Source organism: Gossypium arboreum, chromosome 9 (assembly GCF_025698485.1).
Source record: "Gossypium arboreum isolate Shixiya-1 chromosome 9, ASM2569848v2, whole genome shotgun sequence".
NCBI lineage: Eukaryota > Viridiplantae > Streptophyta > Magnoliopsida > Malvales > Malvaceae > Gossypium > Gossypium arboreum.
The window spans coordinates 46,269,416-46,341,504 of NC_069078.1; the positions used below are offsets into that span (position 1 = coordinate 46,269,416).

Sequence of the window (72,089 nt, forward strand, 5' to 3'; positions counted from 1 at the left end):
CACTTCGATCGCCGATGTTGGAAATGACCGTCGAGATGAGCGGAATGCCGAGATTGTGGTAAATGGCATTGGGGAGTTGTAGGTTCCATGACCGCTCTGTTACAAGTGTGGGTCACCGACCACTTTATCAAAGATTGCCCGAGATTGTGCGAGCAGAATGTAAATTAGAGTGGGAAACCGGGTGCTACCACTGCTTGGGGTAGACCATCTAGGAATACGGGCAATGCTAGCGGCGGTCAGAGAGGATCTAGAGATGCTACCACCGGATCTAAGGCTCGTGCTCCTGCTAGGGCTTATGCCATACGCAGACGCGAGGATGCTTCCTCGCCAGATGTTATTACCGTACTTTCACTCTCTTTGATACTAATGTGATTGCTTTGATTGAACCCTGGTTCTACTCATTCTTATATATGCGAAACCTTAGCATCCAGTAAGACTCTACCTATTGAGTCTACTGAGTTCGTAATTCGGTGTCAAATCCTTGGGTCGTTCGTGCTTGTTGAAAAAGTGTGTAAGAAAGGCCCCCTAGTAATTCGAGGTTCCTATTTTCCGGCGAACTTGATGCTTTTGCCGTTCGATGAATTTGATGTTATTCTTGGTTTGGATTGGTTGACCGTGCATGATGCGGTTGTGAATTGCAAAAGCAAGACTATTGATTTGAGGTGCACAAATAACGAGATAATCCGAGTTGAGTCCACGGACTTAAAGGGGTTGCCAGCTGTAATATCAGCAATGTTGGCCCAGAAATATGTAAGAAAGGGGTGCGAAAGCATACCTTGCGTATGTTGATGACAAGGAATTGGAAAAGAAACTCGAATCTGTGTCGGTGGTTTGTGAATACCCGGATGTTTTTCGAAGAATTACGGGTTTACCACTGTCGGGAAGTAGAGTTTGGTATTGAGCTTGTACCTAGGACTACGCCAATTTCGATAGCTCAGATCGTATGGCACCAACCGAGTTAAAAGAATTGAAAGCTCGGTTGCAAGAGTTGACGGATAGAGGTTTCGCTCGACCAAGTTTCTCACCTTGGGGCGCACAAGTATTGTTTGTGAAAAGAAGGACGGAACCATGAGGATGTGCATTGACTATCGTCACCGAATAAAGTGACGATAAAGAATAAATATCCGTTACAGCGTATTGATGATTTGTTTGATCAACTAAAGGAGCCTCGGTGTTTTCAAAGATAGATTTGAGATCGGGTATTACCGATTCTATGAATTCGAGATTCGATATACCCAAAAGCGCTTTCAAAACTAGATACGGCCACTACGAGTTCTTAGTGATGCCGTTTGGGCTCACTAATGCCCTGCGGTATTTATGGATTTGATGAATCGGATCTTGAGACGATTTGGACCGGTTCGTAGTTGTGTTCATTGACGACATCTTGGTCTATTTAAGAGATGAGACCGAACATCTTTGAGCACCGAGATTAGTGTTGCAAATTTTACGGGATAAGCGGTTATATGCTAAGTTCGATGAAGTGTGAGTTACGGTTAAGAGAGGTTAGCTTCTTGGGTCACGTGGTATCCGTGATCGGGTATTCGAGTTGACCCGAGCAAAATTTCAGCCATACTTAACTGGAAGCCTCGAGAAATATTCTCGAGGTTCGGAGCTTTTGGGACTTGCGGTTACTACCGACGGTTTGTAAAGGTTTCTCGATGATAGCCACACTCATGACGAAGCTACTTCAAAAGATGTTAAGTTGAATGGACGGAAAAATGTCGAAAAGTTTTGATCAATTGAAAACTTATTTGTGACTCAATTTTAGTGCAGACCGAATCGGGCAAAGAGTTTGTCATCTATAGTGACGCCTCCTACTTGGGTTAGGTTGCGTATTGATGCAAGAAGGTCATTTGTGGCCTATCGTCGAGACAATTAAAGCCACATGAGAAAAATTATCCGACCCATGGTCTCGAACTAGCTGCCATCGTATTTGCTTTGAAAATATGGCGACATTATTTACTTGGCGAGAAGTGCCATGTGTATTCGGATCACAAAAGTCTCAAATATTTGATGACTCAAAGAGACTTGAATCTGCGACAAAGACATTGGCTCGAGTTGTTGAAAGATTATGAGCTTGTCATTGACTATCACCCGGGAAAGGCTAATGTGGTTGTGGATGCCTTAAGTCGTAAATCACTGTTTGCCTTATGAGCGATGAATGTACACTTGTCTGTTCTATCCGACAATGTGTTAGTGGTGGAATTAAAGGCCAAACCATTATTGATTCATCAAATTCGTGAAGCTCAGAAAGTCGATGATGAATTGGTTGCCAAACGGGCTGAATGTGTTCCGAATATGGAATTAAAGTTTCAAATTGATAATGACGATTGTTTGAGGTTCAGAAGTCGTTTGTGTGTTCCAAGAAATTCAGAACTCATTTCGATGATTCTGAACGAGGCTCATTGTACCCGAATGTCGATTCACCCGGGGAGTACGAAAATGTACAACGATCTAAGACGTCAGTTTTGGTGGCATGGTATGAAACGAGACATTTCCGATTTTGTCTCGAAGTGCTTAGTATGTCAGCAAGTGAAGGCGAAACATCAAGTGCCTACGGGTTTGCTCCAACCGATCATGATACCTGAATGGAAATGGGATCGAGTAACGATGGATTTTGTATCTGGCCTGCCTGTGTCGGCAAATAAGAAAGATGCGATTTGGGTCGTTGTGGATAGATTGACTAAGTCGGCTCACTTTATCCCCGTACGCACGGATTTTTCAATGGATAAATTAGCTGAATTGTATGTTTCTCAGATTGTGAGATTACACGGGGTACCTATTTCTATCGTGTCGGATAGAGATCCGAGATTCACCTCGCGATTTTGGAAGAAATTGCAAGAAGCTTTGGGTACCAAGTGCATTTTAGCACCGCTTTTCATCCACAAACAGATGGTCAATCCGGCGGATAATTCGGATACTTGAGGATATGTTGAGATGTTGCATCCTCGAGTTTAGTGGTTCGTGGGAACGGTATTTACCTTTGATTGAATTCGCTTACAAAAATAGTTTTCAGTCAAGTATTAAGATGGCACCTTACGAGGCTTTGTACAGTCGAAAATGCCGTACGCCATTGTTTTGGACCGAGCTCGGTGAAAGTAAAATTTTCGGAGTTGATTTGATTAAAGATGCTGAACGGAAAGTAAAAATAATCCGTGAAAGTCTGAAGGCAGCCACAGATCGCCAGAAGTCGTACGCGGATCTGAAACAAAAAGACATTGAGTATCAGGTGGGAGACAAAGTGTTTTTTAAAGTTTCACCTTGGAAAAAGATACTCAGATTTGGGCGTAAGGGCAAATTGAGTCCGAGGTTCATCGAACCATATGAAATATCCGAACGAGTCGGTCCAGTTGCGTATCAATTGATCTTGCCCCCTGAACTTGAAAAGATTCACGACGTCTTTCATGTTTCGATGCTTCGACGCTATAGATCTGATCCATTGCACATAATTAGTCCACCAGAGGTCGAAATTCAAGCCGATATGAGTTATGAAGAAGAACCGATTCGTATCCTAGCTCGTGAAGTGAAGGAGTTGCGAAACAAAAGGGTTCCGTTAGTAAAAGTGTTATGGCTCAAACACGGGATAGAAGAAGCTACTTGGGAACCCGAGAACTCTATGAAAGAGTGATACCCAAACCTATTTACCGGTAAGATTTTCGGGACGAAAATTTCTTAAGTGGGGAGAGTTGTGACAGCCCTAAAGTGACCCTAGTCGGAAGCGGTTTGGGACCGCTAAACCGAAGTCACCAAATTATTTGAATATGATATCTATTGTCTAAAATATGTGATTATGAATGTGTGAAGGTTTTAAGCTTCGATTTAGTAAATTGCATGTGAAATTAGTCAATAGGACTTATGTGTGACACTTTTGAAATGTGATAGGTAAATCTATAAGGATCTATTAGTGCATGTAATCAAAGGGGTGGACTTGCATGTCAATTTCCCCCTTTTTTATTGCTAGTGGCCGGCCATGACAAAGGGTGATGGGCAAAACATGTCATAAAACATGTTGTGACAATGGTGTATGTTAGGAAAAATAAAATAAGGAGTATGGGTAATAAAGAAATGGAAAAAAAAAAGAATGGTGTGAGTGTTCCCCCCCCCCCCATTACCGTGAGTTGAGGGAAAGAAGAAAAAAAAAAGTGCCCATCATTTTTCACTTCTTTTGGCTGAAAATTCTAAGGAAGAAAGAAAACAAGTTGTGTTCTTTGGTTCTTCTTGGCCGATTTGAGAGGGGGAAGAAAGGAGTGAAGCAATCGGTCATCTTAGGTCGATATTAAGGTAAGGAAGTTGATACTAGTTCTTGAAATCCTAGTTGATTTTGAGTGAGATATCAAGTTATTGTTGGTAACCCATGTTGAAATTGTGATTTTGGAATAAGTAAGGTTTTCGGCTATGGAGATTAATAAGGGTGATGGTCGTGTTTCATGCTAAATCTTGATGATTATGAGTTCCTTTCTTGGGTCTACCTTAGATCCATGAAGTATATTTTTATTTGGTGTTGTTGGAAGTATCGGCCATGGTATATCCATAAGCATGATTTATGCTTATTGCATGATAGGTAAGATTTGTGTTTTGGATATATGTTTATATTTGGTTATAATCAACTTGTGATTCGACTCTTGCACATGTATATATATATATATGTTTGCACATGATGTATTGGTATGACATATATACTATCTCAAGGTATATATTTACATATGATGATGTTTCGGTTATGAAGTAAATGATTGATGCGTATTGAGTTACAATACGTAATGCGTTAGTTAGTAAAATGTATGTCATTTATGTGTGGTATTAAGTATATAATTGGCCTCAACATAGACATGCATATTCGGCCATATGAGGTGGATTGGTGTGCATGCATTCGGTTAGAGGCAAGCATATTGATGCCTATTCTTGGCTTAGATAATCGGCTAAAAGAGAGTGTGGACTATTGTGTTGAGTTAGATTCATGATTTCATACATATGTGACTCTAATGTCTAATGTATATATGGGCTAAGTACCTTGAGCTTCTCTTTTGATGTTCGAATGAATTGTATTAAATTGCTTGATGTGATTAAAAATGTGTATGATCATTGTGTATTTGAGCTAAAAGGTGGCCATATGACCTATCAAACTCCTTGTCATATTCGGCCATAAGCTAGTAAAATGAGACTTTAATAAGTTAAATTTGTTTGAATTAGCTCAAGAGCTTAGGGGACCACAGTTGGATAAGGGAAAGGAAAAAGTGATCGAATAGCCGTTGAAGCCGTTCGACAACATCCGAGGTAAGTTTTCAAGTAATAGAACTTGGATTATGATTTGATTAGATCATGTTTTAAGCAAATCAAAATCATGCTCTTTGTGTGTGGCTATTGAGCCGAAATTGCAAGTGTGATAAGTGTCTTGTGTTTGAGTTTTGCTAATGAAAATGAAATACGAATGTGTCATGATTTATTGATAATTGTGCTTGGTTATTCGAATGATGTCCGGGCTAAGTCCCGAAGGCTTTGTGCTAAGTGACTATATCCGGACTAAGATCCAAAGGCATTTGTGCGAGTTACTAAATCCGCGTTAAGTCCCGAAGGCATTTGTACGAGTTACTAAATCCGGGTTAAGTCCCGAAGGCATTTGTGCGAGTTACTATAACCGGGCTATGTCCCGAAGGCATTTGAACGAGTAGCTATATCCGGTTAAACTCCGAAGGTACGTGATTCGGGAATGAATGAACTTGCTGTAAAAATTTCAGTTAATACGCTTGTGAAATCCCAACAATGAGGTATGTTTCGTATGTGCTTTGAATTAGTTGAGCCCTTACAAATAAGTATTCGCTCAGTTGATAAATGAGCTACCGGCCTTTGGCTAAGTTGATCTTTGTGTATGAATATAAGGGTTGGTAATGTGAAGTAAGTATGATATTGAGAATTTGTGCAAATGAAATTATCTGTTTAGCTCCATAAATACTATACTTTGGTTGTGTCTAAATTCATGACTCAAACTTACTAAGCATTAAATGCTTACTCCGTTTCTTTGATTCTCTGTTTTATAGATTTTGGTTCTTCAGCTATCGGACTCGGGATTTTTGAAGTCGAAGTCGCCCACACTATCAAAGCTCCTTTTGGTATATTTTTGGTTGAACTTTGAAATGGCATGTATAGGACTACCCTTTTGTTGTAGGTCATGTACCTTTCGGTTTTGTGTAAATTTGGATAGCCATGCGAAAATGGCTTAAGTATACTTTGGGCATGGTATTATAATCATTGTATGTTGTTCATTAAGAGGTATGGAAATGTTTGGAAACGATTAGCCATTGGGATGGTTAATCATGATCATATTTTGTGCTATTTATGTTAAAGGGCTAGTTGAATCATGGAAACTATGAAATAGGTAAAGCCTACCTTAAAGACAGATGCTGACAGCTGCAGTGACGTGGATGTGAAAAATCACTAAAAATAGTAGGAATGGAATTAAATAGTGAATAAATTATGTAAACGAACCTTGACGAGTCTATTTTCATAGAAAATAACGAAACGATCATATGAACAGTATGTTAAGAGATATTTAAGTTTTCGTGAGACAGGGCCAGAACGGTTTCTGGAGTCCCTGTTCCGACTTTGGAAATTCATTATAAATTGACCAAAGATAAATAGAAGCCATGCTATATATTTACAGATTCCTTTTCGAGTCTAGTTTCTGTAGAAACAAACGGCATCAGTATTGAAGCCCTGTACAGGGAGATATCCAAGTTGTAATGCGCAAAGGTCAGTGTAGTCGATCCCTGTAAAATGGGGGACTTTAACTAATAAACTGTACTAATTGGCCCGACCAAAAATTCTAGAAAAAAATTTGTAGATGGATATATGAGTCTAGTTTCAGGGAAAAATCACGAAACTGATTTTCGAGTTGTGGAACTCAAGATATGATTTTTAAGGTGACAGTGACACAGTTAGTGTGCTGTCTGGAAATTTTTAAAATGAACTGTGCAAGTAAGTGGATTAAGCCCGTTAAGCCCTCGTGTCCGACTCCGGCAACGGTCTCGGGTACGGGGTGTTACAGATTATGTGGTAAACATTGATAAAAATTTGTTAATGAGTTGCTTATTGTTTTCTTATAAACTTACTATGATCTATATGTGTGAAAGTCGAATATATATTATATTTTTGAAGTAATGCTTGAATAGTCGAATAATGACTAGTTTAAAATTGTTGAATTTAAGCTCAAGAGCATAGAGGGGCAAATTCGGATAAGGGAAAAGAGAAAGTAGTTGAATAGCCAATCCGAGACTGTTTGAAAATATTCGAGGTAAGTTTTAAGTAGTTAAATATATATAATATTCAAAAATGACATGAAAGATTATGAGAATTAAGTGTTACTTTTCATATATGTACATGGCCGAATGGCAATTTGTATTGGAAGTAAAAAGTGATATGTTTTCATGATCAAATGATAGTGTTAGATGAAAATGAGTAAGATTTTACATGTAAACTATTATGTACTTAAATGTGAGTGATGAAATGAGATAAAAGTGAATGAAATGTAGGATGATACATTCGAATGATGCTTGTACCTAAATTGGTGTGATTGTGTTATATAAAACTTGTTGATTTGAATATTATACAGTACTATTCGGGCCTTGAGCCTAGCAGGCTATAATGCCGGTGAGATATTATTCGGGCCTTTGAGCCTAGCAGGCTATAATTTCGGTAAGATATTATTCGGGCCTTGAGCCTAGCAGGCTATAATGCCGGTGAGACACTATTCGGGCCTCGAGCCTAGCAGGCGAAATGCCGGTGAATGAATTCGGGTTTTTAAACCTAGCAGGCTGAATGCCGGTGATTTGATAAAAGTCTAAAACTAAGATACCTTGTGTTAGAACGACAAATGAATACATTCAATACGTTAAGTTGGCCAGGTACGTATTATGTATTTATATGTGAGTATGATTTGAATTGAATCATAAGAGTATAATTTGATACATATGTGAATACATGATATATTTATATCTATGGTTATGATACATTCGGTCAAGGTGTGAAAGTATGTGAAAATGTTTGATTTATTTATGCCATACGAATTCAGATTAAGTGAAATTAGAATGCTAATTGTGCATTATATGATTGTGTATGTTCGGCCAAATGGTAATATTTATATAGGAAATGACCTTTTGAGAAATTTGATAATTGATGTATAATTGAGTTTAATTGTTGCATTGCTTAAAACTTACTAAGCTTATGAAAGCTTACTCTGTTTGTTATATTTCTTTGTTTTATAGATTGTTGATTCCAGTTACCTACTCGGAAAGGGGATTGTCAGCAACTCGTCACATTATTTGTCTTTTGGTACTACTATATTTTGGAGCTAGTATGGCATGTATAGAATAGACTTAAGTGAATGATATTTTGAAATGTTGATGTAATGATATTTTGAAATGTTGATGTATATAAGCCATGCGAAAATGGCATCTTTTGAATGTTTGTATAAAGTTTTTTTTTTTTTTGAATGCATATAAAAGTTAATGTTCTAATATCAATGTGATTGTACAAATGTGGTATTTTGGGTTGGTAACACTTCATAACCCATTCTGGCGATGGATACGGGTTATAGGGGTGTTACAAGGACTCTACTAGAGAATTTGAATTTAGATTAACTATTCCAAAAATAATATTATTTTAATAGCTTAATATTAAATTTAATTTAATACTGATCTTAATAGTATTTTATTGATTTAATATTAAGGTGATTATCTTAATATTAAATTTACTTTCTTGTTTATCTTATAGATAAACATTCTATTATTTTAATAAGATTTAATATTAAATTTAATTTAATATTTATCTTGATAAATATTATATTAATTTAATGTTAAAATGATTAAGTTTAATCATAGTTGAACTCTAAACTCTCACTATATAAAGAGAGCATTGGGTCATTATTTTACACACACTTGAATTCAAGAGAAAGTTATAGAGAGAAAATTTTACGAAGATCAGTTTAGAAAATTTCTAGAGATATTTTTCTGATTTACAACTTGACCCAAAAGTTTAGAGAAATTGTGAAATTACCCCACTGGTAATTTTTGTGGAATTTTTTTTTGATTTGAAACGAGCCCACACTCGGCATATGTGAGCTTGAAGATAGTGCAGAAGACTACTCGGTCGAAGCGCTCATCCTAGACGAATCGAAAAGGTACAATTTTGATTAAAGATTTATTACTTTAGATATCACAACCAAGATCTTGTTTTAGAAAAACTTTTAAAACTCTGGTTTTTCCGTAAATTTATTTTCCACTGCATTTTTCAAACCCATTTTTTCCAACAATTCATATCATAAGCCAAGTTTTGTCTATCTATAAGTATAAATAGATAATCAAAATAAATTTCTCTTCTTCTTGAATGATTTGATTACATATAAAGTGGAATTCTTTAGATCTTATGCATGTTTTGAGTTATATATGGGAATGGATTGGATATTATGTATTTGTTATATAATTTTTTTTTATTGTCGAAGTTGTGGTTCTTAAGAACTAGACCGTGGACTATCATCTCTATATAGGGCTATTTTTTTAAATATTCATAGAATTCTTGTGAGTCGGAAACGGACATAAGACTTAAATATAATTTTTCCAAAAGGAGTACATGACGAGGAAAAGATGTAACAGTGGTTGAAGACCCAATATGCCTTGCAGCGAAAAATTATGTAATCTTCTTTTTTTTCATTTATTTTCTAGAAATAGAACAATGGAAACTTTGGTTGGTAATTTTATTTTAATTATCTATCTCATTATATTTTTGTTTTATAATTCTTTATAATATTTATATTATATAATGTTATAATTGTGATATATATATTAGATGATCCACTATTAACGTTTAAAAATAAAAAGTGTGGTAATGAGAAAATACATGTGTTGTATTCACTTCTTTAGGTTATTCGATAACTATGAGAAGTGTGGTAATGAGAAGGTGCATGTCTAGGATTGGCTCTAGCTAGGAAAGGCTTGATTTTTAAGCGGTCAAATTTGACTCACCTCCCTTTTCCTGGGACCTTACTTGGTGCACGGTTCACATTCAATTCTTTGATTTTTTTCCCTTAAAAGAAAAATTGTAGAGAATCAAAATTGTTTGTTTTTGTGATTGATTGATTCTTTTGGATGAATGTGAATATTATAAAATTGTCATAGCATGCCATGCATATATTGGAAGCATGTCATTCAGATTAGGTAAGAATGCCACTAGGACTATTGTATGTTTATTCTCGAAATATGGGATAAAAAGTCTTGCATGTTTTTTTAAAATATTGATTGGGAGAAGGTCCTTGAACAAGACCAATGGCCTCCATTGATAGTCCCTAAGTGATAACATGATAAAGTTTCGAGTCAGTTCCTACATTAGCTGTACCCCAAGGTAAACTTTGTCGTGTGGGTTCACTAGATGAGATTTCCTTTTAAGGACAATTAGTCATGCATGACTTTTAGAGAGATTGTCCCAATATGACTAAAAAATGAAAGCATGTTCATGATGGTTGTTGAGTCAATGGTTACACATTCAAGGTCATCTCTTATTAAATAGTTTCCCAAGAAATGATATTTAAGCTAGAGATGATATTTAAACGTTAAATGGTCGTTAGTTCATCTAGAGTCTTAAGAATTAAGTTTCAAAAATTGATTGGATGTAATCTATGTTTTTACTAGTTAATCATGGGACCTCAAGGCAACATGGTTGATGGGTGTGAGAATGATCATAGCAACAAAAAAATACTTTTTCAAGGTTTTAATACAAGACACATGCATCATACTACATTATTGATATATTGCTAAAATGAAAAATATTTGTTTAATACAAAGATTGTAATTAGTGAATCTTTTTTTAGTTCAAATATGTCTCCTACTTATCTTATTAGCATTCTTACTGAGTATAAATTAAATGGGGGTAACTTTCGAGAATAGAAACAAAACTTGCGTATAGTTCTTAGTTGTGAGAAACAAAAATTCATTCTTAACGAATCGTGCCCTCTTGAATCTTAGATCAAAGTGAGAAACTGTTGGAGAGATTTTATTCAATTGTTCGATGTTATATGTTAGTGAGCATGAGTAGAGTGTTGTAATAGCAACATGAGAATTTTTGTACTGCCAAAGAGATCATGAAAAATTTGGAGAATTTGCTTGGAGGCTAAGTCGTATTGGCTAGATAATCCGCTATTAAAAATTTGTTAAATTCTCAATAGAAAATCGAAACTTCGGTCAAAGAATATATGCTTAAGCTTATGGGTTTCTTTGTTGAGCAGAGGATAATGGGGCTAAACTACACGTGAACACTCAAATTGAAATAGTCTTCAAATCTTTAACCAATGAGTTTTTTGGTTTTAGGGCTACTTACAACTTAGGGAATAAGGCACTTACCTTGAATCAGCTCATAAAGGAATTACAATCCTATGAGTTGATGTTAAATGTAGTAAGTCAGTTCAGGAGAAACTTGAAGCAAACTTAGCTGTAGGCCCCTCGTCCTCTAAAGGGAAGTAGAAAGTTAAGGGAAAGAAGAAACCGAATAAGTGTTCAGTTCCACATCGTGTGGAAGAAGGCTAAGGAGTCAAAATTTCCTAAAAAGATCAAATGTTTTTTCTGCAACAGGAAAGGGCATTTAAAATCAAACTACAAGGAGTATTTGGATTACCTAGCCAAAAAGGGAAAAGGTATGGAATTCTTTGTGGTTGAAGCTTGCTTAGTGGAAGAATCAATTGACATCTGGGTTATTGATTTTAGAGCCACTAATCATGTGTGTGTTTCTTTACAATGGTTCAATGAAGCAAGAAGTCTGTGTGACAAGAGCCTCTCATTGTGGACCGGAGATGGGAATGATGTTTTAGCCAAAGTAGTGGGAGAAGTTATTTTACACCTCGATAATTTAGGAGGTTTGTTTTAAAGAATGTATTTTATGTACCTCATTTTAAGAGGAAGTTAATTTCTGTAATATGTTTATTTTATGACGATTATATCGTGACATTTAATAAATGGATTGTTATTCATAGAAATTATTTTTTAATCTGTAATTGATGGATGGATAGAAAACAATCTTTATTTTATCAAACCAAATAAGTATTTGATGCTTCAAACTAAAATAGTGAATAAAAACCTTAAATCTTCTCACTCTAATGAAGGGTACCTATGGAACTTAAGACTTAGTTATATTAACCAAGAAAGAATCACTAGACTTGTGAAAAATGGTCCCTTAAGTATGCTTAAGGAAGTTAGTCTTCCACAATATGAGTCTTGCTTCGAAGGTAAAATGACTAAGAGGTCTTTTAATGCAAAAGGTACAAAGGTCAACCAACCTTTAGAACTTGTGCACATTGATGTATGTGGTCCCATGAGCATTAGGGCCCGAGAAAGTGATGATTATTACGTGACTTTTATCGATGACTATTCTTGATATGGATATGAGTATCTAATGCACCGCAAAAGTGAAACCTTTGATAAACTTCGAGAGTTTTTTGTGAAAGTTAAAAGCAATTAGGTTTATCCATAACAAATCTTTGGTCTGACCGAGGGAGGAATACTTATCTGATGAGTTCTTAGGATACCTCATAGAGAATGGGATTTTATCCCAGTTGACTGCGTCAGACACTCTAGAGCAGAATGACAGAGCTGAGAGAAGGAATAGAACCTTGCTTAACATGGTTTGTTCAATGTCAAGCAAATCACAACTTCATACTTCCTTTTAGGGATATGCAATACAAACAACTTGTTATATTCTAAATGATGTGACAACCAATGTTGCTTGTAAGAAACCTTATGAACTGTGGCATGGAAAGAAACTCGCTCTAAATCACTTTAGAATAAGTGGTTATCTAGCATATGTTCTAGATAAGGATGCAAAAAAGTTGGATGCACAAACAAAATTGTGCATGTTTGTAGGATATCCAAAAGAAAAAAAGGGAGGAATATTCTACAATCCAAAAGATAATATGATTAAATTTTTTACTCATGCTACTTTCCTCAAATTCATCAAGGAAAGCTACATGGATAACTCTAAACCTTGAACTAAAGTGGTACTTAAGAAACTTTCTAGAGTGGTAAAAAATCACAAAGTTCAATTCTCGAGAAAGTTATAAAAGACCTAGAAACGATCAATGGTATGGGGAATCCAAAGTAGTGGGAGAGTTTCTAAGAAATCGGACTTCGTCATTTATGATGGTAGCACTTGTAATATGGAAGCCAATCATGAGGATGATGATCCACTTACTTGTGAGAAGGCTACGTAGGATGTTAATTCCAAGCTTTGGAAATAGGCCATGGATGCCTAGATGGATTCTATGAAATCCAATACGGTTTGGGAACTTGTAGACTTCTTGGAAGGGATTAAACCCACAGGGTGTAAATGGATATACAAGAAGAAGAGAAATGTGGAAGAGCGAAGTGAAACACATAAAACTATATTTGTAAGGAAATGCTATACATATAAAGAAGACATCGATTACGATGAGACCTTCTTTTCAGTAGCCATGCTCAAGTCTATCCGCATACTCTTATCCATTTTCACTACTCTCGATTATGAGATCTAGCAAATGGATGTCAGGACAACATTCTTGAATGGTTATCTTGATGAGACCATTTACATGGCTCAACCCACTTGCTATGTTGTCAATGGAAAGGAGTAGAAAGTTTACAAACTGCTAAGATACATTTATGAACTTAAGCAAGCATCCCGTCATGGAATAAAAGATTTTATCAAACGATCAAGACTTTTGGATTTAAGCAAAATGCTTGTGAACCTTGTCTTTATAAGAATATAAAGGAAAAAAAGTGATCTTTCTCATTTTATATGTTGATGATATTCTACTTATCGAAAATGATGTAGGAGAATTATCATCGATTAAACTGATGCAAAGCCAGATGTTCAGCTAACTGCATTAGGTTTTCATCTTACTTTAAACGACTATCCTAAGACAATAGAAGAAATAGAGCATATGAGTAAGGTTCCATATGCTTCAACAATTGGAAGCCTTACGTATGCGATGCTTTACACACATCTAAATATCTATTTCGCAGTAGGAATGGTTAGTCGATATCAAGCGAATCCAGGTCTCAGGCATTAGCAAGTTGTAAAGCATATATTAAGGTATCTTAAAAGAACTAGGGATTATATGCTTGTATATTCTAGGGAGAACCCTACTTCTAACACAGACTCACACTTCCAAACCTGTAAATATTCAATGAAATCGACTTCGGGAAATGTATTTGTTCTAGGCAATAGAGTTATAGTATGAAGAAGTGTAAAACAAACTTACACTACTTACTCTACTATGGAGGCCGAGTATGTGGCTGCGTCTAAGGGAACGAAAGAAGCAATATGGCTTTGAAAGTTCTTAACTGATCTTTAAGTCATTCCTGATATGGAAAAAGCTATAACATTTTATTGTGATAACAGTGCTGTAATAGCCAATACCAACGAAATGAGAATTTACAAGAGAACGAATCACATTGATCGAAAGTATCACTTGATACAAGAGGCAATAGTCAAAGGAATTGTAGATGTGATGAAAGTAGCTTCTGAAGATAACCTTGCGGATCAGTTTACTAAGACTATTGTAACTAGGAGTTTTAACAAACATGTCGAAGATATGGGAATCCAAAACATGACACATTTACTTCATTAGGGCAAGTGCCAGATTGTCGGGAAATGTACCCATATTGTAGTAAATATGTAATTGTTTTCTATTTATTTGAACAATGAAAAAATAAATAAAGTTAATTTCACATTTTACTATTATGTCTTTTGTATTTCTGTCTTTTATATTTTGCAGGCATAGTGAAATTGTGACGAGAAAATATTAGCTCATTGATTGTCTAAGTTCAAACTGAAGATAAGTGGCATTATAAGAACGTTTACATTGTAAGAAAGATAACTTACTTCAATAGATAATCTAAATAAGCTCGTAATCCCATAAAAGAATCGAAGTGAACATTTGATTCAAATACTGAGAAGGATTATTATGTCGTCTACAATTCCAATTGGGGGATGGCTAGTCTTGGCAATCAAACCAGTTGACTCCACGGGTAAAGACATAGATGTATTCAATGATACATTGGACTAGACCCAAGATGAATTAATTCTAAATCTATTTGTGAATTGACTCACTTGTGACTTTCATGGTGTGATTTACCTAAATCTTGAGTTAGTCACTAACCATGCATATGGAACTCATCTACTTTGATATAAGTGGAGGCTTATGCTTTAAAGATAATCGAGCCTATAGTAGGTATGTTGGGTACATTACTTGTGTATGGCATGGCTTTACTATCGATAGTGGAATTTGTAACTCAATTAAAGAGTTAATGATATCCTCTCATTGGTATTGTGTGGATTGATAAATATGAAGAGTGGCCACGAGTTGTTGGTTCTCGAATGAGCAATTTATCACTGTCATTTGTTAACAGTGATCATATTAATCATTAAGCAAACGCAATGGTGAAAATAAGATAAAATGGGATTGTATTGAGTGAACAAAATTAACTCAAAGGAATCAAGGATATCATATGAGGGTAACACACACATGACGAGGTTATTGGACAAAGCAGTTAGATGAATTGCTTTCTTCAATGGTATACAATAAGAAGTTTTCAATCATGGTACTTCTTGTGGACAGACTCCATGATTAAGTAATTGTAAATTATTAGAACGATGTTTCTGGACATAATTACAATTACTAGAGTCTAATTGTATATGTCCGATTGGTCCCTCTGTTAGCCCAACAAAAGCTCCATGATTAAGTAATTGTAAATTATTAGAACGATGCTTCTGGACATAATTACAATTACTAGAGTCTAATTGTATATGTCCGATTGGTCCCTCTGTTAGCCCAACAAAAGCTCGATCAGACTACATTTGAATTAGAAGAAAATTCTACGACTTTGGAAATAATTTTATTAAGTCTATTTATTCGATGTGGTATTAAATTAGATGGTTGTGAGAATTATTCAACTAGAGAATTGATTAAAGAATTTTCTTGAAAAATTCATTGGGAAAATCTAAGTGATTTTTGGAAAAATTAATTTTGATCAAGTAAAGCTAAATTAATCAAATTAATTAAAATTAATATGATATTTTTGGAAATTAATTTTCAAGTCAAACAATTAGCTCAATGGCTAGTTGAACTTGAAAATTGGATATGAGAGTGTAAATTGGGCTTGAGAACCAAAAATTGAGACCAAGACCCAAAAATTGGTCGAATCAAGCCCTGTATGTGAAACTGGGCCAACAACCCAACTATTGGCTAGACTAGACCGGTTGGGTTGTCATTGACCCAAACCGAATTGACAGTAATCGAATCGGCTCGGGGTGTCATAAGGGTGTTGCACCTACATCGTCGGATACGATGGTGCCAGCAATTGCAATGGCAGCTTCCCAGTGGCCAGCGATAGTTGGTTTTCGGTGGTTGAGTAGTGCAAGAGTTACACTCCTACTAGGACTCTACCAGAGAATTTGATTTTAGATTACCTATTCCAAAATAATATTATTTTAAAAGTTTAATATTAAATTAAATTTAATATTTATCTTAATAGTATTTTATTAATTTAATATTAAATTTAGTTTAATGATTATCTTATAGATAAATATTCTATTATTTTAATAAGATTTAATGTAACACCCCAGCTTTTGGGGTTAGAAGTTTTGAGGTTTCAAGTAAGGGTCAGCTAGTAGGTTGAACTATTGTGTTTGTTTTCACATTGTAGTGTCAGAATGAGCTTCTTGGTTCAGTGGTTGGATATGTGTTAGTTTACCTCTGGGTTCTAGGTTCGAATCCTCATGTGTGATTTGAGTAGTTTTCTTTTAGATTTGTTTTTCTTAAGTTTTAAAATATTTTTTTTATTTATTTTATCAAAAGTCTTTCCCACGTTCTTTTTATGTTCTTTTCCATTTTCTACTTCTTTTTTCTTTTGTTTCCAAAATTTCTAGATTTTCTTTTTCTGCTTTGTTTCTATAGGTTGTTTTTGTCTTGTTGGAGATAGCATGGTTTTTTGTTCTCATTTCAATCGGAATCGAGTAGAGTTTTTCAAAAGGATAGTTGAGGCATCGGTCGTTTGTTGTGCGTTGGAAGCTCTTATCAGGTGTGTGTTTTGAACTGTTCAAATTTTGACATCGAATTGCTGAATGGATTTTGTAGAATTCGACAATTTTTGTATGTTTCTAGAATTAAGTGGTTAGGGGTTGAACTGATAGCGAAATGCATGATCTCAAATTGGCTTCGGTGTGTGTCTCAGTGTTGTCGATGTTAGGGATTGATTTGCTAATGAAAAACAAAAATTTCAGGCTATTTTAGTGTGGTTTCTTGACCACATGGGCGTGTGCTACACACAGACGGTCCACACGGCCGTGTGAATTTGGGAATTAGGGTTTTTGAGCAATTTTTTGTGCCACACGGCCATATGGTTGACTTTGGGGATTCTGTCGATTTCTGCACGGGTGTGTGCCTTGGACACACGGTCATGTCCCTTAGCCACACTAGCATATGAGATTTCCACATGGTCGCGTCTACTCTGTACCCTATTTTATCAATTTTGAACAGAGTTACACGAGCTGCTTACATGGCCATGTAATTGGGTCACACGGGCATGTATAGCCTACACATGGGAGTGTGCAACCTACATACAGTCGTGTGGCCCTATTTCGTAAAATTTTTGTGTTGTGTCATAATTGACTCGTTTAATGCCTTTGTGTATTCTGACCCTGAGTTAGGCCTTAGTTAGGATGTTTGGGACTCTGATCAGTTCAGACTCATGCATTTATTCATAATTGTGGGATTAAATTAATGGTTTATTTAAGTGTAAATGAGTTGTGATTTTATTTGGTTGGATGAGTATGCATTTGGTATATCTATTTGAGGTTCTGTGATCAAGCGTTTGTATATGAATGTAAGTTAATTTGTTGTGTAACACCCCAGACATGGCCTATACGTTATGGCTAAATCCGATATGTCACAAAGAAGGGTTTTGAAAACGAAGTCAACACAATAAAATCATTTCAATTTTTCAACTCGTAATCGCTTATATCTATTATCAAAGCCTTATTTAATTAATTATTTTGTCAAATCGTGGTTTACAGCGGAAGTGTATAAAAATTGTTTTATTTCGAAAATCTAGTTTGTATTTTCAGGAAAACTTTTGTTTGTGTAAAAACCATGGTTTTTAGATACCGTCACAAATAAGGTACTAAAACGGAAATCCAAATCTCAAAATCAAACCAAAAAGTCCAGAAAGTCCAATTATTACAAAACTCCAGAAATAATACTAAAATTAAAATAAAACCTTAAACTTAACCAGTTTACAAACTCATTGTCACCGAAAGGCTCCGTTGCACCGATCTGCCTAAGCTTATGGATTACCTAAACAGAATAGACAAACAAATGTGAGTTTTCGTAAACTCAGTGTGTAACTCAATAGAATTAAGCAGAGAAACATACAGAGATCTCATATTTAATCAGATATAGATTCAGGCTCATGCCTATTTTAGATACAGTCAACAGAATCAGATATACATATCAGAATATACAGAACTATCCCCATCCTCTACACACTAGCTCCGACCATCCCAACACACCATGTAAGGTTAAAAACACCTACCCATCCCTACACGTCGTGTCATGCCATTATGACACATATCAGATAAAGTGCAGCCAAGCTACCAAAATATAGGCGGCCATATAGAACATTTCCTCCACATATATAAATCCTGCCCCAAAACAGATATAGAATACAGATACAAATACATATATAAAATGCTTATCATGTTTGTGTACAGATGTCAGATATACATATAGCAGAATAATCGGACATGTATAACAATGTCCTACTCAGAGCATACTATCAGAATAATAAATCACATAATCTAGGGTTTAGTTAGCTTTTACCGACCCTACAGTAGGATCATAGTAGGTCGGAACGACCCGTGCGACCCTAAGGAAAATTTCGAAATATGGGCCCACATGCCTATTGTAAACCTGAATAATATATAGGATTTTTCCTATAAAATTATCACCTTTTAATTAAATTTGATGTTAAAACCAAGTAATTGTTTAATAAATTAATGAAATATGTGAAAATATGAAAACAAGAAATTATTAAAATGTGATTTTATGCTTTATTATATAGTTTTCATGATAAAATGGCTTATTTTATATTAAATTGAGCATATTATATTTTTATGACATAAAGTGGGCCATGCATGATTAAATTAAATAATAAAATATAAAATTATATTTAATAATTCATTTTAAAATATTTCATTAATAATTTGGGTTTTAATTAATTTAATTAATTTGGTAAAATTTAATTCTTTGGTCCTCTAACTTATTGATTTATTTTTTGACAGGTCTGAGAGCTTTAATTTGATTACAAAACTATCCAAATGGAGGGCCAAGTCAACCCAAAATTCAGCTGAATATGGAGGTTCATAAACCATCTTTTGGTTTAATTACACAAGGTCCTTAAAGAATTGAAGAAATCAGAGATTTGCCCGAAGATTTGCTGGTGACCGAGTCTTAGTCCTGAGTTGTTGTGGCACTCAATTTGACCAAGAATCAAGCAAAATCAGCCACATTCCCTCAATTCATGGGCGGCCACCCTTGGAAGGAGTTTTGAAAGATGGACACTCCAATATTTAGCAAACTAGCTCCCACTCCTCACCTATAAATAAGAGCCCCTTTCTCACTTTTTGAATCATCCCTCATCCCTCATCCTTCATTCATCCCTCAGTCATTCATCATTCCCTCCTCTCTCAACTCTCTTAGCCCTCGCACCTATCATCATCTATGCATAAATATTTTGAACAAATTATCCTCTTAAAGAACCTTTGGTCAGCCACCTTGGAGAACCATCAATAAAGGAGCAAAGTGAAGGAACGAATGAGCTCTCATCAGTCAAAGTCTTGGGTGACAACCACTTTGAATTGGGTTTAATATTTATTACTTTAATTTGATTCAAGAATGTTTGCTATGTGTTCTTTGTTCTTGTTTACTACAATGATAGCTTAATTTTATTTAAGCTAGGATGATTGCTTTGATTTAATAATAATTATTTGATTCATGTTTATAATATTTGTGCCTCAATCGATCATGTTTTCAATTAAAATCAAGTCTGTATTTCGTTCTTACGTGATTGAAATGCACCTGAAGTAGCTGAGCGATCCTAACCAGACGACGGCTAATGGACGCATAATTGAAATGTGCATGCTCAATTTAGATCCTAACCCGATTAAATTGCAGGATGCATAACATCCCTAACCAGGCTCTGTTATCTGCATAGTTTTTAGATTTGTGTGATTAAATTGTTTCAAACCTAACACGTCCCTGTTACCTCGCATGAATACTAAGAAGCCCTTAGTAAATAAGGATCAGTAAAATGTGTATTTACTAAGTAAAGGATTCCAAAAGGACCTAGCGTGGTTTTCAAACTCATGAAAGATCGAGTTCCTATGGAATGTTTTTCTGAATATTGATAAGCATGTTGATAATAATTTGAGTTTAATTAATACAATTTTCCTAGCTTATTTATGTTATAATTGTTGCTTATTGTGTTAATTTTGCTAAAATCTATCTCATTCGTATAGTTTGCATACTTAGGATAAATTGCATTAGGGATCATTGCATTTAGTTTCATATACTTAATTTTTCATCACTTCTCAATTATATTGTTTTTATTTATCAAATTGTTAATACAATTTTACAAATTAAGTGACTTAGCACAAATAAAATCCCTGTGGAGACGATAACTCGATACTTACGTATTACTTGATAACGATAATGTACACTTGCACAAACCTGAGCGTTACAAGTTTTTGGCGTCGTTGCCGGGGATTGTCAACTGTTGCCATAGTCATTTTTTGTGAAATTATTCATTTTCAATTTGGTTATTTCTAACAATACTAACTTATTCTTTTTAATTTTGTAATTTTCTTTCCAAGTCTTTATAAGCATAGATCAGATTATCGATTTACTCCCAGTAGACCCTAAAATTGAGCAAACTTTTAGACAAAGAAGACGTGAACGAATAGCCCAGAGACAGAAAGATGGACCTTGGAAATCAAAATTAAGACTAAAGTAATAAAGCCGAACATGTACAAAATCCAATCCTCATTGTCAATGATAGGGATCGATGCATCAGAAAATATGTTGTGCCACTTTTCAATGAGTTAAATCTAGGAATTTGAAGGCTAGATATTGAGGCAACCCAATTCGAATTGAAACCATTGAAGTTTCAAATGCTACAAATAGTGGGCCAATTTAGTGGTATGACTACAGAAGATCCATATCTCCACCTTCGATTGCTTATGGAGGTTAGTGACTCATTCAAGATAGCCAGTGTGACTAAAGACGCACTGAAATTGAAGTTTTTTCTGTACTCGTTGCAAGATCAAGCACAAGCATGGCTCAATTTATTGCCACCAAGTTCTATATCTACATGGCAAGAATTAGCAGAGAGATTTTTGGTTAAGTATTTCCCGCCTAGAAAAATACTAAGTTGTGGAATGAGATCACAACTTTCCAACAATTGGATGATGAGTCTTTGTATGAGGCTTGGGAGCGATTCAAGGAGTTACTTCGTAAGTGTCTTCGTCATGGGATTCCTCATTGTATCTAGTTGGAGACATTCTATAATGGTCTTAATGCACATACAACATTGATGGTAGATGCTTCTGCGAATGGTGTAATTTTGTCTAAGTCTTATAATGAGGCTTATTAGATCATCGAGAGGATCCCGAGCAACAACTATCAATGGCCAACAAATTGAACAGCTTCAGGAAGATGTGTTGATGCCCTCACTTCGTCATCAGCTCAAGTATCGTCTATTTCCTCTATGTTAAAGTAGTTTACCGCTAACGGTGCTAATAATTTTTTAGCTCAGCCACCAAGTCCGTTTGAAGTAGTTTCCTGTGTGTACTGTGGGGAAGGTCATTCTTTCGAGAATTGCCCATTGAATCTTGAGTCAGTATACTATGTGGGGAACCAACATCAAAATAGGAGTGGACAAGGACCCCAATCCAACTTCTATAATCCTTCATGGTGTAATCACCCCAACTTTTCTTAGAGCAACCAAGGAAATGGACCAAACAACAACTTTATGCAGCATAGACCCCACCAATCTCAAGGGTTTAATCAACAAGCTCCAAAATCACCTCAAGCTGAATCATCGAATAGTTTGAAGAACTTTTTGAAAGCATACATGGCAAAGAATGACGCTTTGATCCAGACTCAAGCAGCAACACTGAAAAATTTGGAAAACCAAATGGGTCAGTTAGCTTATGGAGCTTCGTAATAGACCATAAGGAACCTTGCCAAGCGATACTGAGAATCCAAGAAATTTGGGTAAAAACCATATCAAGGTAGTGGCACTACGAAGTGGTAAAATTTTGGAACCCGGATTGATTGATATTGAGGACGAGCCTATTGAAAAGGGGGAAATTCAACGAGCTGTTGAAGTCCCTACACAAAAAGAGTCAGAATCTGCAAAGACTGACAAGGTAAATCCTAACTTAATGAATTCAGATATTTTAACATCTTCTTTTGATGCAGATTTACCTACTCAGAAGAGTTGTCCGGTTCAACTGAAAGTTCCATCACCTCCATATCCGCAAAGATTGTAGCAACACAAGTAGAAATAAGAGGTGCAATTCAAGAAGTTTTGGGATGTTCTGAAGCAATTACACATCAATATTCCATTGGTGGAGGCTTTAGAACAAATATTGAATTATGTGAAGTTTATAAAGGATGTACTATCCAATAAGAAACGACTGAGGGAGTATGAGACTGTCGCTCTGACAAAGAAGTGCAGTGCGTTCCTGTAGAACAAGCTGCCACCGAAATTGAAGGATCCAGGAAGCTTCCCTATAACATTGGTGAACCTTATTGTGGTAAAGCTTTGTGTGACTTAGGAGAAAGTATCAACTTGATGCCTAAGTTTATTTTCAAGATGCTAGGGATAGGAGAAGTAAGACCTACAACTGTGGCACTCCAACTAGTAGATCGATCTTTAGCATATCCCAAAGGAAAAATCGAGGATGTTTTGGAAAAGTCGATAAATTTATTTTTCCTACTAATTTCATTATTTTAGATTTTGAAGCAGATAAGGAAGTGTCAATTATCCTTAGGAGACCTTTCCTAGCCACGGGAAGGATGTTAATTGATGTGCAAAAAGGCGAGCTCACCATGCGAGTTCAAGATGATCAGGTAACTTTTAACATTCTTAAAGCGATGAAATTTCCTGATCCGATAGAAGAGTGCTCAGTTATGAAAGAAATAGAAACCTTGATTTCTATGGAAAGCCATCTTGAAGAAGATCCATTGGAGAAAGCCTTAGGGTTTGACCCTTTGGAGGATGAAGAAGGTGAAGAAAACATGGCTGTGATAAAAGCCAACCCAAGGAATTTTATTCAATCCACATGGTTTGAACCGTTAGAGTTGGAAGTCAGAGAATTTGTGCAACCCAAATTGTCAATCGAAGAACCACCTACACTCGAACTAAAGGTACTTCCCATTTCAAATACATTTATTTAGGTAATTGTTCTACTTTGCCTGTGATTATTTCAGCTGAACTGACAAAAGATCAAGAGTAGCAATTAATTTATGTTCTAAATAAATTTAAGAAAGCAATTGGTTGGACTATCGCTGATATTCGAGGTATAAGCCCTTCATTTTGCATGTGCAAAATTATTTTAGAGGAAGGTGAAAAAGCTCGAATTAATGGGCAAAGGAGGCTTAATCCTATTATGAAAGAAGTTGAGAGAAAGGAAGTGATCAAATAGCTAGATGCAGGAATCATCTATCCTATTTCAGATAGTCCGTGGGTAAGTCTGGTACAGTGTGTGCCGAAGAAAGGTGAAATTACGATTGTTGAGAATGAGTGTAACGAATTGATCCCAACAAGAACTGTTACTGGTTGGAGAATTTGTGTTGACAATAAAACCATTTTCCGTTGCCTTTTATGGATCAGATGTTAGATCGACTGTCAAGTAATGAATTCTATTATTTTTTAGATGGTTGTTCGAGATATAACCAAATAGCCGTCGCTCCGAAAGACCAACATAAAACAACTTTCACCTGTTCGTAAGGTACATTTGCTTTTAGGCAAATGCCTTTTGGTTTATACAATGCACCTGCAACATCCCAACGATGCATGATGGTAATATTCACTGATATGGTTTAAAATTTTGTTGAGGTTTTCATGGATGATTTTTCTGTTTTTGGTAACACTTATGATATTTGTTTGAGTAATTTAGCTAAGGTACTGAAGAGATGGGAAGAGACGAATCTAGTCCTTAACTGGGAGAAATGTCATTTTATGGTTAGGGAAGGGATTGTCTTAGGGCATAGAATTTCAAAGAAAGGAATTGAAGTCGACAAAGCAAAGGTAGACTTAATTGAAAGATTATCGGCCCCAATAAATGTGAAAAGAGTCAGAAGTTTCTTAGGCCATGCCGGGTTTTATTGAAGGTTTATCAAAGATTTTTCAAAAATTTCTAAACCACTGTGTTCGTTGTTAGAGAAAGATATAGTGTTCGATTTCAACAAAGCATGTTTAGAAGCTTTTGAAGAGCTGAAAAACGGTTAATCTCAGCCCCAATAAGCATTACACCCCAATTGGAGCACACCTTTTGAGTTGATGTGCGATGCAAGTGATTACGCTATTGGAGCTGTAATGGATCAAAGAAGGAATAAAGTGTTCCACCCCATTTACAATGCAAGTAGAACCTTGATGGGAGCCCAACTCAATTATATGGTAACTGAAAATGAACTATTTGCTATAGTTTTTGCTTTTGACAAATTCCGCTCATATCTTATAGGTACCAAAGTTACAGTATTTACTGACCATGCGGCCATTAAATACTTGCTTACGAAGAAAGATATGAAACTGAGGCTAATTCGTTGGGTACTTTTACTCCAAGAGTTTGACCTTGAGATCCAAGACAAAAAAGGTGTTGAAAATCAAGTAGCTGATCGTCTGTCGAGGTTGGAGCAAGATAAGGTAACTCGATCACATGTGCCTATCAACAAGAATTTCCCAGATGAGCACTTATTTCAGGTGAGTCGAATTCATGAAACACTGTGGTTTGCTGATTTTGCTAATTATCTTGCATGTGGAATAATTCCTCGAGAATTGACATACCAACAAAGGAAGAAATTCCTTCGTGATAGTCGGTATTATTTCTAGGAGGACCCGTTCTTATTTAAACAGTGTACAGATAATATAATCCAAAAGTGTGTAGCTGAAAATGAGATTGTTGAGATCTTACATCATTGCCATTCATCTCCAAGTGGGGGATACTTTGGTGGTGCACGTACCGCAGAAAAGATTTTGCAAGCAGGTTTCTTTTGGCCTACACTATTTAAAGATGCTTATGCTTATGTGAAGAACTGTGATAGATGCCAAAGGAGCAGAAACATATCATAGAAGAATGAGATGCCCTTACCAAACATTTTGGAGATTGAATTATTCGATGTATGGGGCATTGACTTCTTAGGACCATTTCCTTCTTCATGTGGGAACAAATACATCTTAGTTACTGTGGATTATGTGTCCAAGTGGGTTGAAGCTAAAGCATACCCTACAAATGATGCTAAGGTAGTCATGTGATTCCTACATAAGCATGTGTTTACACGATTTGGGACACCAAGAGCAATTATTAGTGATGAAGGTTCTCACTTTGTAAACAAATGGCTTAAGTGGTAGCTTGAAAAATATGATGTGAAACACAAGATTGCTACTGCTTATCACCCTCGGTCTAATAGGCAAGTTGAAAGAGTGAACCATGAGATCAAAGGTGTCCTTAAAAAGGTAGTATGCCCTAGCAGAAGAGATTGGTTTCGAAGGCTCGATGATGTATTACAGGCCTATCGAACAGCTTTTAAGAAATCGTTAGGAATGACTCCTTATAGGTTGGTTTTTGGGAAGGCATGTCATTTGCCATTAGAGTTGGAGAATAGAGCTCAATGGGCTTTGAAGAAATTGAACTTTGATCTTAAGCAAGCCGGTGAGAGAAGGATGTTACAACTGGATGAGTTGGAAGAGTTGAGGTTGTTTTCCTATGAGACTGCCAAAATCTATAAAAGAAAGATCAAAAAGATGGCATGATAGTCATATACGACCTCGCGAGTTTAAGAAGGTCAGAAGGTTTTATTGTTCAATTCAAGGTTGAAGGTATTTCCTGAGAAGCTAAAATCCCAATGGAAAGGACCTTATACCATTTATCGAGTTTATCTTTATGGAGTTGTTAAATTATACGACAATAACAGAGGTACGTTTAAAGTTAATGGTCAACGTTTCAAACATTATTGGGATGGTGAAGTTGAGCGAGTTGAATCCTCGTTCAAATTAACAGACCCTTGATTTTTCACAAACTTGTTTTGTAAATAAATAAATAATTATATTTATTTTCTTAATTTAGTACATTTAATTAATTTTGTCTAAGGAGATTGGAACTTAAGCGGGACCGCTATAACCCCTCTAACCTTTCTTGGGAATTAATTTAATGTAATTTATTGAGAAGAAATTTTCTAATTAAGATTTGAAATTTCTTTCAGTTTCATTTGTTTTGTTTAAATTTTAAATTTTTATGTTAATAAAGGGAGGTCAAATTTGGCCCAAGTACTAATCTGTTTCTTTAGTAAGATACAGTCTGAATTTAAGGCCCAAGATAGAAAAAAGAGGTAAAATTCCACACCTATTGCCGCCACTTCCATTGCTTGCTGCCCAAGTAAACCAAGTTATTTTCCCCTTTGCCAAAATCTCTTATTGTCGCTGCAAAGAAATCATCGGGGCATCAACGTCACTATCGCACGTAGCCGTTATCGCCACCGCACACCACCATTGTTGTCGTTGCTGCAACCTCTTAGCCACTGCAACCTCTTCGCCATCGCAAGGTTTGTCGAGCAAGTCCTACCCACTTGCCGATTGCTTTTCTTCCCCTATTAGTAGAACTTTGTTGAATTTTCTGGAAAATACCATGTCTCGCAAAAGAACTAGATCGTTAAAGACTACTCCTAAAAACCCGATTGTCATCGATGAAGAAGTGAAAGAGATATTTGATTCAATTTTCAAGCATCAACCTATGATGCCGGAAAAAGGTTTTAACTTAAATAGTAATGATTTGATGGTTCTCCATGTGCCAATTAGAAAGACAATCAATGCTCTCAAGTGGGAACAATTTTGTAATACTCATTCACTTTCTGATGATGAACTAGTTCGAGAGTTCTATGCAAGTTTGACCACACAAGATGCTACTGAGGTCATCGCTCAAAAGAAAAAGGTACCTCTTACCTCTAAGTCCATCAATGATTTGTTTAACTTACCTGATTTTGAAGAAGATGAGTACGACCCTTTGATGAACAACATCAATTGGGATTTTCTTCAACAAGTGCTTGATGTTGTAAAAAATCTGGGATCCCAATGGATTATAAGAAAGTATGGGAGCCATTCTTGCCGAAGGGAATACCTAAAACCAGTAGCAAAGGTATGGTTTTATTTTGTTTGCTACAGTTTTATGCCTATCTCACATAGTTCCACCATCTCGATGGAACGAATGCTCTTGTTATATGCAATCTTGAAAAAAAAGTCCATTAATGTTGGGAAAATTATTCTCAAGGAGATTTATGACTGTGCTAAAAAGAAGACAAGAAGTGCTTACTTCTCATCATTAATCACTTCACTTTGCTTAGGGGCTCGTATTAAAACATAAGCGAATTTGAACGGGCAATATGTCCAAGGGTGCATTACAAGTCATGATCTAGAAAGGTTAATAAAGAAGGTGCATGAGATGAATCAAGGTGAGCAAGAAGAACCAACTAAGCCAGGTACTGAGGAGTCAATGAATGAAACTGAAACTGAATCAGTTTCAAATACTGAAGAAGAAGAATCTAATAAGGAACCAGTTGAAGAACCTGAACCAAGGGTTAAGCTAGAAGAAGAACCAATCATGCTAAGTGTTGAACCTGAATATAGAACTCCCTTGCCAACTTTTGCAAGTACTTCAAGGAAATCAGAGTTGTCAATGTTGATGGATATGTGCAAGTTCATGCACAATCAACAACAAACTTACTGGAAATATGCAAAAATTAGAGATGATTCGATTCGAAATACTTTTAAGAATATCTCTAACACTTTTGTTCCTGAGTTCCCACATGCTATCTTTAAGACATGGATGGACGATACTGATTATACAAATGGAGAAGGAGCTAAAGAAGACAAGCGGAATAAGTCAAAAGAATAAAATGGGGGATTCTTGTCTTTTTATTTATTTATTTATTTTAGGTATTTAGGAATTTGTTTCTTTAGTAACTAGAGTTTAATTTCTACAAAATAAAACATAGTAAGCATGAATAAATACCTCCTTTAGAAAGAAAAAGACTAATTGATGTGGTAATGGGAATGAACATGTCTAGGATTGGATTATAAGGAAAGACTTGGTATTTAAGTAGTCTTAATGACTCACCTCCCTTTCTTTTTAACCCTACCTGGTGTTCAGTTTTCATTCATTACCTTGTTCTTGCAATGAGGACATTGCTTTTTTTTTAAAAAAGGGGTAAGGCAAACAAAATGATTTTCAAGTATGTTTCAATTATTTCTTTCATGAGTATGTTTTAATAAATGAATGTTTAGAGAAATTCTTTGTTAATAAGATAGCTTGTATGCAAACATGAATGATGATTTTATCCAAATGACTGTGTGTTATCATGAAAAACAAAATGATTGTATGATCTTAGTCTTCGGTAATGTTTGCCATGAAAACTTAGTTTCTTTTGAGATTAGACATGCATGAAGGTTTATATCTTTAGAATTGACTTAGTAACTTTCTTGAGGCGAAATCATAGGAGACATAAAAATCTAAAATGATATAGGCACCATTTTCTTTGGATTGTTTGAGCCTTTTCAAGCCCACCTTATGATATTAGACCCTTGTAACTATAATTTTGAGCTTAAAGGCCTGTTTATTGCAATGAACCTACATTACAAGTCACATTACCATCTTTGTAAGTTATCCTAATTTTGTGCACCTATCTTAACTTAAGTTGTCTTGGTAATCAACATTTGAGGAAATTTTCATAAAGATGTTTGTGCTCATTCTTATATAAAAAAAAAAGAAAAGAAAGGGCGAAAAAAAGTTTGCTCAGTCTTCAAAAAGGAAAAAAATGTATGAGCTTAAGTTCAAAATAAGTTTGGGGGTGTTCCAAAGGTTCACTTAAAGAAAAAGTTTGTATTACGAGAAAACCAAGACAAAGTTAAAGGTTAAGATCTTGAAACCGAAATATTTCATCTCTTAAAATCCTTACCTTTGACCGAGCCCCATTACAACCTTATAAAAGGCCTATTGATTTGATGATTATGTCACCTACATTAGTGGAGAGGAAGTCCTAAGTTCAACATAGAAGATTATAAATAAGCCTTATGATTGTTTTGCTTGATTGATGAGAAATTATGTTGAATGAAAGAATATTATCTATGGCTGTGACGTATATACATACTATGATTCATGTTGGCATACCTTGAAACTTAATATAAAATTTTCAAAATGGCTGCATATGAATTACTTGTTAATGAAGAAGATCAATGAGCATGAATTTATTAATACATGATTATGGGGCAATGATTGATGCTGCTTACACTTTTAGCAATTTTGCTTTAGCGAGACCTTGTGTTGTGCATGAACATTACTCGGGACGAGCAATGATTTAAGTTTGGGGGTGTATAAACTTAAAAATATATAGGATTTTTCCCATATAAATTATCATCTTTTACTTAAATTTTTGTTAAAACCAAGTAATTTTTAATAAATTAATGAAATATGTGAAAATATGAAAACAAGACATAGAAATTATTAAAATGTGATTTTATGCTTTATTATATAGTTTTCATGCATAAAATGACTTATTTTATATTAAATTTAATATATAATATTTTATGACATAAAGTGGGCCATGTATGATTAAATTAAATAATAAAATATAAAATTATATTTAATAATTCATTTTAAAATATTTCATTAATAATTTGGGTTTTAATTAATTTAATTAAGTTGGTAAAATTTAATTCTTTGGTTCTCTAACTTATTGATTTATTTTTGACAGGTCTGAGAGCTTTAATTTGATTTCAAAACAGTCCAAATGGAGGGACAAGTCAACCAAAATTCGGTTAAATATAGAGGTTCATAAACCATCTTTTGGTTTAATTACACAAGGTCCTTGAAGAGTTAAAGAAATCAGAGATTTGCCCGAAGATTTGTTGGTGACCGAGTTTTAGTCCTGAGTTGTTGTGGCACTCAAATTGACCAAGAATCAAGCAAAATCAGCCACATTCCCTCAATTCATGGCTGGCCACCCTTGAAAGGAGTTTTGAAAGATGGACACTCCTATTTTTAGCAAACTAGCTCCCATGCCTCACCTATAAATAAGAGGCGCTTTCTCACTTTTTGAATCATCCCTCATCCCTTATTCATCCCTTACTCATTCATCATTCTCTCCTCTCTCAACTCTCTCAGCCCTCACACCTATCAGTATCTTTGCATAAATATTCTGAGAAAATTAGCCTCTTAAAGAACCCTTGGTCGGCTACCTTGGAGAGCCATCAGCAAAGGAGCAAAGCGAAGGAACGAATGAGACCTCATCAGTCAGAGTCTTGGGTGACAGCCACTTTGAATTGGGTTTAATCTTTCCTACTTTAATTTAAATCAAGAATGTTTGTTATGTGTTCTTTGTTCTCATTTACAACAATGATAGCTTAATTTTATTTAAGCTAGGATGATTGCTTTGATTTAATAATAATTATTTGATTCATGCTTATAATATTTGTGCCTCAATCGATCATGTTTTCAATTAAAATCAAGTTTGTATTTCATTCATACGTGATTGAAAAGGACCTGAATTAGCTGAGCGATCCTAACCAAATGACGGCTAATGGACGCATAATTGAAATGTGCATGCTCAATTTAGATCCTAACCCGATTAAATTGCAGGTTGCATAACATCCCTAACCAGGCTCTGTTATCTGCATAGTTTTTAGATTTGTGTGATTAAACTATTTCAAACCTAACACGTCCCTGTTACCTCGTATGAATACTAAGAAACCTTTAGTAAATAAGGGTCAGTAAAATGCGTATTTACTAATTAAAAGATTCTGAATGGACCTAACATGGTTTCCAAACTCATGAAAGATCGAGTTGCCATGGAATGTTTTCCCGAATACTGATAAGCATGTTGATAATAATTTGAGTTTAATTAAAGTAATTGTCCTAGCTTATTTATGTTATAATTGTTGCTTATTGTGTTAATTCTACTAAAATCTCTCATTCATATAGTTTGCATACTTAGGATAAATAGCATTAGGGATCATTGCATTTAGTTTCATATACTTAATTTTTCATCACTTCTCAATTATATTGTTTTTATTTATCAAATTGTTAATACACTTTTACAAATTAAGTGACTTAGCACAAATACAATCTCCATGGAGACGATAACTCGATACTTACTTATTCTTTGATAAGGACTGTGTACACTTGCACAAACCCGAGCGTTACACCCGTGTTGTCCCACACGCCCAGATTGGCCTCACCCATGTGGCCCACATGGCCTGGCCCAGAACCCACACGCCCGTGTGGGCCCACACACCAATTTAGGGCAAGCCCGTGTGGCCCACATGGCCACACACACTACACCACATGGCCAACCACATGACCAGGCACACGCCCATGTGGCGTCAATAGTGGTGTAACACCCCGTACCTGAGTCCGTTACCGGAGTCGAACACAAGGTGCACACAGACTTAACTTAATTATTTTCACAGTCCATTTAAAAATTTCCAGACAAGCTGGTTACTGCATCACTATCGCCTTAAAAATCATATCTTGAGTTTCAAAGCAAGAAAATCAGTTTTGTCATTTTTCCCTGAAATTAGACTCATATGTCCATCTACCTATTTTTTTCTAGAATTTTTGGTTGGGCCAATTAGTACAGTTTATTAGTTAAAGTCTCCCCTGTTACAGGGATCGACTACACTGACCTTCGCGCATTACGACTTGGATATCTCCCTGTACAGGGCTTCAATATTGATAGCGTTTGTTTCTATAGAAACTAGACTCAAAGAGGAATCTATACATATATAGAATGACTCCTAATTATCTCTGGTTAATTTATAATGAATTTACAAAGTCGGAACAGGGGGATCCAGAAACCGTTCTGGCCCTGTTTCACGAGAACTTTAATATCTCTTAACATATAACTCATATGACCGTTTCGTTTCTTCCATATGAAAGTAGATTCATCAAGGTTCATTTACATATTTATTCACTAGTTAATTCCATTCCTACAATTTTTAGTGATTTTTCAAATCCACACCACTGCTGCTGTCAGCATCTGTTTTCAAGGTAAACTTTACCTATTTCGTGGTTTCCATGGACCAACTAGAGTTTTGTCATACATAGGTCCACATATAATCATATTTAGCCATTCCAATGCCTGATCATTTGCCCAACACTTCCATTCCAGTCCATAGTCACATCATGAAACCATACATATATACATAAACACAAATGGTCTAATGCCATACTCCACTTTTACGAGCCATTTTCGCATGGCTGTACACACATACATCACAAAACGTACTTGAAAAAAAACAGCAAAGGGTAGTCCTATACATGCCATATCCAGAGTTCAACTAAAAGAGTACCAAAAGGGCTTTGATAGTGTGGATGACTTCGACTTTGATGATCCCGAATCCGATAGCTAACGAGCAAAATCTATAAAACAGAGAGCCAAAGCAACGGGGTAAGCATTTTAATGCTTAGTAAGTCTCAAGTAATGAAATCAGCTTTGACTAAAGTATTACATTCACATAGCTAAATGGATCACTTTAGTAATACACATTCTCATAATCATACTTACTTCACACTTCATAAACATATACACACACAAGGCATCAACCTATCTAAGAGCCGAAAGTTCGTTAGTCGATTGAACGAATACTATTTCAAACGAATCAACTTTTCCGATGCACATGCAAACATACCTTATCGTTTGGGTTTTTCGAGCGTATTAATTGAATTTATTGCAGCACAAAACGCTCACCTTCAAACCAAGTTTCTTCGGAATTTAGCCGGATATAACCACAAGCACAATTGCCTTCGGGTCTTAACCCGGGTATAGCAACTCGCACAAATGCCTTCGGGTCTTAGCCCGGATATAACCACTCGCACAAATGCCTTCAGGTCTTAACCCGGATATAACAACTCGGACAAATGCCTTCGGGTCTTAGCCTGGATATAATCACTAGCATAAATGCCTTTGGGGCTTAGCCCGGGTATCATTCAAATGCTCATGCACACATATATCAATAATCACGACACATCCATATTCCACTTTCGTTACTAAGGCTCAAACACAAAACATTTATCAAACCTTTCCAATTTCGGCTCAATAGCCACACACAAAGAGCATGATTTCAATTGACTTTACAACGTAGTCCCTACGCACATTCGGCTATCCGCCATAATATGACAAATCATTTCAATATAATTCAAGTAGGGTCATTACTCAAGACTTACTTGGATGTGGTCGAGCGATTTCGACGGCTATTCGATCACTTTTCCTTCCCTTATCCAAATGTGGTCCTCTCGGCTCTTGAGCTAATTCACACAAATTTAACTTATTAAAGTCTCATTATGCTAGCTTATGGCGAATATGACAAGGAGTTTAAAAGGTCATATGGCCACCCTTTAGCTCAAATACACAATGGTCATGCACATTTTAATCACATCAAGCAATTCAATACAATTCATTCAACATCAAAGAGAAGCTCAAGGTACTTAGCCCATATATACATTAGACATTAGAGTCACATGGGTACGAAATCACGAATCGAATTCAACATACTAGTTAATATTTCCCTTTAGCCGAATTTTCTAAGTCAAGCTAAAGCCATCAATAGGCTACCTATAGCCGAGCATACACACCAACTTACGTACTCATTCATGTGGCCGAACATACATGTCTATGTTGAGGCTGATTGCAACACTTGATGCATTCTACAAGTATGGTCACTTGTATCGACTAAACACCATTTTGTTTCAAGTTCAAAACTAGGCTAATACACACATATACACTAGTAAATCAAACACTAACATTTGTACCTCACCTTACTACCATTTCTCATTCAAATAACATGAACAACGACCATAGTTTTCTTTTACTTCCTACCATGGCCGAATGCCATACAACACCATACCATGCATCATTACAAGCTTTACTTTTAGCATGCAAATGACATCCACAAATCCACCTTAGCCGAACATTATCTCCATGACATAGTGAAGATTTGAACCATGGGCTAGTTAGAACTCAAGCTAACTACTAAAACATGCTTGAATCTCATGGCACAACATCAAATTTACCTTAATAGTGATATAGGATAGCCGAATGCTTCACTCCCTTCTTCCCTTTTTCCTTCAATTTTTCAGCCAAAGATGTTCAAAAGATGAACACTTTTTTTTTTGTTTTCTTTCTTACCTTCACGGCAATGGGGAGGGGGGAGAAGCCATCACACACATTTTTTTTCCATACTCCTTATTTTATTTATTCCAACATAAACCACTTACAAAACATGTTTCATGACATGTTTTGCCCATCCCCTTGTCATGGCCGGCCACTAGTTCTTAAATGGGGAAATTTGACATGCAAACCCTCATTTTTGCATGCATGATCAACTAGTCATCACACATTTCCCCATCATACTTTCAAAGTTTACTACTAGGTCCTTTCTAGTGAAATTCACATTTATAACTCTAAATCAAAACATCAAAAATGTCACACATGAGTTAACACACATTATAGGCATCAAAATAAATTTTAAATTATTTTTATGCCTTGGTTTTGTGGTCCTGAAACCACATTCCGACTAGGGTCGTTTTAAGGCTGTCACAAGTGGGGTTTTTCGGCTTTTGCTGAAGCTCATTTTTCTACATTTTAGTTACACACTTAGTATCTATTTGATGGAAAACCACTCCCGAGCCTTCTAAAACTGCCGACGATAAACCACCTCTAACGTGTACTAAACCGTCATAGTGCAATTCTCTGCTCCACAATCAAAAGGAAAACCTGGCAATCCAAACAACACGATCGAACAATGGATTCACGAGCCGAAATGAAAACCAAAATAAAGGGTTGCAGAGATGGACAAAAGGAAAGTCAAAAAGGGGAAAAATCGAAGAATTTTTGACGTCATAATTCTTTGGAGGTAAGAGAAAATTTTAGCAAAAAAGAAAAGAAAATAAAATAATATCCCCATATCCCTTATTTTTCTCCTATTATCCCACTAACTCATAATGACCTCAGAACCTCGGTTACTTCCAACCTCTAACCGATGCCAGAAGCAAAAATTAACGCCCTTGCTAGCTTAAGGATTCAAACACAGGACCCCTAGCACACAAACTCCTTACCACTCGAACCAGTAGGCTCATTTTGATATGAATTAGCAAACAATTTTATTTAAGCCCACCCACAAGGGTAAGACTTGCATAAAAAAATAACAAAATTTGCAAACATGGGACTTGAACCCAAGACCTCACACACACACCCAAAACACTTAACCACTGAAGCAAATACACAGTTGTGTCAAAATTCACATAAATAGAAATAAATAAGTCAGGGTGTTATAAAACGTCTGTTTCTCCTTTGTTTGTTTGTTGTACATCGTGGACATTTTTGCATTTGCATTAAGTTCTAGGATTTGTTAACGAAGAGAAGGAAGACTATTTGGCAATTTAACTACAATACTCTGGTACAGTGGTTTACTGCACTATGTTATACATATGACAGCTTAGCTGCATATTCTTATGATCAAAGTGGCTTGGTTCCACATATCGTGGTGTGTAGGGTGGATGGACCTATCACGGTCCTATGTGGTGTGCAGGGTGAATGAGCTAGATACAGCTCATATGTGGTGTGCAAGGTGGTAGAATTGGTGTTTGGATGGTTGGGGTGGGTTTTATTTTGCTGTATTTATTGCATTTGATTATAAGTCTGTTTGTATGATTGTGTGGTTAATTGCATCATAATGTGAATAGTTTGGCATGTTTCTGTACTGGCGTGTTTTCGGATATTAGCTACATGTTAAGTTTGTTGTTGGACTAATTATTTGATAAAAGTTGTATGTTCTCTGTTTGTATGCACGTCTAGGAATTATTTGCTTCACTCCTTGTCATCTGCTTTTGTTTTGATTTCTGACTCACACTAAAGCTCGTGTAGCTCACTCCTTAGTTTTCTCCTTTTTAGGTACTCTCGTGTTCTGTAGCTGGACTAGCCAGATAGAGGCCTCAGATGGGTTAGATTTGAATTAATCAAATAAAATGATTCTTCAAATCTTAATTCGTGAACTATTTTGGACTATTATTAATGATAAGAATTGTGGTAAAATTTAATTTTGGGCTTTCATAAATTGATACGCCAAAGTTAAATCCTAAATTGTTAAACGATCCAGTACAGTTTTAGCAAACTATTTTGTAAATGAGTTTTAAACAAGCCTTTGTTTGTAAATTCCTTTTAAATCACTTCGGTGGTCAATGTAACCTTCGAGATCCGGTCAAAACTTCTAGGCTGAATTTTGGGTTGTTACATTTAATATTAAGTTTAATCTAATCGTTATCTTGATAAATATTATATTAATTTAATATTAAAGTTTTTAAGTTTAATCATAGTTGAACTATCTAAACTCTCACTATATAATGAGAATCTTAGGTCATTATTTTACACACACTTAAATTCAAGAGAAAGTTGTAGAGAGAAAATTCTCTAAAGAGATTATTTCAAAAAATTTCTTGAGATACTTTCCGATTTACAACTTGACTCAAAATTTTAGAGAAATTGTGAAATTACCCCACTGGTAATTTTTGTGAAAAATTTTTCTAATTTGAGACGAGTCTACACTCAGCAGACGTGAGCTTGATGATAGTGGAGAAGACTACTAGGTCGAAATGCTCATCCTAGATGAATCGAAAATGTATAATTTTGATTAAGTGTTTACTACTTATATCACAACCAAGATCTTGTTTTGGAAAATTTTTTATAACTCTGGTTTTTCCTTAAATTTCTTTTTTGTTACATTTTCCAAACCCTTTTTTTTCCAACATCTCCTTACCAATAAGGAGCTGAATTTAAGACAGTGGTGATGCATTAAGCTACTTAAGGATTACGGTTGCAAGATAGAGTACCATCCTAGTAAGTCCAATGTTATGGTCGATGCTCTTAGTCCGAGATTGATGACTGAGTTGAGACTAATGTTTCCTCGCCTAAGTCTGTTTGAGAGCTGAGTTGTTGGCTAGGTAAGACTTTGGGTTTTAGGTTTAACAATAAGCGTATTTTTTATTTCCGGGGTCGAGTTTGTATGCTGAATGATAGAGAGCTGAGGCAGTCTATTCTGCAAGAAACACATAGTAGCCTCTATACTATCCATCCCGACAGAAATAAGATGTACTGTGATCTCAGGGAGTTGTATTGGTGGCCCAATTTGATGCTTGAAGTGAATGATTTGGTGGCTCGATAACTGACGTGTTAGCAAGTTAAGCCAATTATAGTGGAAGAGGATGCCTACGACCACCAGCTTCACTTAGGTTATAGCCTTACGATCTAGAGGAACCTGACTCTAGCCAATTGTCACTTTTGTGGGACCGTCTTACACTAGATCATTGTTTCTTAATAGAGAATGCCACACTATTTCATCTCTTGGGCTCGACAACCTCTAACACAGTAAGTTAGCGAATCGATTGTGCAACCTTCCTAAAACATACAAAATGGTCGTCTTTGCACAAGATGAAAAGATTACTTTTGGAAGGACATGGACGAAAGCGTCAGTCCCATAATGTGGAGAAATGATGAATAGTCATTTGAGAATGACTAAGTGCGAATTCTAAGCCTTATAAACTCTTTTGAAGGAGTCTTGATAACCTTTGGCTAGATGAGTTTAGTTGCTCATGCTTTTAGGGAAAAAAAACATGTTTTAATGAAATGGAATTTTATTGAAAAAGAAACAAAAGGCTAAGAGCCTTAGAGGGAATGAGTTTTTTACAGAAGTGATTAGTGAATATTCATGCCACTCCATCCCCTATTTATAGTACATGAAAAGCCCTAGTTGGTTCCTATTCAAACTCTAGATGATAATGTTTAAGAAATTAAAATTAAATCTAAACAATATAATAATAATCCTAACAATAATCCTAAAAAAAATAGAATTTCAATCTTAAACAAAGTTTTATGTCCATAAATCTCTTCTTTGAAATTTTGTCCCAAGCCTTCCACACTTTGTATTTGCGGCACCACTTCTTCTCTATTTCGCATGCTGACATGTTTTGTCTTTAAATTCACACTTTTTGCCCCCAAATTTTCTTCAATTTAACCCCTACAAGATAAAAAATCATAAACAACCCAAATTAGTAGGATCGTACTCAATATATATATATATATGTATTTAACACATAGAAGTATGTCATTTTAGAATATTATCAACAAGTCCTAATTTGATCTAGGGTTTATTACTATAAATATCATAAGACTAGGTTTTAAGAAAATATGTAAACTTCTATTGTGCTACAAACACTATTTTCTTAAATAATTTTTCCAACAAATATTTTGGGCTGATTTTAGCCTGGCTTCATCCTACGGTAAATATTATCATATGGGTTCACTGGATGTGGTTCCATTTGAGAGGACAAATAGTCATATATGATTATTGTTGAGATTGTCCCATGATAACATAAATCAATGGATGTAGGAATTATCATTGCAATAATGACATAAAATTATTAGGATTTATTTACATGTGCTCCATATTTTTTGTTTAATCTAGTAATAATGTGTCATGTTATTATTCATTGATGGTGCTTAAGGCTTATACAACAGATACTACATCAAATTCTATTCCATATTTGTTTCCTTAAAAATAAAAATAAAGGACAATTAAAAAGGAAATATAAAAAGAGAAAGGATCCTAAAAGAATAACTACATCCAAAATCTCAAACTTATCCCGTTTTTTCCTTCTAATCTACACATAAGGCATGCCAACATCTTATTCTAGATCCACTTTCTAATTTGAACTCTACTTAAAGTTTGGTAAGGTAATAGTACAAAGTGTGTGAAGGATAATCTGTTGACCTTTCCAACCATCCTTTTTAAGATTCACGAATGGATATTATCTATGTCACATTGTGTTATTTTGCATTGTTGGTGTAATACCTCAAATTTGCCCGGCCCATTGGAAGCCATGGCATAGTCCAAAATATCAAAAAAAATAATAATAAAAGTTTTTTTTAACAGTCCTTTTACAAATGTTAAAACCCAATAACCCACCTAAACCTACCCATTATAAGACCCGTGACCCAACAAACCGTGACCCTATCCAGTAGGCCCATTGTTACTACCCAAAACCCCAAAGCAGTCCCGTAGCCCAAATACATAGATCCATCAGCCAAACTTAACCCAATACCTAACCCGACCTAACAGATCTAAACCATCCCTACCCGTTACAGACCCAAACTCTCAGAGGCCCAAAATTTAGAAGCATTCGGCTAGGGTTAGAAACCCTAGCTCTCTCCTCGCGCCGCAAGCACCAAACGAAGGTCCCCTTTATCTCCGCCGGAGATCTTGTGATTACCTACAAAAAAAGGAAGAGAAAACAGCAAAGGAAAGAAGCAAAACACGGTAAGAAAAAGGAAAGATTTTTATACCAAATTTGTATCGGTCAACAGTGGCTATAAAGCCCGGATCTAAACATTGTAATGGGGGGGAGATTTTTTTTTTGGTTTTAAACACACATGTACAAACAGTATAGAAGAAATAAAAACTCACGGCAGATTCAAAGGTTTTATTGTTTTTATTCTCTATTATTTCCTTCTGTTTTTTATTTATATATATACATGTATTTTTAATATAACAGAGATCCAAAAACAGATTTGAAAATCAAAGGGAAAACAATTCATTTTTTTAAGTTGTAATACACAAAAATACTTTTTAAAATAAAGAGGAGAAGTACTACCTGTGTTTCGGCTGCAAGAGGAAGGATTTTTGGCCTTCCGACCGCCGTGCACGGCGGTGCGTAGGCACCTGGAGCGGTGGCCATCTGCCGTTGTTGGAACTCAGGCCAGAGGACGGAGGAGAGGATTTCAGAGTTTTTTTGGTTTTTTTTTAAACGGGGTGTTAGAAATGAAATTTAAAATTAAAATTTAACTTATATAGGGCCCAGGATCCGACCCGATTCGACCCGGAGGGTCCCCGTGTTTTAAGAAAATGGGATATTTATCCCTTTAGTCCTTCCGTCTTTTCATCTTTTAAATTAAGTTTATTGCAATTTTTAATTTTTGCCCACTATTTTTATTTTGGTTTCAATTTGATCCCCGACCCTTTTAAACACAGAATTAAAACGCTGCCGTTTTGGGAATAGGGCGTTTTGCCTAATGAGTCCCTTTCGTTTTACGCGTGTTTTAATTAGGACCTTAATTCAGCTTTATTTTTTAAAATTCGCCCTGTAATTTTATTGAACTTCAAATCTAACCCTATATATTTATTTTAATTATTATATATATATTTTTTATATTGTTATTTGTTTTATTTTTAACCTTATTTTTATATTATATATTATATTATTATTATTTATTATATATTATTTATATTATTATTATTTATTATATATTATTTTTCACAAATTATTATTATTTTCCATTATTATTTATATATTATTATTATATTTTTACTTGTATTATATATTTATTAATTATTTATATATTTTATATATTATTTTTACATATATACTTTTATATTATATATTATAATTATTTTATTATATATTATTATGTCATTTTTTATATTATTATACATTTTATCTATGTATTATTATTATTAAAGGTTTTAACTTATATTATATACTTATTTTTATTTATATGTTAATAATTACTTTATTTATATTCTATTATTACACATTTTGAAGATATTATAATATTATAATTTGTATAATACGTATATTTCATCATTAATTACTTATTTTATATTTTTCTAAACTTATATTTATTATATTATATAATTATTTCATTATAAATATAAATTCTTTTACATATTTGATATTTTATACATTATTTTTCTAAACCAATATATTTTATTTTTTATATAATTATTATTCTTATAAATATATTTTTATTATATATTATATTTTAAATTTATTATTAAATATCACATTTTTTATTATATGCTCATTCTATTTATCAATTGTTTATATTATACATATATTTTTAAAACTTATGTTTTTTATTATTGTAGCGACGTAAAAAAAATTTAGTTTCGCTTGGTCGCTAATTGTGGCGATTTATTAAACATTTGAAAACCAACTTTCGATTTTATTAACAAAGGAGTCGCCACGATCCTTTTTTATAGGTGTGATCGGACACCTAATAAAATTATTTTAAAACAAAAAGAAGGCCAAATTTAGGTCTACATGAAAGTCCAGAGAAAAATTGGGGTTCGGAGTCGATTCTGCGTGAGGAAGGTATTAGCACTCTCAACGCCCAAAATTGGTATCTCATAAACATGTGTTGACTTGATTTTCAAAATACGAGTTCAATATAATATTTAATCGTGATCCGATTGAAAAATGAGAATTTTAGTTTTCGATTTTTTTAGAAAGGGTGTCCTGTTTTTTAACACAAGCCATTTAATTTCACCCAACATAGCGATGAAATCGATGGCTTAATATTAAATCGGTACATTGCCTTATTTTTGAAATTAATTAAAACATGAGAAAAAATATTCCTAAAGTGAGAAATTAAAATAGATAAAGGACGCAAAAAAATAATATAATTAATGAAAATATTAACATGGAATACTAGAATATTAGAATAACAATAATAATGATATTTACAAAATAAAAACAAATCATGTACTAATAATAAAATAGGAAAAATGATATATTTGGTAATAATAATATAAAATAATAATATGTACATAAAAATACATATATATATATATATATGCATATAATAAAAGTATGTAATAATAATAATAATAATAATAATAATATCTACAATAAAAGAAAATATTAGGAAACGTACATAAAAAATATATACATAAAAATTTACAACAATAATATAAAATAATGATATGTGCAAAAAAAAAAATATATATATATATATACATATGTACATAAAATATACACTAATATAATAATAGTTATAATAATACTAGCAATAGTAATAATTTGTAATAATAATATATACACAATATGGTATTTAAAATATATATATATGTATATAATAGTATTTAAGAATATATACATAATATATATAAAATACCTAAAAAAGAAGGGGAAAGAAGAGAGAAGGAGGGGGAAAGGAAATTCGCCAAGGGGGGCGGTCACGATCGATCGTCGGTCGTCGCCGTCGTCACATCATTGCAACACCGCCACACTGTGGCGGAAAAGGTAAAATTTTTAACAATATATGTATATATAAAGAAAGAAAACAAAAACAACACAAAAAAAAGAAAAAAAAATTCGAAAGAAGAGGAAAAAAGAAAAAGATGCAACCTTTTTATTGATGTTTCTTTTGTGTTCAAAATTTGAAGGGATTTTTATGTTTTTTTTTTTTCAATCTTTGTAAAAATCCTCCTTACATGATTTTTGAATGGCTTTTTATAGCCATCTTTTACATGATTTTCTATTATTTCTTTTTCTATTTTGTAGGTGGTAGTGGTAGACAATGGATATCAAAAATGGGAGGAAAAATGGGGCAAGTGGGAAAGTGGTTAGGTGGCTAGGGTTTCTTGGTTTTTTTTGGGGGGGTTAGGTTTTTTTTTTTTTTGGGTTAGGTTTTTTTCTTTTTTTTTTTTTGGTTAGGTTTTTTTTTTGGGAGGGCTTAATGGGCTTTTGAATTGGGTTTAATATTTAGGTTTTGTAATGGGTTTGGGTAGATGTAAATGGGTCATGGGTTAAGGGTTTTAGTGGGTTTAGAGGTTTGGTTGGGTTTTGATATAATCGGGCTCGGGCAATTTGGGCTTCTACAATTATTATACAATATTTGTTTTTACTTTAGAATTAATGTATTATTGTTATGTTATGTATTTTATATGTTATGTAATATCTTAGACTTTTATAATTTATTTTCAGATGCATATTTTTATATATGTACATTGATATATTGTATTATATGCATCATTTCATTTATTAATCCATTCATGTGTACATTAAATTATTGGATTATATATTTTATATTTTATGTAGATTCTATTTATCCATTTTCTATGCATGTCATCTATTTTTACTCATACATATTTTACACATTAATATTGACCATGTTTTTTATATTATTTAATATTTTATTTATGATATATTGTATATAATTAGTGCATTTATTATGTTTTCTTTTGGGTATATTCCTATTTGCTTAGCATGATTATTTTTATTATTCTATTTTGCCCTTTATATATAGTGATTGCATTTGTATAAAGTGTTATAATATTTTGCAATATACGTTAGTTGAATATCTATGTTTTGTAATACAGAATTGTCACTCTAAAAGATCATTTAAAACAATATTTAAAAGTTTTATAAAAATAAAAGCAATGCTTAATGTTTGGAAACTTCGAGAAAGGTAGTGCCCTAACTTACTGGGTTGCCACTTTTCTCGTTGAGTTCAAATAGTCAAGCACCTTTCTAAAACTTTTTAAAGGATTTCAAAATACGAGCATTTGTCTTGAAATTTCAAAGCGTTGTGTCCAAACTTACTGGATATGACGTTTTGACGTCTCAAGATAGGGATTTTCAAAAATGGTTAGCTTAGTCTCGAATGTCTTAAAATAGTGCGTCCTAATTTATTGGATGTAATATTTTGATTCATTTGATACAAGTGAACCCTAATTTTCAAAATCAAAATATTGTAAAGAGGATTACATCTTAAATTTTTGTTAAATTTTCGACATTAAGGACAATTTGATAATCAATTAGGTACCAATTTTTGGGCGTTACAAGGGTGCTAACCTTTCCTCGTACGTAACCGGCTCTCGAACCCATTTTCTGATTTCGTAGACCAAAACTAATGATTTTAAAACAAAATGTTTTAAAGGTGATCCAATCACACTTAAAAATATTGGTGGCGATTCTTGTTTTCGTTTTTAAAGTCGAACCCCGATTTTTAAAACCTCTTAAAAAATGTTTCGACAGGGTTTGAAAAGTTTTTTCCATTTTGATGTTAATAGTTGCAAGCATATTTGTAAGGCTGCAAATGAACCAATGTCAGGAAATATGTGCATAGATTCGTTGACCGTGCAATTAGAAATGCTTTTTTGGTACCAAATACATACTAGGAATTGACGATTCACTTGCAATTAAGTGCAATGCAGCGCATAATTTTGCCTAATAGTTTGGTACGTTTTACCGGAGCAATTATGCTACTTTCGCGTTTAATATGTGTAGCTTAATAAAGGTTATATTCAATTTAAAGAACAGAAATTTGTTTTCATTTTTTAATTCATTTTCTATACTATAATTTAAACTTGATTTTTTATCTCAATTTTATCTAATTTCTTTTTATTTTATAAATAATTGCTTCAACTAATTTTTTTCTAGAAATGTAAAGAAGATTGTTCAAAATTGCATATATATAATTATTGCAATTTATTTCGATAAATTGTTCAAAAAGCCGGTAAGCTTTTTCTAATTTTGAATCGAATTTATTTATTATCAATTGATTAAATATATTTTTCAAGTGAAGAATATTGTTGTAATTATTCCATGGGTTTCAAAATAATAAAAGAAAATGTAGGGATCGGAAGAAAATGGAGTCATTGGCGAAAAATGAAGGTATTTGTAGTAGAAAAATTAATTACATTTTAAAAAATCTAGAAATTAGAGAAACTATGAAAACATTTATGGTTAAATGTGAAAAATCTAGGATTTGACAAGAAAAAAAAGTCGAGGCTTTGAAGAGATGAAGAAAACAAATATAAGCTTAAATGTTTCCATCATCATTCGAAATATGAGAAATGAAAGTTGCAGGAAGAATCGCTGGAAGAGAAAAAAAAACAATAAGCCAAAATTGAAGGTGAGTGAGCTTGAAGAAGTTTTAGTGATATGTAAAATGTTTTTACATAATAATATATTACTGGATAAGAATGATTTACCTAATAATTTTTCATATTTGTGGATGTTAGAGAGTAGCTGGCAAAAGTACCGCAAAACTCTGTACTATATTTTAGATTTCATTTTAGTTTATTTTTTGAAAATTGAGTAAATTAGTGACCTGAAATGAAAGTGCAAATATGAAGTGGCGTGTATAGTTAACATCATTAGAGAATTAATGTTTAGGTGACTAAAATGAAAATACCCTAAAAATTAGGTGACCAACTAGGAAGTTTATCCAAATTATTTTAAAAATCATAAAATTATAAACAAAACTTATAAAGTTATAAAATTTTATTAAAAATATAAATATTTATCCATTAAATTCTAATAGTTATAAGATTTTTAAAAAATTTACCCTACTCTTTTGTTAGTTCGGTATTGTTATTTTTAATAAATATTTATAATTTTAAAATTGTATAACCTTTTAATTTTATGTAAGGGTGAACAAAACTCGATTTGACTCTAAAAAATCGAAAAAAAATTGAATTTCGAGTTAAACGAATCAAGTTATTCGAGTTAATCAAGTTACTCGAGTCAACTCGATTTTTTTTCAAATTTCCAGTTCGAATCGAGTTAAGTTTTCGAATTCGAATAACTCAAATAATTCGAATAATTCGAATATCAAACTATAATATTTTATATTTTTACCCCAAACTCCCAAACATTTCTACTTTTCCCTTAAAACTTTTACTCCTTCCCACTTCCCCAAAACTTTTACCCCTTCCATCCCAACCCCCAATCTACCCAAAATCTATTTCTCACCAAAATTTTCCCACCAAAATTTTACTCTCCCATTTACTTTTTCTCAAAATTTTACTCTCAAAAACCCTCAAAAGCTTTTATTTTCCCCATAATTTTTACTCCTCCCACTTTTCCCTTAAAAACCTTTCAATCCCACCTCCAATCTACACCAAATACATTCCTCCCCTCCCCCAATTTTTTTTAATATTTTCCTCTAAAATTTTATTCCCCTATTTACTTTCCTCAAACTTTTATCCCCAAAACTTTTTATTTTTCCCTAAATTTTACTTCTCACCCTTTACTCTAAAATAAAAAATCAAAATTATCTAAAAAATCACTAAACATAAATAGTAATAATTTTATTTATATCTACTATTTATATTATTAAATTAAATTTCACATATTATATTATTTATATTATTGAATTGCTTAGTCATATTGAATATTTATATTAAAATTGAATTATTAATTATGCCATTAAATATTTATGTTAAAATTTTATATTGGTATCAATTTCACATTTTATCTTTAAAATAATTTTATTAAAAATCACATTTTTACATTTAATATATTTTTAATTCCAAAATACATAGTGACAAGAATCAAGATAATTAAAACAACTAAGCAAGCAAATAAGCTAACCCATATATAAAAGATTAATAAATAAATTATGAGGTGATGAAAGTTAATAAAAATTTTAATTAAGGTGGGCAAATTTTATTACTATGGGTGACAGTGGTTACAAGGACCCAAAATTATTTTTTAAAATTTAACTCGAACAAATATATTCGATTCGATTCGATTCGAATTCCATCTCACTCGACTCGATTCGAGAAAATTTCAAATCAAATTAGGATGATAAAATATGATTCATCAACTCGATTAACTCAAAATTTTTTCATTCGATTCGATCGAATGCTCGCCCCTAATTTTATGTATGATTTTTTAATAATTTTTAAATTTTATAATTAACGGAATTAAAAAATAAATTTAAATTTTTAATATTTAATTTATAAGGACATGTCCAGTTAGGTAATAAAATAGCAATATAAAAGCTTACCAATCCCACCTCTCAAGCCCCACAACATAGCAATATAAATCTTACTACAAACCCTTCTCTGAAGTCCCATCATCTCTTTTCTGGAGCTATAATGGCATCTTCAATCTCAACATATGCCCTTCTCTTAACCTTCTTCACAACTCTGATTTCTTTCTTTATCATCACCTCGCAGTCATCGGAAACCTCCACATGCTAGGCCAGCTCCGACACTGAAGCCTTAGCAACTTAGCCAAAAAATATGGGTCAATAATGTCAATAAGGCTAGGCAATGTCCCAACAATTGTGGTGTCATCACCTGAAGCAGCGGAGCTCTTTCTAAAAATCCACGACGTTGTTTTTGCCAGTAGGCCTAAACTCCAATTCGCTGATTACGTCTCCTACGGTAACAAAGGCTTGGCTTTTGCACCATACGGGTCGTACTGGCGCACAGTGAGGAAATGGCGCACCCTGCAACTTCTTAGTTCATCAAAAGTAGAATTGTTCGAGTCGATTAGGAGGAGGGAGGTGGAGTCGTTGGTGGATTGGATAAAGAGGGCAGCGGCAAGTGGCCAAGTGGTGGATATTAGTGCCAAGGCAGTTGAATTGATGGAGAATATCATGTATAGAATGATCATAGGCCGAAGTAAAGATGATAAATTCGACTTGAAACCGCTTATTCAAGAGAGCCTTAGGTTATCAGGACATTTCAACATAGCAGATTATGTGTCGTTCCTTGCTCCACTTGATCTTCAGGTATCTCTATTCATCTGTCTTCTATATGCATAACATAATTTTCATCTTGCATATTATCGCATTAAAATTAAAATTGAAGATCAGGTTCTATACAGTTTAAGAGAAGTTAATTTTTCCTTAATTGATTAGCGACCCTTAGTGGATTTCAAAAAAAAAAAAGTAACAAATTAATTAATGATGAAAACCTAATATTATTAGACAACCGTCTATAACCGATTCCTGACTCTTTATCTATTAGTTTTCAACTAGTTTGACATTGGATTAAAAAAATTAGCTAATTTTTCATATATTTGAAACTTAATTTTCATATTTTATTTTTTAGAATTTAGTCTCTCTTATTTTTCTTAATTTAAAAATCCAAGTCTAATTGTTAAAACATTTCAAAAGTTTCATTAAATTTTATTATATGCCATCTTGATTCTTAAAAAAATACTTGGTAGCCATTAACAAAAAGGACATTGCAATGGACCTAAATTTAACAAAAGATTTAATGATGTTAAAAACTCTTAAATTTCATATTAATATTTTTTATTAGAATAATACATTTAGACTAACTAATAACATTCTAATAGTTGAGTTAGCAAATTATGCAAAAATTAAAATATAGAGATTAATCTCAAACTTAAGTGTAATATAGGGGTTAAAATTGAAATTTGACCATTGTTATATAATCTGAAAAAACAAGTGGAGGGGTCAAAATTAAAATTTAACAATTATCTTATAATATAAAAAAAAGAGTTATGACTAATTGAGCATTTAGGTTAAAAAGTGATTTTAAAAAGTGTCGTCGAAATATATTTTTGAGAAGTGATTTATAAAAGTTTGACAGTATATACTATTGCTGTCAAAAAGTGTTTTTGAAAAAACAAGAGAGTCTATTTTAGATATATCTCTATTTTAGACATGTATTGTAAAGTAGAAGATATGTTGGAGTTTTTTAATGAGAATGAGAAATTAATTTCAGCCAAAAACACTTTTATAAAAGCAAAAGGCTGAACTTTTTAGCTTTTTTGCTCAGCTTAAAATCTTAGTTTAAAGACATGAATTGATTTCGAAAGCTACTTGTTTACCTCTATTTTTTATTTGAAATCATGATTTGAATTGAAAAATACTTTTCAACCTTGATGGTAAATGAAGTTTAGATGCGCGTTATATAAGAAATGCTTTACATGATAAAAATTTATATAACAATTTATATAAGAAATAAAGCATATAGGGATGAAAACTAAAATTTAACTATTATTGTATATCTAAAAAAAGTAAAAGTATCAAAAATGAAATTTAACCATTGTTAAGAAAAAATACCCTCATAAAAAAGGCATTAGGGCCTTAGGTTTTTTTAGGACCTTAGTTTCTCATGATACAGTTTCATGGTTGCTTTTATCCTACTATATAATTTAAAAAATTTCTTTTGAAGTTCTTTTAATTTATATTTTCTCGTTGCTTTAAATTAGATGTACATCATAACTTTATTTCAGAATTGTAAATATGATTAAATTTGAACAAATTATTTTAAAAAAAAAAGATAACTGAACTACTCACATAACTATAATACAGTAAATTTGCACTTTCATAGTATTGCTTGAATCAATTTGAAACTGAGAAAAAAAGTGGAAGTGTATATGAGACGGAAAACACAACCACTTTCATGACAAGGACATTGTAGTTTTTGCCTCCCATTTATTTTAGATCATATGAAATGAAGTTCAACCAACTAACAAATCTAATATATACTTGAGCCAATATCTGATACCACAGTTTGAGCAATAAGAGAGGGTTGTGACAATTTTTTGGAGGAGATAATCGATGAGCATCAACAAGATAAACATAAAGGGCAGAAAAAACAACATCATGATTTCATTGATGTGATGCTTTCACATTTGGATCAACCTATGAATCCAAATAATGAATCACAACTATACATCATTAATCAAACAAATATCAAAGCTATAATACTCGACACGATTACAAGTGCACTTGACACATCAATAGTGGTGATTGAGTGGGCATTTTCTGAAATTTTAAAGTACCCACGAGTCAAAACACATCTCCAAAAAGTGTTAGAAGGTGTTGTTGGGATGGCTAGAATGGTCGAAGAGAGAGATTTACCAAAATTAACCTACTTAGATATGGTTTTGAAAGAATGCTTAAGGTTGCATCCAGTGGCACCACTCCTAATACCTCACGAATCACTGGAGGATATTACGATAAATGAATATTATATTCCAAAAAAGTCTCGTATCTTGATAAATACATGGTCAATTGGTCGAGATTCGAATGTGTAGTTTGATAATGCCAACGATTTTTTTCCTGAAAGATTTGTCAATAGCAACATAGACATTCGAGGACATAATTTTTAGATTTGGATCAGGTCGTAGAGGATGTCTAGGAATGCAAATGGGGTTAACGAATGTTCGCCTTGTTTTGGCTCAGTTGGTGCACTGCTTTGAATGGGAGTTACCTGATGGCATGTTGCCTAGTGACTTGAGCATGAGTGAGAAGCTTGGCCTTACGGCCCCAAGGGCCAAGCACTTGCTTGCTATACCAATATATCATCTACAAGACTAATAAAGTGCGTAATAATGGGGACAACATGGCATCAAACTATCTTAAGGAATGTACTCTTTTTATTTATGTTTTATAATCTCAAAATTACTTTTTTTCCTTGATCGATCTATTTATTAATAATAAAAGAGGATTTATAATGGTGTTAGAATTCAATAAAACATAAAATTTTACTAAAAATATAAAGTTTTGTAGATATAATGAGCACGATGCAGGTGTATCCAATAATATTGATAAAAATTATATTCCTTCAATAAATAAAGTAAACCAAAATTCAAAAGAGATGTTTTGAAACTAAAAATTAAAATTAAAGATCAAATGGAAAAACATTAAACATGAATAAAATATAATAAATCAACATGATTAGATTCTAATCAAAACAAAATCTCAATAATGATTGGTTATATCATTGATGCAAACATATATCTCAATAGTCTTTAATAAATTGGTTGTAGTTTGATGAAGCATTTAGCAACTAAACTCTTATTACCTTCAGATAATCAAGATGAAACATGTTAATTATTTACTTATTAACAAACAACCTTAAAAAGAATTATCTAGGATTAAATTTATCTATAACATTAAAAATTAGAGAGACATGATTATATCAAACAAACACACACATATTAGGTTCATTCAAATTATATTACAAGCCCCACAACATAAATTGCGTATCTAACTTATAAACAACCATGTTTTTTCTAACAAATATTAGAATTAGGGGTGTGCAAAATTCAAGTAAAACTAAAAAAATTCAGTTAACGATCGAATTCAGTTAATCGGTCAGTTAACCGAATTAATTTGGTCGGGGGTTAGTTAATAATTTTGGAGGTTTTCGATTAACAGTTAATTTAGCTCGAAACCGGTCAGTTAACCGAATTTTTTCAGTTTAACCGAAAATTTTAATAAATATAATTATAATACATAAATAGCTCACTATCCACCCAGGCCCAATCCAATATAAACTCAATCTAATATATATAAACCCAAGTACCCAACCCAACCCAACCCAATCATAAAAATTACAAATAATTTAATAAATAAAAATAAAAACCCTAAAACTAAAAGTATAAAACTAAAAAGCACGATAGAAACAAGAAATCCCTAAGTAAGACCCAAACCCTCAAAATTTAAAATCCCTAATATGAAATCTCCTAAAATCTCTCTATTGTCATTGCCAGTTACCTTCGTGAACCGTCCGGCATCCACCAGTGACACCGACCGGTGACTACCAGGTCACCATCACCGGTGAGTTGAGGTAGGCTTTCCCTCTCATGCTTATAGTTGTTGTCAAGTTTGCAGGTCTGCTTAAGAAGAACATATCTACTAGGTTACTTTGTTATTTTGATCCAATAAAAAGATTTGGCAATATCTTTTCACATAATTTAGCCATTGATTGCCTAAAAAAATGAAAGGGAGAGTTACCTGAGTGGAAGTGTGCCGGTGGTTGTTGATGTAACACGCTGAATAAATTGTTTTTGTTTCTGTAAATATCTGACACAATTTTGTATCTACTTTAGTGGTTAAGTGTTCAGGGTATGTGTGAGAGGTCCTAAGTTCAAGCCTTACCTTTAACAAATTATGTTATTTTTGGAATTAAGCTTTATCCTTGTTCAGTGGGCTTATATTTAGTTGTTTGTAATTTCATATCAGAATGAGTCTACTGGTTCGAGTGGTAAGGGAATTGGTGTGTTGGAGGTCTTGTGTTCAAATACTGGCGCAAGCATGAGTATTATTTTTGCTTGGTTGTCTGTTTGTATTTCGTTTGAACTGAAATTCTGAGTAGGTGGTTTGGTAGTGGAGTTAATGGGAGAGATTTAAGGGATTTGGATTATCATTTTTTAAATTATTTTATTTTATTTTCTCTCTCTTTCAAAAATCCCCAAATTTCCTATCGTCAATTTCTTTCTCTCTGACATTTTTCTTTCTTCCCACCTACATTATTATTTTCATTCAATTTTCATTTTCCTCTTCTGTTGCTGTCGTTTTCTTGATTAATTATTACTTTTACATTTGGATTCTTCAATTGGGTTGGTAAGTAAATACTTGGCTTTTTTTTACATTTGACTTTGAGTTTTAGTCAATGTTATGATAACCGATATTGGTGAGTAATCGTTGAATTTTGTTGCTTAGGTGAAGGTGGTGAAGCATCGATTTTCACGTCAACGACTTAGTTGAGGTTGGGGTCATTTTTAGTGGGCGGTAAGTCAATTTTTGCTTTAGTGGATGACGTGATAGACTTGTAAATTGGTTGATAAAAAAGTGTGGGATACTCTGTTTTTAGGTTTTGTAAGGCTCGGGAGTGGTTTTGCATCAAACCGATATCAAGTGTGTACCCAAAACATAGAAATCGGGGTTTAGCAAAAGCCAAAAATGGCCACTGTCGACACCACACGAGGGTGTGGCTGGCCGTATAGATGACCGTGTTGAGACACTACCATGTGGTCTACAAAAGCATGGTCATGCGTAAGACATGGCCGTGTGGTGGCTTGAGTGTGGCCATGAGGGCCACACGAGCAAAGGCAAAACTAGGCGTGTGGGCCTACACAGACATGTAACACGGGCGTGCAAATTTTGGGTCAGGCTGTGTGGGCCACATAGGCAAGGCCAATCTGGGCGTGTGGGCCTATACGGGCATGTGGGCCCATTATACTGAAAATTTCCCTAGGGTCATACAGGTCATTCCGTTCGACTGTGGGCCTATTGTATGGTTGGTAAGGGCCAGTTAAACCCTAAAACCATGTGATTTGTTAGTTTGAAATACTGTTTTGAATGTGGTTATGTTGTGTATGTCTACATAATACGCTAGATGCATATCTGATATCTGTATATATAAGCATGTTAAACATGTTTTATTTGTTAATTCTGTATATGTGCTCTGTATCTGTTTTGGGGTGGGCTTGGTATTTATATGCAAAGGAAGTGTTCTATACGGCGATCATCGTCTATTATCTGGTAGTTTAGCTTCACTATATCTGATACGTGTCGTAACGGCACAATATGGTTTGTAGGGATGGGTGGGTGTTTTTTACCTCACATAGTGTGTTGGGATGGTTGGAGATGGTGTGTAGAGGATGGGGGTAGGATTCTGATTATCTGATTTTGTTTATCAGATTCAAATGGGCCTAAGCCCAAATCAGATCAGATCCGACCACTGCATATGATTTTTTTTGTATTTCATGTCTATTTCTATTGGGTTACACATTGAGTTTACATAAACTCACCTTTGTTTGTTTGTATTGTCTGGTAATCCACAATCTTAGGTGGATCGGTGTAGCAGGGACTCAACGGTGACCACTCTTCCGTAAAACTATTTAAGTTATTAAATTATGGTTTTATTTACGATTTTGGGTTATATTCTGAGAGTTTGTAATTTCTGAGACTCTCTAGACTTTATGATTTTTAACTTTGGTTTTTGGTTTGTTAGTAATTTGCATACCATGATAAACTATTTTATGAAGTCAACGATTTTTATGCAAACAAGGTTTTTCTAAAAGTACAAATCGGGTTTAAAAAACGTATCGATTTATTGAGCTTCCGCTGTAAAGTAGGTTTTGGTAAACAAACCAACTTAACTATCGTTTTCGAAAATGGATATAAAGTATACAAGTTAAATAACTAAAATGATTTTATGTAACTAAACCCATTCTCTATGAGTTTTCCAAGATTCAGCCATGACGCCTAGGCCGGGTTTAGGGTGTTACATTTAGTGGTATCAGAACTAGGTTACAAAACTCGAGCTATGAATTTTGGGTTTTATAATTTTATTTCAGAAAGAATTGGTTTACGAATAGTTCTGATAAATTGGGAAGTCTATGGTACATTGAGCTTTCGGCGCTGATTCTGTAAGTATTTCAAAATTTTGATAGAAAATACTGAAGTTAGTACTCTCTAAAACTGTACTGAGTAGTTAGAGACTGAAACCTTTGGAAACAAACCTAAATTTCTAATAATTTATGCATAAAACATTTGCTAATAAATATTGAAACTGATGCATTAAAATTTTAAAGTAGATTAAAACCCAAGTTTACGATAAGTGCTAGTGAAACTCGCAGATGTGATATTAGAGGCCGTGGTAGAGGTCGTAGGGGGCTCGAGCTGAGTCTTCCTCTCTGTACAGCATGCTGAATCTGGATACGAGTGAGACACCAATATTGCCTATTACTAGGACTAGGTTTCAGAGTTGCTCGGCTGGCGACAGCGCGCTGTCCCAAACCATGCTGAAGATCTTGGAGAGGGTCACTAGACCCCATTCTGGAGCTGAGGGCTAGGGATCGGTAACTGAGCGGCTCCGGTCTAATGGTGCTGAGTTGTTTAGGGGTGTCACTAGGGTCGCCCCTAATGTGGTTGAGTATTGGGTGGAAACCACTGAGAGGATTATGAGCGATTTGGACTGCACTCCTGAGCAGAAACTGAAAGGTGCAATCTTAATGCTTCGTGATGAGGCTTATCAGTGGTGGTTGACAGTTGAGGGGGTCTCAGCCTGATCGTCTAAGTTGGGACTTCTTTAAGACCACCTTCTAGAGTAAGTACATGGGGGCGAGCTATGTTGATGTTCGTAGGTGTAAGTTCATGAATCTCACGCAAGGCGATATATCTGTGGCCGAGTATAAGGCTGAGTTTCTGAGGCTGAGCTGCTACGCTCGAGGCATGGTGGCGACTAAATATGAGAGGTGTATCCGCTTCGAGGACGGTTTGAGGGACAACTTGAGAGTTCTGATTGCTCCACAGAGCGGGAGTTCATGATTTTGGTTGAGAAGGCGAAGATTGCCGAGGATGTTAAGCGCGTGGAGTGCCAAAATAGGGACCGTGAGAGAGGTAGGAATAAGAGGGAGTCAGAACCCTCTAGTTCTGTTCAGAGGCCTAAGAAAAAGGCCAGACTTGATGGGCCTATTAGAGTGGGGGCCCCTGTTGCTCCTACTAGGTTGCAGTCGTACAGCGATTATGGTAGGCACCATTCGGGCGAGTGTTGGAGGAGGATAGGGGATTGTCTGAAGTGTGGGTCTCTAGAAGACCGTATTAAGGAGTGTCCTCAGAGGGCTGATCAAATGCAAGCTTCGATAATGGGTTCTACGTAGCCACAATGGGTAGTTCAGTAGCCACCTAGGGGTCGTAGACAAGCTAGAGGTGGTAACGGTATGGGTCATAGGCAGAGAGCACCGGGCAGAGCTACTGGTCAGACTGAGGTGAGGCAGCATGCACTTGTTTATGCTACTCGACGCCAAAAGGATAGAGATGCTCTTGATGTCATCACTATTATGTTCTTCATATTTGATGTACCTTATACAGCTTTGATAGACATAGGTTCTATGTGACATCCCTAAAGTGACCCTAGTCGGAAAGCGGTTTCGGAACCGCTAAACTGAATCACTAAATCATTTGAGTATGATAGTTACTGTCTAAATATGTGAAAATGCATGTGTGAATTTTTAATTCTTTGATTTAGTTAATTTGAATGTGAATTGAAAGAAAAGGGACTCATGTGAAAGGATTCAATTATATGTGGCTAATTTTAAGAGGTTAATAAAGGAATGAAGTAAAATAAATGGATTTGCATGTCAAATAATCCTTTTGACAAGGATAGTGGCCGGCCATGACAAAATTATGGGCAAGGAAACATGTTTCCAACATGTTATGTTAGTGGGGTATGTAGAAAACAATAGAATAAAAGCTAGTAATAAAGAAAGGGAAAAAAAAAAGGAAAATGATGATAGCAAAAAAAGTGTGTGGATGCCTCCCCCCCCATTTGCCGTGAAGTGAACAAAGAAAAGAAAAAAAAGTGTTCATCTTTGAACATGCTTGGCCGAATTGAAGAAGAAAGCAAGAGAAGGTTTGGTCACCCTTGAGCTTGAATTTAGGTAAGTGAGTTCATGTTGGTTCTTGAAAGGTTAGCATTCTTTAAGCTAGCTACTAAAATTTCCTACTTAGCCATGTCAAAATCTTGGTTGTGTGGTAATATTGGGTAATCGGCCATGGAAGAAATTGAGGAAAAAGGATTGTTGTCTTTGTGTTGTAATGAGTATTTGTGGATGGGTGAAGTTTGAGTTAGTTAAGTGTTCATGTAGATGGTTTGGGTGATAGGAAAAAAATCGGCTTGTGTGAGTATGGATAGTTGCCGAATGTGTGTATAGTCAAAGAAGAAACCCTTAAAGTGTCTAGTTAATTGATGTTAGGTAAATGGTGTGTGTAAATTATTTAAAATAAAATAATTGTATGAGTATTAAGGATGGTACATGAATTGGCCTTAGAAGAAATTTTAGTATAATATGCTTGGATGTTAATAGGTTATTGCTTTAATGACCGGTGTGTCAAGGGATAATGCATGGACTAATTGATTAATATGTGTTAAGGGAAGGTGAATAAATGTCTATTTGATAAGCTATATATATATTCGCTATGAAGGCTGAAGGTTAAGTCATAGAGATTTTGGTGATATTCATATTCGGTCATAAGGGTTATATGTGTAACTTGGCTATGTGGGTTACGAGTTAAGGTAAATTGCTTATTTGATATGGGTATTCGCCATAAGCTAGCATGATGGGACTTTAATAAGATAAATTTGTTTGAATTAAGCCCAAGAGCTTAGAGGATCAAGTTGGACAAGGGAAAGAAAAGCAATTGAATAGCCGTTGAAGACATTCGACAACATCCGAGGTAAGTCATTAAGCATATATTTGGTATTGATTTAAATGATCATAATATATATGCAATTGTGTTTAATGAATTGATGTGTAAATGGAAATGTATGTGTATGGAATGATGCCATCGTTGAATGTATAAAGGTGGTAAATTGCATAAAGTATTGGTCTCGGCACTAAGTGTGCAGGTATAAATGGACACGGTGACAAGATTGGCACTAAGTGTGCGGGTATAAATGGACACGGTGACAAGATTGGCACTACGTGTGCGGGTTTAAAATTGTACAGCACTAAGTGTGCGAATTTGATTATATAGCACTATGTGTGCGAGCTGATTTTATAGCACTAAGTGTGCGGATTCACTATATGCTCTTGCATTACAATTGGCACTGAGTGTGCGACATTATCAAGTTAATCCCGGACAGCGGATCGGGTAAGTACCTTGAGCTCATGACGAATAGGCAATATGTTCATGCTCGGGGTTGAGCTTGGTAAGCTTTAAATCTATGTGATGATTGCAATTGTGTGATTGTGGTGAAAATGAGTTAGTGTGTGAAAATGCCTCAAATATCTTATTGTGTAGAATATGAAATGTAGATGTATGACTTGGTATGAGATTGAACCGAAAGGTCCGAGGAATTATGGCATAGTTTCGGTATGGATGAGTACCTAGCCTCGTTTATTGTTTCATGTTGTGATAACTTTATTAATGGATGGTGGTTGAATGCTTATGACTTACTGAGTTATAAACTCACTCGGTGTTTTCTTGTCACCCCTTTTAGGTCTCTTGGACTCGTATTGTTTATGTGCTCGGAACCGTCGTTGAAGTCATCACACCGGCTGGAAATCTTTTGGTATTGTCTTCGTAGTTGAACTAGGAGAACATTTGGCATGTATAGGCTATTATGTTTTGTTGAATTATGGGTTGTAAACTTTAAGCCATGTGAAAATGGCCTATGCGGTCGTTGAGTGGGATGCTAGAACCTATAGCCACGAGTCTTAGAAACTTTAATTTTGATAAGGTGGCCATAATTTGTGTCATGTATGATGGATGATTAGTAAGGTCAAGGAAAGATTCATGAAATTGGCATAGTCTACTGCAGTAACTGTTGCGGACAGCAGCAGTGATATGAGATTGAAAAATCACTAAAAATAGTAGAAGTAGAATTAAATAGTGAATAAATTATGAAATTGAACCTTGATGAATCTATTTTCATATGGACGAAACGAAACGACCATATGAGCAGTATACTGAGAGATATTAAAGTTCTCGTGAGACAGGGCCAGAACGGTTTCTGGATCCCCTATCTCGACTTTGAAAATTTACTATAAATTATCCAGAAATAATTAGAAGTCATGCCTTATATTTTAAGATTCCATTTTGAGTCTAGTTTCATTAGAAACAAACGGCACCAGTATTAAAGCCCTGTACAGAGAGATATTCAAGTTGTAACACGCGAAGGTCAGTGTAGTCGACCCCTGTAACATGGGTGACTTTAACTAATAAACTGTACCAATTTGCCCGACCAAAAATTCTAGAAATAAATCCATGGATGGATATATGAGTATAGTTTCAGGGAAAATTTATGGAATTGGTTTTCGAGTTCTGGAACTCGAGATATGATTTTTAAGGTAACAGTGACGCAGTTAGCTAGCCTGCCTGAAACAAAAATTTCATAATTTCCAAGAGGGAAATAAGGGAAGTAAGCCCGGTAACACCTCGTGGTCGAATCCGGTGACGGTCACGAGTTTGGGGTGTTACATTCTACACATTCCTACATAGCTAGTATTGTATCTAAAACTATGGGGATTACTGTTAAGAGCACTTCTAGTGAGGTTACTGTACTGAGCCCGTTGGGGCAATCTATTTGGGTAAGTAAACTCTGTAGGGATGTTCTGTTAGTGGTACAAGGGGTTGTCTTTCTGGAAAATCTAATGAAGCTTTTGTTTGGGGAGTTTGATTTAATTTTAGGGATGGACTGGTTGGTTGAGCACATAGTTAGTTTGGACTGTGCAACTAAGAAGATCGTTTTGAAGACTAAGGATGACTTGGATGTGGTTTGTTATTGGTGAGCATATAGATTATTTGTCCAACGTGATCTCTGCTCTTGTAGCCGCAAAACTGGTTCGAAAAGGGTGTGAATCATACTTGTATTATGTTAGTGTTTCCGATTCTAGGGACTCTTCTGTTAGGGATGTAACACCCCTCACCTGTATCCAACTTCGGGATAGGGTTCGAGGCGTTACTAGACTTAAACATCCACAAACATACAAAACTGGGTTACCAAATTTTGTCCAAAATTAAAACTTTTCAAACACATGCATATTGTCCTTTATACAGGCCTTCGAAGCCTATAACATACATCGGGGTGGTTCGGACAATTTTCTAACTTTGGAGAGTCACACACTCGTGTGGGTTGGGCCATGTGGTCGCACACGTCCGTGTGGCTTGGGACACACTCGTGTCCTCAGCCCGTGTAACTCTCTGTTTATGACGTCAGCAACCGTTTAAGGGCACATGGCCAAGGCACACACCCGTGGCCAGAGCTCGTGTCCTCCACACGGCTGAGACACACGGCAATGTCTCTACCCGTGTGGTCAAGACTTAGGCTAATTTTCAAGCCTTTTGTCATCTTTACATACATATACATACACGATTTCAATGGCATTCATCATGTACATATGCCATATACTTCTCATACATAGTGAGCAAGCACAATCACATAACCACATCACAAGACATTAACACATATCATGGATAAATAGGCTTACAAGCCAAAATCATTATAAGCCATATCTCATGTCTATAAACAACAAATCAATATAAACCAATACCTTTGGCTAATCACAACAATAGTCATCATAGAAAAACTAAGTCCCTATACATGCCACTCATTTGAAAACATTTAACATACACGTATCAATACTCCACAGATAATGGCTCGATAGTGTAATGTTGCCTCTGACGATCTCCAACCCCGAGCTGACCTGAAAAAACTAAAAGAAATAGAAAGGATGGAGTAAGCTTTACACTTAGTAAGCTTGCATGAAAATAATAAGCAATGCGATAACATGCTATTTTCATTTTTTTTCTATTTATTCAAATTCTAGCTAAGCTATTTTCCCGAGTCACAGTTATTAAATTATTTATATCCAGAGCTACAGAACTCCAAATTAAGATACTTTAATTTTCCCAGAAAGTAGACTCATATCTCTTCTTATCATAAAATTTTCATAATTTTTTGTTTAGCCAATAAGTACAGTTTATTATTCAAATTCTCCCCTGTTTCACTATTTGACAGTTTTGACTTTTCTTCACTAAAATTTATTTATCTCATAGTACGAGACTCAGATAATGTTCCCGTCTCTTTCTCCTGAAGTTAGACTCATTAAGGATTTCATTCATATAAATTTTAACTCATAATTATTTTTTACAATTTCTAGTGATTTTCCAAAGTTGAGATATTCAACTCTGTCTCACAAGAATTCAAATATCTCATGATACAGAATTCTTTTGCTTTCACCATTTCCTCTATATAAAACTAGACTCATTAATATTTAATTTTATATTTTATTAAGCTTATTAAGCTTATAACTCAATTTTCACTATTTTTGGTGGATTTTCAAAGTTGGAACAATGCTGTTGTCCAAATCTGTTTTGGTACAATATAATGATCACTATCATAAGATCATTTCCAACTATCATGAACATACCATTTCATGGATCCCTTACTCATTTTTTCACAACGGAACTCAATATAAAAGTTATTATTTCTCATGGGCACACTTAGTCATACATTCCAAGTATAGGATAATTCCCTATCATATGCACTCAATCATCAAATTAGTCTTATGACAATGCACCATGTAAATTTGTTTTAGAAGAGCTCATCATTTATCATTACATTGATATACATCATATTAATCCTGTTGAGTTTCTAGAAAATTCCGATAGATTATCCATTTACCGTCAATTCATAAGAATGATCATTTCATGTATGCACTCCCATGAACCTCACATCTTACAGCGGGATTACCAGTCCAGGTGAAATCCCTCTGTATCGTAAACTCATAATTTAATGCCGGGATTACCAGTCTAGGCTAAATCCCTTATTACGACAAACACCTTTACTGAGTGCGGATCTAAATTGCCAGTCCAGGCTAAATTTAGACCCTAATTGGATTACCTGTCCGAGCTAAATCCAATGCACATATATTTTTTGAGAGGCTCGATCATCCAAAGGAACACCTGTCCGGGCTAGATCCTTTTCATAATTGAGATCAACGGATTACCCGTCCAGGCTAAATCCTTTTTGCAACACATGCAGGATCTCAATTCACTTGTAAATCATGGTTTATCCATCGAATTCCCTTTTTAAACCTCAACCGAGACATTTTCAACAAATCATTATCAAAGATGCATTTCATGAAATTTTTATGTCATCAATAAATGCAAACATTATTCATTAACAAATCATATAATTAGACATATTAAGAGTTTACTTTAAGTTATCCGAACTTACTTGACAAAATCTTGTCAAGTACAACCATGTAGCAATTCATACAACCCAGGTTAAATAATAATTTGTCATTCAATTTCACATGACACAACAAGCATTACATTTTTCCATATCATACACACCATCCCTCAACTTCTCTTAAACATATTAAATCATACAATTTATGCCATATCAATAGAGAATTACAATTCATGCATGGTATTGCATTATTATTAACACATGAACTTACCTCGATCCAGAAACGACAATTTACCATTTTAGTCCACAACCTTATATTTCCTGATTTAAGCCTGAATCTCGATTTCCTTGATCTATAATATCACATTTAGCCTACTAATTAGTCACATTATTCATACGGGTGCAAAAATCATATTTTTTCAAATTTTCATTTTGACCCCTAAACTTTTGCATATTTATGCTTTTTCCCCAAGGCTCGAAAATTAAACATCATCATATTTTCTTATGTTTTATGACATGCTGATCATTTTTCCCTTCTATGGCCACATCAAATTCTTACTCTAACATGTCCTTATGAACATTAGGTATTTTTACCGATTATGTAATTTTACTCGTTTTCACGTAAAATCGCTTAGCAAAAGTTGTTTAACACAATTTCAAGCTTCATATTCTATCATTAAACATAAAAATACATGCATATAAATCATGGATAAATTTTTAAACACAACCCTGGCTCAAATAAATGGTAGAAATAGCTAGAATATGTTACCGGGACTTCAAAAATGTAAAGAACATTAAAAACGAGGCTCGGGATCACTTAAAAATGAGCTTGGAAAGCTTGAAAACCCTAGCCATGGTGTTTTTCACGAGACATTCGGCCATGAGGAAGAAGATGAGAAAATTTGGCTTATTTTGGCATTTTTAATTCATTTAATTACCAATTTACTAAATGCCCTTAATGAAAAACTTTTAAAAACCTATCATACCATGTCCATTTTTGTCCACAAACTTCAAAATGGTATAATTGCCATTTAAGTACCTTTAATTTAAAAAATCATAACAATTAGACACTTCTAATATGTAGAACTCAACTTTTTCACTTTTTACAATTTAGTCCTTTTGACCAAATTGAGTGTCCAAACGTCAAAATTTTCGAACAAGATTTTCATGAAATTATTCCGTGAAATTTTAGACCATAAAAATATAATAAAAATAAAATTTTCCTCATCAGATTAGTGGTCTCGAAACCACTGTTCTAACTAGGCCCAAAATCATGATGTTACAAGGGATATAAGAACGGTGAGGGACTTTCCAAATGTTTTTCCTAAGGAGTTGCGAGGTTTACCTTCAAATCAAGAAGTCCAGTTCGGAATTGAGCTTCTACCTAATATAGCTCCAATGTCCATCGTTCCATATCGTGTGACACCGAAGGAGCTGACTGAGCTTAAGGCTCAACTACAAGAGCTTCTGGATCGTTGCTTCATCCGTCCTAGTGTGTCTCCGTAGGGAGCGCTAGTTCTTTTTGTTGAAGAGAATGATAGGACCATAAAGATGAGACCATAAGAATGTGTATCGATTATCGACAGTTGAATAAGTTGACTGTGAAGAATAAATATCCACTTCTGAGGATCGATGACTTGTTTGATCAGTTCTGAGGGGCTTTAGTGTTCTCAAATATTGATCTTTGTTCTAGCTATCATTAATTGAGGGTCAAAGAGGTGAATGTTCATAAGACTGCACTTAGGACTCATTATGGACATTACGAGTTCCTAGTAATGTCTTTGGTTTGACGAATGCTCTGACGACATTCATGGATTTGATGAACTGAGTTTTTTATCCATATTTAGATCAGTTCATTGTGGTGTTTATCGACGATATTCTGGTTTACTCCAAGAGTGAGGACGAGCACAATGAGCATCTCAAAGTGTTACTTCAGATTCTTCGTGAAAAATAGCTCTACGCTAAGTTGAATAAGTGTAAGTTCTGGTTACGAGAGGTAACTTTTCTAGGGCATGTGGTTTTTCCTGAGAGGATCTGAGTTGATCCTAGAAAGATTGAGGTTGTGCTTGATTGGAAAAGCCCAAGAACATGTCTGAGATTCATAGTTTTCTAGGTCATTCAGGTTATTACTGGCGGTTTTTCGAGGGGTTCTCTTTGATTGCAGCTCCGTTTACTAAGCTTCTGTGCAAGAGAGTTCCTTTTGTTTAGCCTTATGAGTAGCAAGTGAGCTTTGAGAAGCTCAAGTTTGTTCTGACATAGACACCTGTTCTGATACAGCTTGAATCTGGTAAGGAGTTTGTGGTATACAATGATGCATCGCACGTTGGTTTGGATTGTGTTCTGATGCAGGATGGTAAGGTTGTGGCTTATGTGTCCCATTAGCTTAAGACTCACGAAGGGAACTATCCGACATACGATCTCGAGTTGGCTGTAATAGTCTTTGCATTGAAAATCTAAAGGCACTATCTATATGGTGAGAGGTGTATCATCTACACTGATCACAAGAACCTCAATTATCTCCTTACTTAGAAGGAGTCGAATCTTAGGCAGGGCCAATGGATTAACTACTCAAAGATTATGATGGCACAATAGAGTATCACTCCGGTAAGGCCAATATGGTGGTTGATACTCTAAGCCGTAGAGCGATAATTGATTTGTGTGTGATGTTCGCTCATCTTAGTCTATTGGATGATGGGAGTCTATTAGCTGAGTTGCAAGTTAAGCTAACTTGGATTGGTCAGATTTGAGATAAGCAGTTGGGGGATGATTCTTTAGGTATGCGTTTCGCCAGATTGAAAGTGGTATTACTTCAGATTTTGGGCTGAATGATTATGGGGTTTTGTGTTTTCAAGGTCGAATCTATGTGCCGAATGATACTGATTTGAGGCAGTCAATTCTGAGGGAGGCACATAGTAGCCCTTATGCTATGTATCCCGGTGGTAATAAGATGTACCGTGATCTCCGTGAGTTGTATTGGTGGCCAAGTTTGAAACGTGAGGTACAAATTTCGTAGCTCGTTGTCTAATATGCCAACAGGTTAAGGCTGAGCACTAGTTGCCTTCGGAGTCGTTATAGCCAGTTAAGATTCCCTTATAGAAATGGGAATGTGTGACGATGGAATTCGTTAGTGGGTTTCCCTTGACACCCACTAAGAAGGATTCTGTTTGGGTCATCGTGGATCGGTTGACCAAGTCTCTCACTTTATTCCAATTCAGACTGATTATTCTCTACAAAAGTTAGCGAAGCTTTATATTTCCGTAGTTAGACTACATGAGGTTCTTGTGTCGATTATTTCTGATAGAGATTCTTACTTCACATCTTGATTTTGGAAGAAGTTGTATGAGGCTCTGGGATCGAGATTGGACTTCAGTACTGCATTCCATCCTCAGACCGATGGTCAATCTGAGAGGGTGATTCAGATACTAGAGGACATGCTTCGAAGTTGCATGATTGATTTCTGAGGTAGTTGGGAGGATTATCTGCCACTAGCTAGTTTGCCTACAATAACAGCTTTTAGTCTAGCATTCAGATGACACCTTACGAGGCGTTATATGGTCATAAGTGTCGTACGCCATTGTGTTGGACTCAGTTAGGTGAACGTCAGGTTTTGGGTCCTAAGTTGGTTTCTGAGACTGAGGATAAGGTTCGATTGATTCGGGATCGTCTAAAAGTGGCTTCTAATAGATAGAAGTCTTATGTAAATTTGAAGAGGCATGATATTGAGTACTCTATGGGGGACTTCATTTTTCATAAGGTTTCTCCATGGAAGAAAGTTCTGAGATTCAGTCGTAAGGGCAAGTTGAGCCCTAGGTTTATAGGGTCGTACCGAATTCTAAAGTGTGTGGGACAGGTCGCTTATCAGTTAGAGCTACCTCCAGTGTTAGACTATATCCACAATGTCTTCCATGTTTTGATGTTGAGGCGGTATCGGTCTGATCCTTCTCATGTTATTTCTGTTGAGGAGATCGAGGTTAGGTCAGATTTGACTTTCGAGGAGGAGCCGGTTCAAATTCTAGATCGCAATATTAAGGTTTTGAAGAGGAAGTCCATATCGTTAGAGAAGGTTCTATGGCGGAATCATGGCATTGAAGAAGCCACATGGGAACCTGAGGACTTGATGCATCAGCAATATCCTTATCTATTTTGATCAGGTAAATTTTGAGGTCAAAATTTCTTTTAGGGGTAGAGTTGTAACGCCTTGAATAAATTGTTTTTTTTCTGTAAATATCTGACACAACTGTGTATCTGCTTCAGTGGTTAAGTGTTCTGGGTATGTGTAAGAGGTCCTAAGTTCAAGCCTTACCTTTAGCAAATTATGTTATTTTTGGAATTAAGTCTTATCCTTATTCAGCGGGCTTATATTTATTTGCTAGTAATTTCATATCAGAATAAGTCTACTAGTTCGAGTGATAAGGGAATTGGTGTGTTGGAGGTCTTGTATTCGAATCCTGGCGCAAGCATGGGTATTATTTTTGCTCAGTTGTCGTCTGTTAGTATTTCGTTTGAACTGAAATTCTGAGTAGGTGGTTCGGTAGTGGGGTTAATGGGACAGATTTGAGGGATTTGGATTATCATGTTGTTTTTAATTATTTTATTTTATTTTAATTTTATTTTTTTCTCTCTCTTTCAAAAATCCCCAAATTTCCTATCGCTCAATTTCCTTCTCTCTAACGTTTTCTTTGTTCCCTCCTACATTGTTTTTTTTCATTCCATTTTCATTTCACTCTTCTATTGTTGATGTTTTCTTAATCAATTATTGCTTTTACTATATGGATTCTTCAATTGGGTTGGTAAGTAAAGACTTGGCTTTTGTTTACATTAGACTTTGAGTTTTGGGAAATGTTATGATAACTGATATTGGTGAGTAATCAATGAATTCTATTGCTTAGGTGAAGATGGTGAACCATCGATATTCACGTCAACGACTTAGTTGAGGTTGGGGTCGTGTCTGGTGGGTGGTAAGTCGATTTTCGCTTTAGTGGATGATGTGTTAGACTTGTAAATTGGTTGCTAAAAATGTGTGGGATACTCTGTTTTTAGGTTTTGTGAGGCTAGGGAGTAGTTTTGCATCAAATTGATACCAGGTGTGTACCCAAGACACAGAAATCGAGGTTTCGACAAAAGCCAAAAACGACCACTGTCGATGCCACACAGGCGTGTGGCTAACCGTATGGATGGCCGTGTGGGAGACACGATCATGTGGTCGACGAAGGCATGACCCTGCACAAGACACGACTGTGTGGTAGCTTGAGTGTGGCCATATGGCCACATGGGCAAAGGCCAAACTAGGCATGTTTTCCCACACAGACATATCACATGGGAGTGTGGATTTTGGGATAGGCCGTGTGGGTCACACGGGCAAGGCCAATCTATGCGTGTGGGGCATACGGCCAACACGTGCATGTGGGCCCATTATATTGAAATTTTCCTTAAGGTCGCACAGGTTGTTCCGTTCGACTGTGGGCCTACCGTAGGGTCGGTAAGGGCCAGTTAAACCCTAAAACCATGTAATTTGTTAGCCTAAAATACTATTCTAAGTGTGGTTATGTTATGTATGTCTGCTTAATACGCTAGATGCATATCTGATATCTGTATATATAAGTATGTTAAACATATTTTATCTCTTAATTTTGTATATGTTCCCTGTATCTATTTTGGGGTGGGCTTGTTATTGATATGCAAAGGAAGTGTTTTGTATGGCGATCATCGCCTATTATCTGGCAACTTAGCTGCACTATATCTGATATGTACCGTAACGGCACAACATGGTGTGTAGGGATGGGTGGGTGTTTTTAACTCCACATGGTGTGTTGGGATGGTCGGAGATGGTATGTAGAGGATGTGGGTAGGATTCTGATTATCTCGATTCATTTATCAGATTCTGAAATGGCCATGAGCCCAAATCAGATTCAGATGTCGATTGTGCATATGATTCTATTTGTATTGCATGTCTATTTCTGTTGGGTTAAACACTGAGTTTACATAAATTCACCTTTGTTTGTCTATACGGTCAGGTAATCCACAGTTTTAGGCGGATCGGTGCAGCAAGACTCAACGGTACCACTCTTTCGTAAAACTGTTTAAGTTATTAAATTATGGTTTTATTTACAATTTTGGGTTATATTCTGAGAGTTTGTAATTTCTGGGACTCTCTAGACTTTATGATTTTTAACTTTGGTTTTTGGTTTGTTAGTAATTTGCATACCATGATAAACTATTTTATGAAGTTGACGATATGACAGCCTAAATTTTGGTGAAATCGAGACATTGGTTTTGGGACCACAAATCTGAGCCAAAAATAAAATTTATTTTTATTTTATTATATGATCTGTATTATGATAAACATGTCATGTGAAAATTTTGATAAGAAAATTTTATTGATTATGTGCTTAATTAGGGGAAGGATCAAATCGAATAAAATGAAAAAGTTGGATTCTAGCAGCTATAAGGATTAAATAACTATGAAATTCAAAACTAGAGGTCCTTATATTGTAATTAGACCATTAAATAAAGTATGTAGGTATTTTGGTATGACTTATCCATGGAAAAATAAAAAAAGGCTAAGGACTAAATTGGAAAGATGAAAAGTTATTAAATGACAATTTAATTAAATGAAAAAGAAAAAATTTCATATCATCTTCCCCAAATATTTCCATGGAAACCCTAGGAGAGAGGAAGAAGACTTGTCAAGCTTATTTGGGTAAGTAATCAAGCATCATTTTTAGTAATTTTTATTTTTTTAAAGCCGGGATAGTCTAATCTATCTATTTAGGGGATCAATTTGAGAAGTTATCAAAGTATGGAAAATGGGTCATGGATGTATATGTTGAAAATTATAAAGTTATGGTAGAAAATGAAAGGTTGTTGATAGATATACAACTTTTACAAAGCAATTTTTGTTGGAAACTTGATTTAGAGACTAAAATGAAAAAGTGATAAAACCCATGGAAAATTCTGAAAATTGTGAAATGTATGTGCTGTAAATGTAGTATATAAATTTCGGTTAGGCTTAGAATAGGGAGTAAATTGCATAAATTTCATTTTCCGAGCCTAGGGAAAAATGGGAATTTATGGAAAAGTTAGGGGCAAAATGGTAATTTTTCCTAAGATAAAAATAGAGTCCGCTTGAGTATAAAATATGATAAATTGATGTCAAATTTACTCGTATAGATCCTGATAGACCAAATTCAGAGCTAGAACAAGGAAAAGAGGAAAAAGTCGGATTAGTAGATTTTTCGTACACGAACAATTGTTGAGGTAAGTTCGTGTAACTAAATTGTATATGTTTTTATGCTTGAATTAAATATTGTGTTTGTGAATTGTATAAATGTCATAAATATGTGAAATGATCACATACTCGTTAAAGCCTGATAAATGAAAGTGCCCGATTAATTATAATGTCCGGCAAATGATAAATGATAAAAATGTTAAAATTTATGCTTGAGTTGGATCTGAACATTTGAATTGCATAAATACATAAATATATGAGATTGACCACATGCTTTATAATGCTTGAAAGATGCTAAATTTCGTTTGAATAATTGGAAAATTCGATGGATATGTGATTCCCCGAAATGAATGAGGTCCTACATTTGTTGCGGATGGGATTTAGCTCAGACGGGTAATCCTGATATAAGTCCTCTGAAGCATATGTTATGGATTGGATTTAGCTTGGACGGGTAATACAGATCAAGCTTTTTAAAGCATATGCCATAAAAGGATTTAGCCTATACTGGTAATCCTGTCGTATACATGTGTAGCTCAAGAGTGTACTCTTTGATATAGTACCCTATGGGTACCATTGGATATGAATTGATGGATTTTGATTCATACACCCCGAGTGTACTAACTGCGTATCCATCGATATTTCAAATAAATTCAACGGGTGACAATTCTAGACATGAGAATTTATGAATGATAAAATGAGTTATTACATGTATCCGTCTGAAATACAAGTAAATGATGATACATGACAAATTATATATGAAAACATGAGAGAATGATATTTTTACATGGATTTTAATTGATGAATATGTTTTCATTCTTGATTATAGACTTGTACACCTTGAGTGTGCTAATTGTGACCTTGATATTCCGGGTAATATGAGTAAAGTTCTGATATGAAATTATCTAAACTCGAAATGAACTATTATGAAATTATACTTGAAATAATGAGATGAATTATGCATGTTGAATGAGTACATGTTGTGGAAAGCATATCTTCTTGGAAACTCGATTGTTGTTGAGCCATATATGATTTGATGTTATTATGGAATATATGACTAACAAGGGCAATGAGAATGGGTGTAGGGCTTGAGATCAAACTGATTGATTATGCCTTACATAGTTACCTCAAAATAGAATGAATGGTAAGTTAAGTATCATGTTATACGAACTTACTAAGTATCTTATGCTTACTTAGTTTTATTTCCCTGTTTTAGAGTAAATCAGAAGCTCGTTGGATTGGAAGCTCGGCGGAGATCACTCACACTATCCATCGGCCCATGTCGGTACAATATGGCAAATCAATTATGGTTGTAATGGCATGTATAGGATATATTGGCCATATTGGCATGTAAATGTAAATGATGCTTGTAATCTAGCCATGGGAATGGCTAGTAATGGTTTGTTTAAATAAACTTGTAACGTCAAACTATGGTAGCTACATATATGTTAAGTAGTTGATCAAATCATGTTTAATACATCGATTGAACTAAGGTAAGATTGTAGACATGTATGCATGAAATGATATGCCATGATGAATGATGGAATTTTCTTGATTTGAATGCATGAAATGGTTGGTAGTTGGAAGTGTGATTCAAGTGCAGGCAATGGGTGTGATTTTGGGTGAGAAGTGAAGCTAGGAATGGCTTTATTTTGTCCACACTGGCAGACACACGGGCGTGTGTCTAGACAGTGTGTGACACACGGCTGGGTACATGGGGGTGTAGTTAGGCCGTGTGTCCCCTGTACCTTAATTTTTGAGAAACAAAATGCTCGAAATTAAGCACACAGGCAGAGACACGGGTGTATGTCTTAGCCGTGCGTGCTACACGGCCTAGAACATGAACGTGTATCTTGGCCGTGTAAAACCTAAACCTAAATTCGAAATGAATTAATTAACCACACAGCCTAGCACACAAGCATATGACACGGCCGTGTGCACAAGTCAGAGAGTTACATGGGGTCAAACACGACCTCCAACACGGGCGTGTCCTAGAGTTACACAGGCATGTCCCTTAGACCACACGGGTGTGTGAGCCCTGCATCTTGGAAAAATTTTGAAATGTCACGAAAAAAATCTTAGAGGTTCCGATTAAGTCTTGACTCGATTCTAATGCTCATATTGGACCTCGAGGATCCATTTAATGGACATTATGAATGATTTCAGAATTTGAATTGTAACTTGCATGATTTATCTGTAAATATTTCTGAAGATTTTGGTAATACTCTGAAACCCTGTTCCGACGACGGATACGGGTTAGGGGTGTTACAGACGAGTTTTACACAAACAAGGATTTTCTAAAAGTACTAATTGGGTTTCAAAAACGTATCAATTTATTGAATTTCTGTTGTAAAGTAGGTTTTGGCAAACAAACAAACTTAACTATCGTTTTCGAAAATGGATATAAAGTATACAAGTTAAATAACTAAAATGATTTTACATAACTAAACCATTCTCTGTGACTTCTACAAGATTTGGCCACGACGCCTAGGCTGGGTTTGGAGTGTTAAAGTTGATGATGGGTTATGGGGATGGATAAGGAAGGAATGGATTGACAGTAGAAGATGAGATAAGGTTTGGAGAGAAGAAAAAATAGTAAATGGGCTGGTTTATAGAAGGATGTTGGTTTTAGGAACTAGTATCGACAAGTTTCGAGGGTGGGATAATTTCTAAGGAGTGGCTGCCGATTAATTTGCTGACTAGAGGAGGAGTGCTACAGTAGCACTAAGACCCTTTATGAATTTGGTTTATGATGATTTGTTCTTCAAGAAGACGTCTGGTTAATTTGTTCTTCAAGAAAACATCTGGTTTATGATGAATCTAGTTAATTTGTTTCTTCTTCATCATAAAATCTGGTTTATGATGATTTGTTCTTCAAGCACTGCTATTGCTTTTGCTGTTTCATGTTTTTTGTTCTTTAATCTTTTTGATGTTTTCTTGTGATGATGATTTTCGAAAAATTAGTTTATGATAAATCAATAAGAAGACATTAGTTTGGACATTAGTTTATCAGGATTTGTTCTTTAAGAAAACATCTAGTTTATGAATCTGGTTTATGATGAATCTGGTTAATTTGTTTTTTGTTTCTTGTTCATCATAAAATCTGATTTATGATGATTTGTTCTTCAAGCATTGCTACTGCTTTTGGTGTTTCATGTTTTTTGTTTTTAGTTTAGTTGTTTCCGCTTTATGAATTTTGTTTTGTTTTTGGGTTGGTTTTTATTTTTTGGTTTATTTTGGATTGGGCTTTGTGCTCTTGTTTGTTTTGTAGGTTAACAACTTAATATTGCTTTTGCTTTTGTTTTGCTTTTGGTTTTATAATTTATTATTTATGAAATCTTAATGAGATTTGAACAAAAAAAAAACACCATAACATTCACTCCTCAATTCGACAATTAAATTGACACCATAACTGTAAAAAGATTACATCGACAATTAAATTGAAAATTAAATCGACACCAATTCGATACAACTTAACAATC

At 34.7% G+C, this 72,089-nt stretch overlaps 1 long non-coding RNA gene, 1 other non-coding gene and 1 pseudogene across 2 annotated transcripts; 1 reads left to right on the forward strand and 2 right to left on the reverse strand.

Annotated features, from left to right (window-relative positions):
- Positions 1–21,494: 21,494 nt before the first annotated feature.
- Positions 21,495–21,601, reverse strand: LOC128281135 (small nucleolar RNA R71). The gene has a single exon (XR_008271348.1). It is a non-coding gene; the product is annotated as a small nucleolar RNA R71 (small nucleolar RNA).
- Positions 21,602–39,286: 17,685 nt separating this feature from the next.
- On the reverse strand, positions 39,287–40,199 carry LOC128280636 (uncharacterized). Its single transcript, XR_008270733.1, has 2 exons — positions 40,042–40,199; positions 39,287–39,660 (listed from the first exon to the last, which is right to left on the reverse strand). It is a non-coding gene; the product is annotated as an uncharacterized LOC128280636 (long non-coding RNA).
- Positions 40,200–44,822: 4,623 nt separating this feature from the next.
- On the forward strand, positions 44,823–50,269 carry LOC108455212 (cytochrome P450 CYP736A12-like; annotated as a pseudogene).
- Positions 50,270–72,089: the final 21,820 nt, after the last annotated feature.